This window comes from Dermacentor silvarum, chromosome 4 (assembly GCF_013339745.2).
Source record: "Dermacentor silvarum isolate Dsil-2018 chromosome 4, BIME_Dsil_1.4, whole genome shotgun sequence".
Taxonomy (NCBI): Eukaryota; Metazoa; Arthropoda; class Arachnida; order Ixodida; family Ixodidae; genus Dermacentor; species Dermacentor silvarum.
In genome coordinates, this window is record NC_051157.2 from 18,318,808 (window position 1) to 18,390,896 (window position 72,089).

At 44.0% G+C, this 72,089-nt stretch overlaps 3 protein-coding genes across 4 annotated transcripts in view; all 3 read right to left on the reverse strand.

Moving 5' to 3' along the window:
* Nucleotides 1-30,017: 30,017 nt before the first annotated feature.
* Nucleotides 30,018-50,964, reverse strand: LOC119449559 (N-acetylglucosamine-6-phosphate deacetylase-like). The gene is made up of 10 exons (XM_037712750.2): nt 50,680-50,964; nt 50,072-50,322; nt 47,711-47,850; nt 46,579-46,633; nt 44,878-45,087; nt 44,251-44,339; nt 41,758-41,902; nt 39,815-39,944; nt 35,429-35,475; nt 30,018-30,320 (listed from the first exon to the last, which is right to left on the reverse strand). The coding sequence occupies exons 2-10, from the start codon at nt 50,298-50,300 to the stop codon at nt 30,091-30,093; spliced, it is 1,275 nt and encodes a 424-aa protein (XP_037568678.1). The 5' UTR covers nt 50,301-50,322; nt 50,680-50,964; the 3' UTR covers nt 30,018-30,090.
* A 2,606-nt stretch (nt 50,965-53,570) lies between these two features.
* LOC119449560 (COMM domain-containing protein 5-like) lies at nt 53,571-59,119 on the reverse strand. The gene is made up of 7 exons (XM_037712752.2): nt 58,960-59,119; nt 58,528-58,688; nt 58,433-58,461; nt 57,735-57,785; nt 57,543-57,638; nt 57,383-57,458; nt 53,571-53,741 (listed from the first exon to the last, which is right to left on the reverse strand). The coding sequence occupies exons 1-7, from the start codon at nt 59,087-59,089 to the stop codon at nt 53,631-53,633; spliced, it is 654 nt and encodes a 217-aa protein (XP_037568680.1). The 5' UTR covers nt 59,090-59,119; the 3' UTR covers nt 53,571-53,630.
* Nucleotides 59,120-67,924: 8,805 nt separating this feature from the next.
* Nucleotides 67,925-72,089, reverse strand: part of LOC119449561 (E3 ubiquitin-protein ligase MYCBP2-like) — a 208,031-nt gene continuing 203,866 nt past the window's right edge. For both annotated transcript variants that reach the window (XM_049665301.1, XM_037712753.2), the window contains exon 78: nt 67,925-68,141. In XM_049665301.1, coding sequence (XP_049521258.1) covers nt 68,026-68,141 — 116 coding nt within the window. In that variant the 3' untranslated portion in view covers nt 67,925-68,025. The remainder of the gene's footprint in view (nt 68,142-72,089) is intronic.

Sequence of the window (72,089 nt, forward strand, 5' to 3'; positions counted from 1 at the left end):
CATCGCCGCTGCCACGTGTTCCCGTGTTCACGCTTTCTTTCTAAAGAATGAGCGACGCAACCGGTGTAAATGCTTCATCTGCCGCTGCTGCTAAACGAGCTGCCCGAGCAGAGGCTCAGCGCCGCCACCGAGAGGACCCTGCCGTTCAGAAGCAAATTCTTTGCCACAATATATGGCGAATTCAAAACACCTAAACAGCTGCGCTTAAAATTCACATTAGGTAGTATCGCAATCGTCGGTGAATTTTTATAATTAGTCTATAAGGGCACAATGCCACCGTTGATGTGCCTATGCAGGATAGTGCGTTTGACATTCGGGCACAGATAGTGTGAGACATTATTTGCAACATTATGCGGGTATACAGAGATCCAACAGATAATAGTAAAAATTATAAACTATATAGGTACGACCCCGCATTTTCGTTACTGATATTGCCCCGTTCAACCCGCCGTGGTAGTTAAGTAGATTTGGCGTGGCGCTACTTAGGTCGAGATCGCGGGATCGAATATCGGCCGCGGCGGCCTCATTCTGACGTGGGGTGAAATGCAAAAAACTCTGGCGTACTTAGATTTATGCGCACGTTAAAGAACTCCAGGTGGTCAATATTACTCCGAAGTGCCCACTATATAGGGCGTGCCTCATAATCAGATCGTGGTTTTGGCAAGTAAAACCTTTAGAATTATTTTTTTTTCTTTTTTGCCTAGTTCATCAACCGCGGTAGCCTCAGCGCGAATACTGCCAGTGCTCTGACCAGGGCCCCCGACACCTCTGATCACTCCCCTCCCTGCTTGTTTTCGTTACAACGACAGGCAAAACGTAAGCAAATAATAATTTAAAAAGAGGAAGGGGTGGAGTAAGGGATTCCTTGGGCAGAAGGGCTAAAGCGCAACCTTGACCTCACCGGGTTTCTTGGATGGGAGCGCATGTCTCTAAACTGCACGCTGATCGCTGTCTCAGCTCTCTGGTAAATGTGCTTTCACTTACTTTCTTTTGCGGTTGAAATCGAATTCATGAAAAAAAAAGAAGAAGAAATGTTCTACCTTTGCCGTGTTTTATCATCTTTTTTTTTCTTTTTTTTTTTACCGAGCGCACTGAGCCCTATTTCTAAAACATTTTGATTCGTAAGTGTGTGTGTGTGTGTGTGTGTGTGTGGGGGGGGGGGGGGGGGGATATCTTATGTCAGCCGTTATGACGAGCAGAAAGCTTTACATATTTTACAGAAATGGCAGAGCAAATTAAGTGCATTTGGTTTGCGAAATCAAATCAGAGAGGGCCTTATTAAATTTGTTAGCGTGAGGAGGTTCCCTATTCTATCGTAGCCATTAGAAAAAGAAAACAAAAAAAGAGAAGGCAAGAACAAGAATGTATCGAATGACGAAGGCTATAGCGCGCGGATGAACAATGTGTTTTTGTCGCGGGCCATAAGACATTACACTTCAATTATTTTAGAGAAAAAAATCGGAATCTTGGGAGTATTGAGACGCTACAAGATTGGTCGCATGCCTAAAGAGCTTAAGTTCGTCTTCGAAAACATAATTACTCGTCACAAATCAAATGCTTGGTCTATGTTCACGGGAACACGTTCAGGTCATTCTCTTCTTTTGTTTATGTTTCCCTCTCTTTCATGAGGTTTTGCCGATAGAATCAGCAGTAAGGAAATCAATAAAAAGAAAGGAAGCTTAGATTTTTGGACGAAAGGTGAGAACGAAGAGATGACATAATTTAGGACGTAAGGAAAGCACGATCCTGTGGCAGAGAATGTACTTGAAATATATTGTTTATTCAGATATGGAGTATTTTAACGCACACGCACGAACGCACGCAGCCTGATGCAGGCACACACGTAAACACACACGCACACACACACACACACGCACACACACACGCACACCACACACGCACGCACACACGCACACACACACACGCACACACGCACACACACACACACATGGGCGTGAACATGGCATTTACGACCGCTCAACATCCTTAATCAAGCACAATTTGCTTGTCGTGTTTTCTGAACCTCGTAAACTTGTCCAACTCGGCGCACTCATTCCAAAAAAGAATCGAAGGCAAGGCTGCGGGAAAAAAGCTCGTAAAGCTGTTTGTCGAGTCCGTGGTGGGTTTGGTTTACCAATTACCCCTGCATTGTGGGAGGTGTTACGCGGGGCAGACCGGTCAGTGCGTGAACAGCTAGGTCCGAGAACACGCCGCGTCATTAAAAAACAAGGAACATGTGTATGTGCACGCGCACTATAGCTGCAGAAGCTATAGTATCAATCATATTAAACAGTATACGGGTTGTTCGAAAGGTGTAGTATACAAGATACCCCTGCAATGCAGTCTGTCTTATGCAGGACAGACAGGTAGATGTCTAAATGTTAGACTGCAAGACCATAGCAATAAAGTGCGAAAAGGGCGAGGAGGGTTTCTTGGAGTACACTGCGCACAATGCGGCTGTATTCCTCTCTTAGCTAGGCATCCTAATGAAAGCACTAGACTTATCATTGAAGCAGCAGCGATCGCTGAGGGTTACTCGGTCAGTAAGCCGTCGATTGCATTAACGAGATAAGGAACTTGCTTTCTTGGGATCGCACATGCGCTCTCATTCTTCTTAAGAGGGCGGTTGAGGTTAGATTGAATTTTGAGTGCTTGCTCATGTTGACTTCGTGTTTTGTAGGGGGCGCTTTTGTCGAGATGTCTTGGCTATATATGCATGTTATTCGAAATAAAATTTCAGTTGGAAGTCAGCGCTTGTCTTTCGTCATTCTTGCTGTCTATGTATGCGCTGCAAGTCAAGTTTGCAATGGAATCCCAACTAGCCCGTACCCAAGCCCTGCTCGAATGACAAACGTACTGCCGAGCTCTGAACGCGAGGCTAAATTGACCTCCAATTGCTTTATGTACGGCGCGACAACGGCGCCATCTATGCACAGCGAACAATGCATCATCGAGTAATGGCTTCTTTCCTATACACAACGATGCCAAAGTAAGGCGCGTAGTGAAGTACGGTTGCAAATATATAAGCGATAATAGTATAACTTGTTTTCGGAACATTCGATTTTAGCGAGTGACCCCCTCTGACCGATTTTAAAGACGTTTCAGGTCAAAAATATATTAGGTATAGAAGCGGGGACACTGAGAAACGTGACCTTTTGGAAACTTTCTTCATGAAGCAGACGGGCGGACATTGCGTTAGTGACACATGTGGTTGACAATTTGGGGAAGAGTGAAAATATATTGCGTGGAAAGGCCAAGTTGACAAGGACTTGAGTTCTGATAAATAATCGGCTGAGTTCTTTTATCCTTGACATGCCAAGCATTCTTCTCCGAATCAAGCAACTTTCTGGCGGGCGAGCCTAACTCGCCGTTTTCGTGGGTCGATCCCGGTAATAGTGCAGTCTAAAGTTATGCGTCACAGCGGCCACTGGGTATGTTCAGCTGTGTTTTAGTTTACTTTCAATCTTGTATATTGGCATTACAAACATTCTGCCTTACTTATTATAAGCACAAACACTCTACAGCCTATAATAATGTCTGCATAACCATTCGCTACCACAACAGTTACAATAATCATACAACAATTTTCTACAAATCATGAATGCTTCGCACTACGTAGACGTCAACTACAGTTGAGTGCTATTTGATTTGTTTTTCAGCACCTCTGGTGGTGTTTGGTTTCACGCATTTGCCGACCATGAACTCTCATTTCACCTTTTCTGAAATACATCAGTTTTTCTTTTTTATTAAATGTGTGGGTAGAGGAGGTTTGCATAATGGGTAATGCCCACTACTCCTTAATACATCAGCTATCAGCGAGCGCTTGTGCTAATCTCTGTCTTGTATGTGCTCTTTTCTTACGCTTTTTTAACGCGACAGCGTTAAGGGCCCCGCGTCGCAGCAAATCCGGCGTCGGCGTCAGCGTCGACGGCGTTGTCCGGCCAAGAAAATCATCCCGAACCACACCGACCACGCAGGCCCTCCGCGTGGCGCAGAGGCGCTGGTGAATTAACTGAATTTCTCAAAGTAAAATGCGTCAGAAAAATCGTAAAGTACGACTTAACCGCAACCTACAGGCATGATAGCGTCGGATTGTGATTTGAACATACGAGAAAACATAATTCTGTTAGGCGGAAACTCAAAAAAAAAAAAAAAACCCTTTTCCAGCATTTCTACCATTCATACAGCGGCGCGCCCCAGTCGGAGGTCCTTGCAAAAACGCCATCCAGATGGCGTTCGCCTCCTCGGCAGCGGCGCGATGAGGCGAAGTTGCAGAAAAAAGAAAGCTGCAGTTGCCGGGAAGCCTGACAAACAGTCAGGAATATTTGAATGATATCGCGTTCCACACTTAAAGGCGAACCTCCACATTTAAACAAAATAAATTTCGTATTTTGAACCTACTCACCCAGCAAGACTCGTCTTGGGGACGTATTCTCGGACGATCACCTTCGGCGATACTATCGCATTCGCGTGACGTGTACATATAGTGCTCAACCAGCCAGTCAGCTCATCCGGTTTTGCTCAACCAGCTAATCAGAGCGTACCTGATGGTCATGGCGATAGTATCGCTGAAAGCGATCGTCCAAGAATACGTCCCTTGGTATGCTCTCTTCTCCACAAATATCGCTTCCTTTTCGGCCTATCAAGTCAATAATTCGCTTCAACGCTTCGAGCGAAGCATGACGAAGCACAGAAGTACGAATTTGCTGGAACTCGCTGCTTTCAATCCGACGACCACCGGCGGCGTCCCCGTCACTTGCGCTCTCGTGGCGGAATTTTCTTTGTTAACGCGCACAATTTCAGCAATAAAAAAAATAAGACGGGATTACCGTCACCTGCACGTGACATCCGCCTGCATCGCCACTTCGCGGCTCAGGTTTGTCACTAGCTATGTGGATGTTTTATTGATTTCTATTTTTTACCTAATGTCGCTGCCTATGCAAGAACGCAAGCCATTCGTCACCCTGCAGTAGTCTTCCTATACTTAATGTTACTTTCACTCTTTTACTGGATATGTGTCAGCGATTGAATCGATTCGCATCTGCGACGAGCTCGGGCTATCGTAAAACCGCCTTGAACTGTGAAAACTTGCTGCTTTGCCTAAATTAAAAGCAGTGACCGCGATACCCAATATATGCACTTTTCCGAATTGCTAAAGCCGGCTTTGCTGCACTGAAGTTTTTTGCCAAGCTAATAACCACTTTGTCAAAATTTAGATCAGTGATTATGGGTTCAGATTTGTTTATGAGCTACAAGATGTCACTGTGGCCACAAAATCTCATGCAACAGCGAAACACTGGCGCAAATGGTTCGCACTATATGTGTTCGTTTGAACGAACACCATTGTCGCCGGTTAAATGTGTTTTCCGAGGAGGCGCAATTGCGAATTAGAAAGAAATAAAAGAGTCTGTCACTCATACTGGAGCAATGACACGTTAACAAACAATGCATGCGAGAGCGCGAAACGAACGTCTGCTACTCACTATAAGAGGGCAATGTTTCCCAGTTGACCCCGAGTATTCAGCCATCCTGAACTACCACAGAGGAAGTCGCTTGCGATATCCTGCGGCACCGACGAAACTATCGACCACCTGCTGTGCCACTGTCCATGATGTGCCCCAGAAAGACAAGAACTTGCTAACGCGCAAAAAAAAAAAAAAAAAAAAGCTGGACAACCGGGCGCTTTCCGTGCAGGTGCTGCTGGAACACCGCCCCCCCATCGCTCGTCGGCCCATAAAGCGGTGAAGGCACTTTTGTGCTTCTTGAGGACGACGGGCTTGTGTCAACGTCTGTGACTATTAGTGCAATAACACACGCGTCAGTGAACTCAACGCTAATTTCCCTTCTTTCCTTCCCTCCTCTCTCTCCCTGTCATCTTTGTGTTTCCCATTCCCCCAGTGTAGGGTAGCCAACCGGACGTTGGCTACCCTATACACGGAAGGGAAGGGAGGCGACGTTTAGCTGCAGCAGGCTCCGGCAGTCACCAACGCCGCACGCATTTTGTGCGAACGCGGGCAAAACGCCGACGGCGTCGACAACAGTTCTGCGTGTTGCCGGTGCTGCTGCATGTCCAAGTTTATACAGCTGATAAAGCTACTATCATTACTCCGTATAGCTCTCTACAAATTTGCTATCGCAATTGATGCTTCGCCTTTCAGGTGAAACTGCGACAACATTTTTATTCCGGCATAAAGCAGCTTACTGCCATATGAAAGTGCGGAAACAAAGGGCCCCTCACCAGGTTTGGTCATGTTGAGCTGACAAGCGCAGCGCATACAATGCATGCGCGTTAACGATCGTGTCTGCTAAGTGTTACATCGCTACGCGCCACGGAAAAAAGCTGAAATTTCAAGCCAAACGCCGTTTGCCCTTCTCCTCGCGGGCACCGCACTCCCAGCCGAAGAGTGACGTCTATATCGCAAGCGCGCAACGTACATCGCCGTGCTGTGACGTCGCTCTCAGTGACACGTGACTTGACAATCATTTAAGGCAACATCAGTTATTTGTTTAATCAGTTTTTTCTTTTCAATAGACGAATTAAAGTTTAGATAAATAATAAAACATACAAACCGAATGTCTGCGTGCTTTTGTTTCACTTCGTACCGTAGCAAGAGAGATGTACTCCTATTTCGTCTGCTCAGTCGCACGTCGTTCAGTCGCGCGCGCTGACAACGACACTACGTCATTTTCTACCGTGTGCCAGCTAGCGATCATGCTATGTGATCCGCTTGTGTTTGCGCTTGTGATCGCTTGTGTCTTGCGCGCACAGCGCGCAAAATCGTGCTTTGCGTGGAACGAGACTAACGCGACAGCTCGCGCGCGAGACCGTCAGCGGGAGTGCACCGCGCAAAAAAAAAGAAAAAAAAACGTGAGAAAAAAAGAAAGAAAGAAGGCGGGGCCCATGACGTATTCGTCACGCGATCCTCCAGCTCGGGCACAGTGCACTAGATACTTCTAGTTCACTGTCACTCGGGTGTGGGAGAACGCCGGGCAGGAATTTCGCTTGCGGAGCTTAGACGGGGATAGTGGAGAGAGTGTCTATGCTGGCGGCATGGTCTAAGAATTCTTACACAGTGGTTGGCGGTGACGCTCGCCTCCTGCAACCATTGGTTCACGGTACTGAAATATTTTTATCTCGACTATTAATGAACCAATTTGAAAAATTCTTGTGGTAGAACGCTCCCTAGAGGGCACGCAACAACTTCCAGCATATAACCAAAATTTGCTATGTGGTCTGGCGAGGCGCCCTTAAAGGGACACTAAAGAGAAACAGGAAGTTCAGCCGGAATAAAAGAGGGACCTTCAGGAATGCATGCAGTTTTTGTTGGGTGCAAAAATATGAGTTAGTGGAGAACAAAGACCAAATATCTCTTCCTCAATTTCTCTCACCCCATATTCGGCGCTGAAGCAGTGTCGTCACGGATTTCATTGCTATCAGCGAATCAGAGGGCGCCATGATACGTCACCGCTTGCGTAAACGACCGAGGCGCTGGCTGCATCATAGGCTGCATGGCCGCTGCGTTTGCGTTCGCTGCGACTTTTGCTTATGCGTTCTGTGGCCGCGATGGATACCGTTGCTGACGCTTAATCTTGCAACGAAGAGCTCGCCTGGGAAGCAGGACTGCATGCATTTCAGCGACTTCAGCGAAACGCAGCGCGAAATGATCCTCCGTGCTCGCGCGACAGGTGTTTCCGCGTACGATTGCGGTGAGCCGCCGGCCGCGCCGACGGAAAGTGAACCTCGTTTTCGTCGACGGAAGGCGAGGCGTCCGGTCCGCCAGGCGACGATGTTCCTGACAGAACAGGCGTAGAAAGTTGCGCGCGTACTCGCTATAGTTTTTTCGTGGCTTTTTTTAATGACATTAAGCACTCACCGAGCCGCCAGTTTGCTGCTGCAGGGGCACCAGTGGGCGATTTGATGAAGACGACATTGAGGGCTCGAGAACATTGAGCTGCTCGAGAAAGGACTGGCCTCTGGGGCACGCCAACAGACTGGGGCACGCCAACAGAAGGGCAGGATTATATACATATTCCGAGGGCGAGAAATGCAGAGAGCACACCATCGGTTTCTCTGGCTCTCTTGCCGTTTTATCATCGGCCATTGCGAACATCGGGTCTCATCGCGCGGCACCACATGGAAGGACACAGTCGGGTCAACACTGCCGCTGCCACTGAGCAAGCGCCTTCGGCCGTTTATACAGCCCTCAACACTACACACACGAGGCGTTTACTGGCTGTTTCCTGCGAAGTCAACGTTTTTCGAGCCATGCAACACGCAATCAAGCACTGCAAGACTGTAGAGCGGAACAGGCGCGCGCGACGATGCATGGAGCAAAAACAAACTATCACGACCACATGTAGCGCCATGCCATTTTTTTTTCTTTTTCTTTATTTAATTTTGTGTTAAAGTTATACTTCATCACTTGAAACGGTTTAAAATTTGGCAAATGCTGTTTATGTAGGTTTAGGGCCCATTCACACTTGCGACTAGGCGAGGTCGTGCGACCAAGTTAGTCGCAAAGCAACCAGTCGCAAGTAGTCGCAAATGGTCGCTTTTCTCGAAAGGCGACCGTTTCGTTCCAGTCGCTCACTGGTAGATTTTTCAGTCGCGCGACCGCAGTCGCAGAACACCTGAACCAATCAGATGTGAAGGAACAGGACGTCCGCATACGCTGACGCTTATTTTACGCGGCGACGACATTGCAAGCAGACGTGAACGGCATATCGCGAGACATTTCGGTTTAGCGACTCGTCGGTCGCATTTGTCAGTGTGAACATCGTTCGTCTTGAGTAGCTTTCTGGTCGCCAGTCGCAATCGGTCGCGGGGCGCCATCTAGTTGCAAGTGTGAATGCGCCCTTAAGGTGTATTTCATTTTGCGTTTTATTAACAGCGATAAATCGCTCTCGACCAATCGCGACTGGGCTGCGTTTGTGATCTCCGACGTCACGAAAGTGTAGTGAGGGAAATACAAAGGGGCATCAGCAAATATCCTTCAGTTTTTCGCTATATTGTCGCTTATTAAACATATGTTCGCAGTAAGAATGGTATGACTGTGATCGTGAAAGGATAATCTACCATTAAGGGCGCGATCTTGTACGCGTTCCAAAATGGAACGGAGGCGTTCCGTTCCATCGAGCCGCACACGATTGGCCAATTTCAACCGCGACGTTCAAATTGACCAATCGTGTGCGGCTCGATGGAACGGAACGCCTCCGTTCCATTTTGGAACGCGTACAAGATCGCGCCCTAAAGCTCAACTTCCGGTTTCTCCTTAGTGTCCCTTTAAAAGATGTGCCCTCTTCGTCTAAATACATGTACAAGCAGAATCGCGGTGTTCCCCAAGGAGCAGTCTTATCTCCAGCCATATACTGGGTGTTCAAAAATTAAGCTTTACGGAATTTTTAAAAATCGCCTGTAGCAGGTAGCATAATTGTTATCGTTGAGCTGGGTTATTCGATGAGGTGGACATTAGCATCACGAGAAATCGAAACACATATTCAACTAATTAACAAGAATTGACTAATGAACTTCTTAGTTAATTGCTTACGACACATGTTGCAATTTACGAATTGTAGCCGGTGAGTTTGCAAGACGCATCCACTTGAAATTAATTTCCAGGATGACACCAGTTTCGAGATATTATTTTCCAAAGTGTGGGACGAAATACATGGCCATTCCAGTTACTTTTGCGCTTCAATGTATAAAACAGCATTTTGGTAAAAAGTAATGGAACAGTGCATTTTTACGGCGAGTTTGATGGCGCTTATCTCCAAACTGGTGTCATTCTGGAAATTAATTCCAAGTGGATACGCCTGACAAGCTGACCGGCTACAATTCGTAAATTACCATATGTGTCGTAAAGTAATTACTAAGGTAAAGCATAACTGCGAGTCGGCCTAGTTGGAACAGATTCATTTTCTTAAATTTTTGTGCGCAAACAAACAGGGACGAAGAAAAGGAGACACAAGGACGAGCGCTTAAGGTAATTACTTAAGGTAATTACTAAGGTAATTACTTAAGGTAATTACTTAAGGTAATTAGTGATTTTGTTAATTAGTTTAATATGTGTTTCGATTTATTGTGCTACTAATGTCCGCCTCATCCAATAACCCAGCTCAATAAGAATTATGCTACCTGCGATTTATAAAAATTCCGTAAAACTTAAAAATCAACACCCTGTATAACATATAGTGAGTTCGATTCCAATTTATCAGTACGTACAAGTTTATGCATATGGAGATGATATTGCATTTCTTGCGTCTTCCAGAGACATAAACACACTCTACCAGGCTCTGCAGAGATGCATTTGTATAACTGAATTATATCTTCGGATATTTGCATGACAGTAAATGTCAGTACAGTCCAATTTTTGTATTTCCACCAACAGATCCGGTGTTTATTTCCCTATCCCACAATCAATTATCCATTCCCCAAGTTAAATCCCTTAAATATATGGGTGTTACATATGATGGTAAGTTTAACTGAAGTCCTCACATTGAGCTTATCGCGTCTAAGGTTATGCGTGTCTTAGGATAGCTTCGCAGACTTAGCAACCGGCGCTATGGGTTACGCAGGGACACTCTTATGATATATGAAATGTATATGCGCCCTGTGTTAGAATTTGGGTGTGTTGTATTTTGTGTAAGCCCTGCCTATAAAATTAAGCCTTTGACGCTGTTAGAACTTATGTCCCTAGATTTTCTGCTCTTTTTAAGAAAGCAAGAAAATATCTAGGAACTTTAGTTAGAACGTGAAGCCCTGCGTCTGTGACTGGGACTCCCAAGGTTTGTAGTGATCAATGTTCTGTATCAGGAAGCGCGCCTACCAATATTACCTTGTAGATTCCACATCCTAAGAGTCCAAACAACAGGATGATCGAAATACTAAGTGCTTCTTTTTATCTGCACCAAATTAAAAAAAAAAAACAATTCCTATGGCAGATAGCACAATTTTCATCATTGAGCTAAATTACTCGAGAAGCAGCCATTACTTCTACGAGAAATCAAAATGCTTATTTTGATAATTAGAATAATTACGCTAATTACATTTTGAATTAATTACTTCAGGGCACATACTTAAATGTACGAGTTGTAGCCCGTTAGTTCGCAATGCGTCTCCACTCGGAACGAATTCTCATAACTATACAAATTCTCAAACGGACATCACCAGCTTCAAGATAATTTTCAAAGGGTCCGACGAAATGCATTGGCGTTCCAGTTACTTCTGTGCTTCAATGCATAAAACAGCGTTTTCTTTAAAAAGTAAGTGGAACAACATTGCATTTTTACCGCAAATTTGACAGCGCATATATCGAAACCGGTGCCCTCTTCTGAATTCGTTCCAAATCGATATACCTTGCAAAATCACTACCTGCAATTCGTAGATTGAAATATGTGCCTTAAAGTAATTTATGAAACGGTTATTCGTGTAATTATGTTAATTATTCAATTAGGCATTTTGATTTCTCGTAGTATAGTGTCCGCCTCATCGAGTAATTTAGCTCTTAGAATTGTGTAATCTGCAACAGGCAAGCGTTAAAAATTTGGTGGAGCTAAAAAACCACCCTATATACCTTTATTGCGGATCCAAATTCCTTTTTTTTTTTTTTCATTTCTACGCTTACCCAACGAGAAAACTGCCCATCCGTCCGTCCGTCCGTCCCATAAGACGACCGCTTTCAATAAGCTGGAGCCCGCTGCGGCGAGCGACTTTGCCTTCGTGCTGCTTCAACTCGAACGAAGCAGCGAGAACACAGCGCTCCACGAAGGTCTCAGCACACGCCACACCCAGCCCCTTTCGCCGATCGTTTTCAAGATATGGTGCCAGCACCCAGTGGCGCACCGACGGTGGGGAAGGGGGGGGGGGGGGTTCGGGGGTTGTAACCCCCCCCCCCTGAAGCCGACTTAACCCCCCTCTTTTGTTTAACACCTTTTTTTTTTCCTTGCGCATTTGAATACTGCAACTAAGATGTAAGACGCGCAATCGTCTGCACACTAACAAAAAGCGCATTTTTTGACAATTGCCCGTGAAGAAATTGAAATTAATGCTATATAGATGGTATTGGCAAACTGTCAACCCCCCCCCCCCCCCCCCCCGGCAGAGATCCTGGGTACGCTACTGCCAGCACCTCTCTCTTCAACGCGAAGCGGCGATAACACACCTCGCGGAGCTATCAGCAGTCGCACACTCTGTCCGCTTCGCAGATCGCTTTCAAGATACGGTCCGCGCGGCCGTTCCAGAGAACGTTTGATTGTTCCGTGCCGTCGCCGGAGTCCTTTGATCACGGTTCATAATGGTTCGACACGGATGCACAAGGCGCTAAAGAGCGATAACGGCTTGTGATAATAGGAACGGTCATCAAGGTATACCTGGCGCCGCCACCTGCGCTACTTTATATATGTATACTTGCGTTGCGCGGCACGTGTGTTATTTTGTAAATAAAGATTCGTAAATGTACACTATTTAACTCTTCTTTTTTTTTACTAGAACATTTGTTGATTTCAATCCATTAGGCACTTAGTTCAGCTCCTCTCGTTAACCGCTTAGCTGCTTTCATGGAGTATGCTGTATTCTTCGTGCTTGGTCGATCCACTTGAAGCGCCATTGTAAGGAGAAAAGTTTGCCCATTAAATGCACACTATACCTGCTCATAGTGTCAGAGCAAATGTATTAAGCGTGTTGGCTGCAGTATGCGTATTGACAAAAAAAGTGGCTTCACGTGTGCGCCCAGCAAAGCTCTGTGAAGGATGGCCTGCACGATGTGGTTGTTGGATTTTATAGACCTCACAAGTGAACGCTACGTCATTTTTTTTTCTTTTTTGCATGAAATCGGGCTGCACACGTTCCATACGTTCCATTTGAGTTATTTTTTACAATATTTTCGTCATTAGCATCAAGTTTGCATAACACATCGAAGAAAGCTCCTCTTAACACCGAATCTCATGTAAGCGTTGGATACGCCAAATGTTTTACCTCTCTGCCGTATTTGTTCTCGACCTTTAAGATCAATGTAGATAGCAGCGCAGCTCCTGGACTTGCTGCGTGCCCTCTACTGTTCTCGTTACTTCCACGCACTCGGGTGAAGGCGTGTTTCTCACGTAACTTCTTCTTGTGGGATTCAACAATGAGCGTTATTGAAGCCCGGCGTCTTCTTCAGCTGGGGGCCGGCGCTGTGCTCCACTCGGCGAAGTTGAGAAAGAACCACGAGTTCAGGCCCGTACAGAATCACGCAAAGCTTGCTTGCGTTGGTAAGTTATACATTTAACGTTTGCACTGGTTTGTCTCGACTTGTGTGCCATATTTGTAATCACGCAAAAAGAAACAAGAGTAAGAAAGAGAGCAGACTTCAGCTTTTCCTTTGGCTCTGAACCCATTTATTAATAATAATAATAATAATAATAATAATAATAATAATAATAATAATAATAATAATAATAATAATAATAATAATAATAATAATAATAATAATAATAGTGATCACCACCATCACCATTCACACACAAAACGAATATACCGGAGGCAACACCCGTCGTTCGCCGAATGCATGTCCGATGGTCCCGCAGCGGACACAAAAGCTAGACCAACGATCGTGGTGTATGTGCTTGCTATATAGCGCAAGTTCGTCAAGGTGCACAGGAAACGATGAGCAAGAGCACCCACAGTCAACCGCAAATATTTACGCGACGGGGGATCCGACCAAGTGCTGAACATCTCCGCAGCCCCGGAACACAGCCTGGTTTCGGATTTTCTGCGTGTTCTAGAGCCTATATAATTATGGAAACAGCGTGTATTGCTGTACAATTTTAATGGCTACAAACTGCTCAAAAATTCAACGTTTTTTTTCTCTTTTTTTTTCACAGACAGCAGCTCCTAAAAAAAAATTATGGGGTTTTACGTGCCAAAACCAGTTCTGATTATGAGGCACGCCGTAGTGGGGGACTCCGGAAATTTGGACCACCTGGGGTTCATTAACGTGCACCTAAATCTAAGTACACGGGTGTTTTCGCATTTCGCCCCCATCGAAATGAGGCCGCCGTGGCCGGGATTCGATCCCGCGACCTCGTGCTCAGCAGCCCAACACCATAGCCACTGAGCAACCACGGCGGGTAGACAACAGCTCCTAAAACATCTGAGGTTGACTACACGTCAGCGGCACTGTTGGTGAAAGAGATTTAAACTCACCATCGCAAGTGCTTTTAGTCGCAGTTGTATGCGGAGGGCTTTGATTTTCGTTTGTTTTTAGCACTTCTACGCAGGCATATAACAAACAATGCATTGCAGCCGAGTGTGTCGCTGCAGTCAATCCGACAGTGAACAGGATGATGATGCTGATAATTTTTACAACCAATTTAATCGGCAGCGCCCATACTGCCAAATAGTCCCGCACAGATGGTGCTTGCGTTAAGGTTATATCTTACGTGCTAATTTCTAATTTCTTAAATAAACTTGAACGTCTTCCACACCTGTCTTGTGGGACATGGAAGTGGTCTGTCGTTTAGTGAGGGCAGATTGCAGGAAAAATTGGTCAATAATACAGAATTGACCATGCACCTGCGTCCTCGGACGGCCTGGTGGCCATCGCACTATACGGGCGTAGACCCTAGAAATGTTACCTTAAAGATGAAGCGAGAAATTAGGGAGAAGGAAATGCGACATACGCAGCGGAAAAATAAAGAAAACGCAACACTGCCAAAGCGGCCAGTCGTCAAGACGGCTTTAGAAAAGAAGCGTGCCGTTAAAGGAAAGGCCAGACGCATGCAGAACAGATAGCAAGCAATAAAGTGCGACCTGTGCTTGCGGTCTGCCAGACCGCATGACACCTGTCTTTCTGAAAGGAACGCTGAACGATGCATTAACCCTCCGGCCGTCAGGCGCAAACGCACCTATCCTGCCCTGCGCTGCAACGAACCAACCATTTTCGACAGCAATGTAACCGGCTGCGTACAAGATTACAGCTGCGGTTCATATCGGAACTATAGCGCATCGCTGACGATTAACAGTCGTGGCGCGAAACAGCGTTGTATATTGTAATGATGCTAACTCGCCAAACAACACCTCTCTTCCCAGAACGACGTCACAGCGAGCACTTAATTAGCTTATGTGTTTGCACGTGGCGCCACCAATCAAATCTCAATTCCGGAGGACCACTTAGTTCTGATTCATGCACATGAGTTTTTCTTGGCGTGCACTTCACTATATATCAACACAGGCGGGCGTCATTTATGTTCCTTGACCATACACAACCTATATGCAACAACCTAACCACTCAGTCGTTAAAAACATGAAGCAAACAACAAACTTTATCTTTACCATCAGTGTACAGGAGAAACTTGAAGGTTCGAGAGCGTTGCGGTGGTATAGGGAAAAAAATCGAGAATGGCGTGAAGGCTAGACCAGTTATACATCCTAAAAACTCGCTCTGCCGACGCTCGTTCCTCTGTGGCCGCGCTGTCGTGCGGTCGCCGTCGCGCCGCACGGACAGAACGGCTCCATCGATCGCGGCGCAGCCGTGACGGCGACGGTCCAAATCGTCGCTGGTTAAGGCGCGACCGCATATCCACAAAGGAGGCGGCACGACAGGTCCTGCGCCCGTAGCCACGTCAGAAAGTCATTACCACTCACAGAAATACCCGACCGCGTTTCGGAGCGCTGGAATCGCGCAGACGTTGCACTGCCACATCTCAACGATCCGGCGTATAATGATGCGTAATGACGACCACGCGACGACTGCTATACAGGCCGCAGGAACCGGATTATCAGTATAGCGAGCGAACGCGACCCGCCTTAGCGGTAAAGTCGATGTCACGCTCGTTGGTGGCGAGGACGCCACACGAAGCGTTCACCTCGCTCGGCTCGCTGGCTTCGTATATATATATATATATATATATATATATATATATATATATATATATATATATGCAGACTTTCGTTCGGAAGAAGCACGCAGGCGGCTGGCATCTGTGCACGGCAGCGGTGACGACACTAATGTTCACAATGTCAGGTGTCAAGGTCGCAACACGCAAAGTCACTGTCGAGTGAGTGCTATGTTGTCCAGAAATTTTTGACTAGAAATTGGCCTTCAGTATACCGCGGCCACGTGTTGTTCAGATCGTTCTTATCTGTTGCGTAAGCAGGGTACGTGTCGCTCTTATGGTCGTTAAGCCTACGTTTCTGTCGTCCTCTTGGGAGATAAACTGCTTGTCCTCGTGGGGAGTGCTTTTGGAGGTAAAGGTGCCCCCTTCAGGGAGGATAGATAGATAAAATTTATTAGAATAAAAATGATACTTTTATGTTGCCCACGAAGGGGCATCGCTAATGGTGGGGGCCCCTCGTCCAGGGCTCCGCTGGCTCTTGCCATCTCCGTTCGCTGGATCAGCTGGTCGTCGAGGGCCGAGCTGGACAGCAGTGCCTCCCATTGCTCCCTCGTGATGTTCTTAGAGAGCCTACATGCAACGCTGTTTTAAAAACAGCGTTGCATGTAGGCTCCCTGGGTGTTCTATGTTGTGTAGCGTGCACTTCCACGTAATGTGGCATCGTGAACTACGACAGAGGGAGTCGCTTGCGATATCCCCATCGAAAACTAAAGATGGAGGATGCCACTGCCTGGCGTAGGCTCGAGACAGGCACTTACACGAACCTACACATATTGCATCGCATACACCCACAGCCTACAGGGACGAATGCCCGTGGTGCGGGGCCACACCAACCCTTCAGGGAGGTGAGGGGCAGGGGGGAGGGCTAAGAGTTACGGGCGTAAGTCTTAATCTGTCCATGTATTTAGGTTATATGCCCTTTTGAGAGGGGTAAGAATAACCGTGTCGCGCGTATTTTTACACCTAGGAATGTATTTGTTCAGTCTGCGAGGGGTTAACTAAATGCTTTGGTTCGGGGCGGCTTTACTTATGCCAAGTACCGAGGCATTGGTATTCTCATTGGGCTTAACTCCGTATTCTAAAACGATCCTCGACTTGAAACTTTTCCTTCGCTCCAGGATGCCTCGATGCCAGCGCGCCAGAGGCGGTCATCGAGACACAATATCACCGAGTAAAGGTGCCAGTGATTTTACCACCGAGTTGAGCGCAGCGCCGCCCTTCGACTAAATAAGACGCTACGCTTCTAAAGAATTGCCGTGGAAAGTCAATGAAGTGCAGTGAACACTTTTGTCGAATGGTCGGGCCGCCATCCATTTTCCCGGTCGAGGGGAATGTTGAGGAAACTTCTAGAATGAGAAGTTTAGAGTTATATGCTGCAGAGACGGACTAACGTTACCATCACCCGGGCAAAACCTTGCTCTTCCTCTAAATGTGCAACTTTGTGCTTGTAAAGTATCTGGTAATGCTAGGAGGCACACACAAAACGGCAGTACCGAGCACGACTCGAAAATGATTTTGCGTGCTACGACCTCGAGGCCTGACATCGCAGAGAGCGCTGCTAGTGTCATTAGCGGCCGTGCACCGCTTTTTAACAGCGAAGATGTTTAAGCCAGCCGTAATTTGTGGTGTGTATCAAGAAACTACCAAGAAAAAAAATAAACTTTCTTGCGCGGAGATGGACAGTCAACTCACCACGCATGGCACGTGGCAGATGCTGCGGTACCTGATAGATCCTGCCACCACCAAGACCACACACATGCAAGGCATATACAAAATCATACACGCTTACGGGGGAACGGAACAACAATTCTTACGGGATGCGGAACTCCTTTACATATCTCAAACGCCACCGCTAATACATCCGGACTACACGGGAGAAAGCAACGCCACCCTGGACGCGGAATTCTCCGTTGCCGAAATCCAGGCGGCCCTCGTCAAACTCAACACCAACCACCTCACCAAGATTGCACTACGCAATCTCGATTACGCATCAATTTAGAAACTCACAAAATACATTAACGAGTGTTGGGCGCACGGCAAGCTACCCTAGCAATGGAAAGAAGCAAAGATCATACTGATACCTAAACCCGGCAAGAAATTACAGCTGGAGAACCTGCGCCCCATCTCCCTCACGTCCTGCGCGGGCAAGTTGATGGAGCACGCGTTTCTCAATAGACTCACGGATTACCTCGAGAACAACGAATTATTTCCACACACCATGATTGGGTTCAGAAGACATCTCTCCACGCAAGACGCCCTTCTGCAACTAAAACACCAACTCATATACAATCCGGGGCGCTCGACGAGAGCCATCCTCGGGCTGGACCTGAAGAAGGCCTTCGATAGCGTTCGCCATGATGCTATATTACGACAAATAGACAAGCTAAATCTCGGACTGCGAACGTACAACTACGTCCGAGACTTCCTCACGGGAAGAACAGCTCGCATGCGAGTGGGACAACTAGACTCAGATCAAATCAACATCGGGAGCTCGGTCATCTCGCCGATGCTCTTCAACCTCGTCCTGCTGGGGTTACCCGACCGATTGCTGCAAATAGAAGGACTGCACCACACGCTATACGCGGATGATATTACGATCTGGACGACAACGGGCAGCGACGGAGCGATCGAGCAACGTTTACAGCAGGCCATCCAGTGCGTGGGAAACTACCTGGTGGACACGGGACTCACCTGCTCAGCCAAAAAATCCGAACTGCTGCTATATAGACCGGTCAGAAAGGGGCGCCCACCTAAAGGCTACACCCCCCGGAAAAGGAAGAGATCCAATTAACGGCATCAAACGGCCTACCCATCCCGATGGTAGACAAGATCCGGGTACTAGGAATGATAATTTAACACAAGGGCGGCAATGGCGAAGCACTTCGCAAGATAACGGCAAAGGCCACCAGCACGATGCAGCTCATCCGATGCATCACCAACAAACACGCGGGCATGCGCGAAGGCAACGTCATACGACTTATACAAGCCTTCGTTATTTCTCAAATAACGTACACGGCAGCGTTTCACAACTGGGCGGTTGCGGAAAGAAACAAGCTCAACGCCCTCATACGCAAGGCGTACAAATGTGCGTTGGGACATGCGCCCGGAGTGTGCACCACCAAGCTCCTAGAACTAGGCTGGCACAACACGCTCGAGGAACTCGTGGAGGCGCAACAAGTGTCCCAACTCGAGCGCCTATCCAAGACCCGCCCGGGCAGGCACGTGCTCGAAAAGCTCGGCATCACATACCACATGCAACACGGCATCAAAGTGGAAATTCCAAGAACCATGCGCGAACCCCCATTGCCTCGCAACATGCACCCCCAACAACACACGGGGAGACGTAAAGCCAAGGCACAACACATGAACCAAAGTTACTCCTAACGACAAGGAGGCAGTCTTAACCGACGCAGCCCGTTATCGAGACAGGAAGAGTTTCGTGGCGACAGTTACTAGCCACCGAGGTAACCACCTCACGAGCGTCACCGCGAACACGGCATATGCCGAAGCGGCAGAGGAAGAGGCCCTCACACAAACCAAGGCTACATACGTGATCTGCGATTGCGAATCGCAAACGGCAATTCGCAATTTTGCAAATGGGCGCATATCACAAGAGGCGTATCACATACTCAAGCGACATCCCATACACCATGCAGGGAGAGGCCGACGTCGATAACCGAAGGCACTTGCTATGGATCCCGGCACACACTGGACTGAGCACCCCCAACGAAGCGGCTCACCGCGTCGCTCGAGGCCTCACTCACCGAGCATCATCGGAGGAAGAGCCCCCGCGGGGTACTGCAAACGTCTGGGCGTGGGAGGATCGTTTGACCAGGTTCCACGACATCACGACACACTACCAGTTACAGAGACGCGTATACCCATTCCCTCACGCTAGGTTAGACAGGGCGCAAGCAGTACACTACAGGCAATTACAAACTGATTCTTACATAAACCCCAGACTCATGCACGCCATTCCAGACATGTACACTACAAACAAATGTACATCCTATGGCGAGGTTGCCACACTTAATCACATGTTATGGGAATGTCAGGACATAACAAACAATTCGGGCAGTGCCGATACCTGCGTCTCTTCCACCGCCAGCCTCCGCTCGCGTTGGAAGACCGCACTGCTCAGCTCGAAGCTGACAGTACAACTCTGGGCCGTCCAGCGAGCCGAGGAAGCCGCTTTGAGACAATGTCTCGGAACCACGTCCGCGGCGGGTGCCCAGACCCACTAAATGTACGCCGGACTCAAGTCTGGTTGATTTTATTAAAAAATGTCACAGTTTCGCCCTAAGGGCGAAGCAATGAATGCGATAGCAACACAGCAATGTCATACGATGTAAGGTGAGCGGCTTTGGTAGCAATATAAATTGTAGTAAACATAAGCTGATTAAGTAAGCAGGTGTGCTGCGGCGTAAGTAGACCGACATGAAGAGAGACTCGATCACCACGAGAAGGCGCGTGTGAAACGGTGGTGTTGATGAGAAGCGCTTCCCGTGGGCAGCGCGTGCGAAGGGACACACCTGTAGCGCTGCATTGCCGATCCGGGCAGCATTACATGTGTAGCGTGCGTTGGAAAATGTGGCCCGACTATTACTAACTGAATGAACAAGCGTGGTGTGAGCGCGCACAAACAAACATGAATAGATCACTGAATGACTGCAGACACGACTGTCAAAACGCTGGCAGCAAGCCCATACGCTGCAGCGGGCGAAGGTACGTGCGGTCTATCGCTTCAACAGAAACTGAGCGGCGAATGCACAGTGCATAAAGGTCAGAGCCGTGTGGAGATAAGAGACGGTGCGGTCGAGCGACGAGCGCGGTTGTTGGCAGAGTAGAAGTTGTTGGCAGAGCAGAGCCGTGGCCGGGATTCAACACGCTCCCGCGTGCTTAGCAGCCCTTGCACAATAGCCACTAAGCAACCACGGCGGGTAGCTGGCATTCGATCTTGACTAACTATAGTGCTCAGCAAAGGCTGTCATCAGAAGTGGAGAGCTTGTTGGGCGGTCGAGCTGCGCGCACGTCACATCGGTAGTTTCTGTTCTCACATGAAAGGTCATGCATGCCACATAGAAACACCGTTACCTATTTATAACATGTTTGTGTGCACCTCCAGACAGTGGAAATGTTTTTTCCGAGAGTCTCGAAAAGTTCACCACAAGCTACCCTGCATATCGAGGGGGAAGGGGATAAATTATTCCTCAAAAACTATTTATCCGTTCCCATGCATGCGCAGTTTGAATGGAGCTTCGTAAAACTAGCTGCAAAATATATGTTGGCAATATCTCACCAGCTCTATCTATGTCGTAGCGCTTCCTCGATAGTCTTACGCTATCACAACACGGTTGGACCGCTACCATCTATGAGTTCACGCTAGCTGGTTTAGACCATTTTGTTTGGACTTGTATCGCAATCTTTCTCAGAAACTACTGAGTCACGCCTGGCTATATGTGAAAGTCATCCCTCACATCGTGATTATTTGCGGATACACCAGCATAAAGGCAGGCTAAGGTATTCCGTCACTCACAGAAAACACGTAACCACGGAGTGAGACAGGAACGCCGACTTGCCCACCTTGCAATGCATTTGCTGCGAGCAGCTAGTGTCCAAGAGATAAAACGCGGCCAACTGTCTGCTTTCGCTTGCCTCCTCTTTTTTAAGGCGAAAGACTTTAATGGCTCGCGGCGTCCGACCGTCCGTCCGTCCGCGCCCTAGAACGGTGCCAGCTGTGGCCTCTCCCCCTTACACTTTCTGAGCAATCACGTGATGGCACAGCGGCGCGCGCGGCAACGCTCCTCCTCCGTCAGACGTGTCGTTGCAGCATAGTCGGATGGTTCCCAAGCGGCCCGGTGATGATTCCACGGCAAGCGGTTCAGAGAAGCGCCCCAAGAATGTGGATTCTCCCGATACCAAACGCCTGAAGAAGAATGAGCGAATGCGCATGCGGTGGTAGTCAGTCGAATGGGCACAGGCTTTCGCCGAACACACTTTGGAATTTACAAAGTGTCCTTCAATTTTCCGTCGCTTTCCGAGGCACTCTCTTCCTTTTCGCTCTTCCCTGGGTGCGGGTAATAAATTTCACGCCGCCTTGCGGTCAAGTCACAAATTGACCACGTCGAAAACATTGCAAACAGCAAGAAATGAGTCGGCCACATCGAGCTTTTTTGACCGTGTCACCCGGTGAAACGCGATGTTATCGTGGTGCGCTGTTCGCTAGCAAATGCGACTGGAAAAGACGCGACCACGGATACTGTCGGCAAACAGGCGACATGCGAACAATAAAAACAAAATTATAGCAGGAGGGCGTGAAGGGGAGTGAAGGAAAAAAGCCTGGAGATAAGTGGCATTGGCCGTAAAAGGTACTGGACAGTACCGGACGACGGCAAGACGATGCATTAAATAAAGTGCTTTAAAGAGTTTGCATGCTCCTTTGTAGGTGAACTGATGTTGCTGTCACCTAGAAAACAGTCGTACACGATGTGTTGTTATAGCGACTCATGGCACCAAATGTGCAATCAAACTTATATTACTGCATTTTAGGCGAGTATATAATTCCGTGCGCAGAGTAAGATAGATGCATGGTGGCAGAGTAACATGTCGGTATCCTCCTTTGTGACGCCTTTGTGAAAGAACAGCCTCCATGTTTTTCAATATCTAGGGCTCATTTCAAGCGCAAAGTATGAACAAGCTACCAGGAACCTTATCATTATTATTTATTTATTAGTTACCTGCATCACAGGTAACTAATAACAGGGCATTACAGCAGGGAGGTTACAAACTTAACTAAGTACGTGAACAAATTATTTCAATGCGTGGAAAAAAGCATCATTTTATGTGATGTATACAATGCTCGACGACAAACTGTTCCAATCTCGAACAGTTCTAACAAAAAAGGAATAACGGAAGACGTCACCCTTACAAGAAAATTCCTTGACCTTCAAACAGTGGTCCAGTCGCTTAGATATGTAATGTGGTGTCTGGATATATTGTTCGCGGTTTATACCTGTTTTAGAATAATAAATATCCTGAAAAAATTTAATCTGATATGCCTTCTACGATCCTTCAGCTCTTGCCATTTAAGTTTATGTTTGCTTTCTGTCATGTAAGCTGCCGGCTATAGTTACCAAGAACAAATCTAACTGCCCTATTCTGGATTTTTTCTAATTTATTTATAAGCTCAGATGTGTGTGGGTCCCAACAAACACATCCATATTCAAGTATTGAACGTACACGACTGAAATACAGCTGCATTTTTAAGTTACTCGGTAAATGACTAAAATTGTGCCGCAAGAATCCCAATACTGACGCTGCCTTATTTCCAATATAGTTAACATGTTTGTTCCATCGTAAATCAGAAGTAAAAAAGACACCCAGATATTTAAATTCCTGGCTTATGTTTAGAGTAAAATCATTAATTCTATACCTATATGGATGATTAGCTCGTTTTCTTGTGAAGGTGACGTGAACAGTCTTATTTATATTTAATGACATATCCTAACGCACACACCAGTCTGCTATAGTACTTAACCATTCACTAGTCAAATTCTAGTGCGTAATCTTAGCTCCTTACTTTCTTTCGTTCATGAAGGAGCTGAGCTTCTTTTCTTTTCAGTGTAATCACACACTGAGGATTCATTTTCAGCATTTTCGTAAAGTTTTCGGATTTTGTGTCCGTATCCCTTTAACGTGTGGATTACCACCTGGCGACGAACAGTTAAACAAATGATAATATTATATTGCCTAATGTACAATAAAGGAATATGTCAACACGTGACGACACTTGAAAACTTTCAGGCAATATTTAAATAACAGTTTATATTTATTGAGCAAGAAGAAACATTCCGCAATTCCTCGATTAACTCATCATATGATGACGTACACTTCAAGGCGGCACCCTCTCCTTTATTGGTCGCGTCCTCCCAGTCTTCCACCTCGGGCTTGGGGGTGGCCTATTTAGTGACGTAATCGGCGAAACGAACCGGTTCGCATTCGGAACCGTTATAAGATTCCGCCCCTGGACACCAGTTCGCACTCCTGGGTTGTGCGAGAAGTTTCAGTTTATTGGCCCCTACACGGTCCTGGAAATGACTTCTCCCGTTAATTATCGTGTGACCCCCGTTGTTTCCTCAACTGACCGCCGTTGCCACTCTACCGAAGTGGTCCACGTTTCTCGTATGAAGCCCTTCGCGCGGCGTTCCCCGTACCTTTAGGCAGCGGCCAGGATGGCCGCTCTCGCGCGAGGAAAATTAGTGTGGGCATTTATTGTGCACTTCTTCATCATCTGTATATTATCATCATGCGTGTGCACTTCATCTTTATCGCGCGTACGGGCGCATCATCAGCATGGACTGTGCCGAAGGCTGTTGATGCCGCCCTCCTTCGCCGTGTCTCTCGGTCTCAATAAAGGTCCGCCCTTACTGTGACGTCACTATATAGATATATAATGTAGATAGAGAGGTGGAGGAGTGATAATTGTTGGCGAAGAACCCCCCCCCCCCCCCCGAAATAAATTTCTGGCTACACCACTGCCTCACGCAACACATGGCAGCAAGTGTACCGTTTCGCCCGCGCTGCTCCGTCAAGGCGCGTTCGTGACGTGGCGTCGCAGCCAATTTAGGTGCCGTTTCGCTGCTACAGACGCCGGCTTTTTTGCTCAATGGGCCATTTGACGCTTTCGCATAAATAACTCGACCGGAACGACCGTTAACTAATTGGAGCACTCGATAAAACGACCTGGTGACAGTGGCCGTGAATATGACGCGATCAACCAGACGCACGCTACGACTATGGCGCTCTTAGGTATCGAGCGGTACCTATGCAAGGGCACCTCGCCGACTCGAGAGAGCTTAAAAACGAACTACTCTCTGCAGCAGCAACTTTATTTTCTGAACTAAGACAGCGCGCAGCGGCGGCCAGACAGCTTGCCGACGAGATTCGAAAGCACAGGAGAGCCCATGTGAACTAGGGGCGGCCGGCACATGGCAGGCGTGGCTTTGGTTACAGAACGAAAAAGAGCACACCTTAATTTTCTTCGTCAGCACGTACTTTTTTTTTATGCGTCCGTGGTCAACTTCCACCAGAACGTTGGCTGCCAAGCATTGATAATCTTAGAACACATTTAAACAGAATAGCTTTCATGAGCGTGCACGAAGTAGTAGTTGACTTCGTCTACTGGCACTATAGTTCAGACTCAAATACATACCTTTCGTTCATATCCCAGCTTGATCATGGGAGCCGAGTTCATCGCCGTGCGTTCACTGGAAACAAAATCTTCTCAACAAACACGCGATGAAGCTCACGGCGTACAGTGCTTTCTGTTCATGCTTGCAATCCAAAATCGACGCCTGTCTGAAACCGCAACGGCGAAGTCCACGAAGTCGCCGCGGCTGAAGATGCACTTCACTATATTCGCTTCCGAAAGTTAAGAGAGCAACTTTTAGGCGCCCAGTCTTGCGGCGAGCATCGGCGTCCTACCTCGTAACCAAGCGAACGCACACGGCGAAAAATCAGAGCGAACGCGGGATGAAAACAGCGAAGAGGCGCGAGGAGGAAAGCGGAGAGCAGGGTGCAGCGGAAGCATGAGGCGGAAAGCGGAGGAGGGTACAGCGAAAGCGTGAGAAGCGTAGTGCGGCGACGATGGCTACGAGCCGGCGTCAGAGTAGCGCGCGTCACCTGGGAGGTCTGTCGGCGGCGACTGCTGCGAATCACGCCCACGCGTCACCCACGCGCTGGCTCTCGCCATCTCCCGATTAGCGAGGCAGTCGGTCGCGCCACACTTCGCTCCGTCGCACGAGACAGATTGTCCGCACCAGCCAATATATCGCGAAATGAAAACACGTATACAGCTGCGCTCAAATTTCGCATTGGCAAGTATCGTAATCGTCGGTGAACTTTTTTTGCGGCCGAATACAGCACAAATTACAGGATAAAGGGGCCGCGGTACGCAATGCACCCATCAGTATATACAGGATGATCATTCTTAAGTCTTACAGAATTTTAAAAAAAATTCACTTGCGGCAGATAGCATAATTCCATTCCTTGAGCTACAATAGTCATAGAGGCAGACATTATTTGCATGAGAAATCGAAACACATATTCAACTAAAGTAGAAATGCACTAATTAACTTCCTCATTACTTACTTTAAGGCACATATTGCAATTTACGCATTGTAGCCGGTGAGTTTTCAAGGCCTATTCACTTCAAGATATTCATTGCCAAAGTGTGCAACAAAATACATGGGCGTTCCAGTTATTTTTGTGCTTCAATGCACAAAACAGCGTTTTGTTAAAAAAATAAGTGGAACGTTTTTTACTTTATGGAACATATTTCAATCTACTTAGCAAACGATTAGCATTCTTTACCTACTTTGGGCGACCGACCGACTTGGGCCACTAGGTATGTGTTCGTAAAATGATGACGTCGCCCTGGGTCGTAAAATGATGACGTTGCCCTGGGTCGTAAAATGATGACGTTGCCCTGGGTCGTCCAGGGCGACAGCATCGTCCAAAGGTATCTGTCAGAGACGCTGGATATGTTTCAACTGTTTTCTTTGCTACCTTTGTCAGTAAATGTTGTAAGCATTTCAGAGGATAGCCCAATTTGTAGCAGTGTTACAAGGAAGTACGGGTGAATTATTTCCGCATCAGTGAGTAGTCCTAAAAGGGCGCTCCGCATTGAATATGACTTATGGGTTACGAAATGGTGCCAATAAGAGAAATATGCGCGCCTTCCATCGAAAGCCCTCGAGGCCTTTGCAGCTTGCGTCAAGGACTTGTTCCTACAATCCACTTTCTGCTACAATTGTTTGCGACTCTGCTGATTAGCGTTGCGACAGCAGAGAGCAGCTTTTCTACTCTTCGCCTGCTGAAAACTTGAGATTCGTCGGCGATGGGAGAAGAGCAATTGCTAGGCCTCACTTTGCTTTCCAATGACCGGGACATCGCTATTGATGTGAATCAAGTGGTTGAGCATTTGCCCATTCTGGCAACCGCAGGTTGCTACTGTCTGTATAATCAAATTACTTATAAACAAGCAACAAGGGCTTTCAATTTGCTTGTATAATTGTGCTTTACCTTATGAACTCTTTATTTGTTTTACATCAGTCATTGCTAAGTATATACCTGCTAAAGAATTCCTGAAATACAGCATAGGTCAGAACATGACTTCATTATTTCTTGTTGTGTACTTTCATTTAAAACTTGCGACATTACTTCGTTTTCATAATAAGGCTTGACGGCCAAATTCTCTATCCTTATTTTAAGAAGCATGTAGAATATGTACCTGAATGCTACTTTTCTACCAGTGAAGTTCTTTAGCAGGTGCTCCTTTTGTTCTCAATAAAGTATAGCGCAGAATGTACAGACTGTTTTTCTTCCGATACAATGTATTCATAGGAGAGAGTGCGTTCGAGTACAATTTTCCGACTACGTATCAGAAGACAGTGCTTTCAGTTATAATGTTGGTCATGAAATCACAGTGGGTGTGCTCACTTAAATGGTGTCTGGCATACCTCTGCTCTTATTTTGTTTAGGACAGACATTGTGGGGATGCGCGACTCTCATGCGTCCCCTGATGTTGTTTTCGCCGCATGGCTCTCGCGTCTCCTGTAATTCAGCTTCCCCACATAGATAAGCGCCGAGGGCAGTCGGCGTAGATGTTACAAGAGATGGCGCGAGTGTTGCGCTGCGAACGCTACCTAACGGCGGGGTTACTCAGGCACATGAGGGAGCAGGGTCTTGCTCTTTGGTGTGGGGTCTGCGGGCAGCGCGGTCGGTTCGGTCGTGCGCCGACCCGCTTCGCGGGACCGTCCGGAGAAGGCTTAGGAGCACGACACCATTCACGTGACCGTACACGTGAACAGCTAGGCGTTGGTGTCTAGCATGCGGGCGAACATACCCGGTCGCCGTGAGTCGGACCTCCTCGATTTGTTGCGCGCCCATCGGCGTAGTACAGTTAAACCTGGATATAACGAAATTGACAAATTGCCGAAAAACTTTGTTATAAAGAGGATTTCGTTATATGTAGGTTCACCACGAAAATTTGAAAAAGAAACTTTTAACGTATTTACTTGATTCTAACGCGCCCTCGATTGTAACGCGCACCCGTTTTCCGTTTCCGTCGAAAGCACTCATCCCTGGAATGTCACACCAGGTACTAGATACGTGGACGCGTGTCGTTTCGCACAAGCGCGAGGCGTCGGAAACGCAGAGCGAGCAACACGATGGCGCCGTAGCATCGAATAGTGTCACCTAGTGTCAGATTAGTGAAGTGAAGCGCAGAGACTTGCACAGTAACCAAAAAGTGGCGCTGCCAGCGCGTTGAAAAAAAAGTTTTTTTTTTTCCTTCGGCAACATCAACTGAAAAAGGAGAGGCCAGCTGCAGCAAGCGGCAGGATCAGGTTTGAATGAAGGGAGGGGGAAAGGTCACGCCCGCGGCGGCAAGATCGCCGGGACGAGGGATGCAGGCCCGCCTCCCGCACGCTCGCACGCACGCACGCATGTGCTCGCTCTCGCCTCGCAGTCGCTGTGAATTCGAGTGCGCCAAGCGCGACGCCGCCGCTTCGCATTCCGTCACAGCGGAGAAGGTGCTTCCGGTTACTGCTCGCGCAAAAATGACAAAATTTGGGGCAAAATCTCTAAATTGTCGGCGGGGAAAATTCGTTATTTCAAGGTCTCAAATACATGTGCTTCTAAGGAGTAATGGCGGGGAATAGAAAAACTTCGTTATATCCAGGAATTCGTTAGTTATAAGCAGGTTGAACTGTAATTCGGCTAGCAGGCATTAGTGTATGAAAGGTGCAATAAATGCCCTTTTGATTGTTTTCACTATTGTTCTGTCGTTCCTTTGTCCCAAGAGCACATGTGAGAGCCACAACATTTCTCGGCAATTTTTACTTCACGTAAGAGCAGCCATTGAAAACCGTTATATACAACAAACTGGAGTTTTAGTGCAAAGTATATCAGGACTTGACAGGCGAACACAGCAAAAGCACTGGTGTTGCGAGTGTCTTTGTCTTATATATATATATATATTGTGCTAAAACACCAGTCCGAAATATTGAACCAACAGAACCCCAACTCAACCCTTACAAGGTTATGCATCATTACAAGGTTTTCGCAATTCCTTCCGTACTTGGCCGCGTCGCACTGAAGACTTAAGTTTACAATGCTGGCAATATTTCTGTTTCTCACACATAACTTCAACCTGGTATTACTAATGCACGCACATGAAAAACTCCGGTATTCTAGGATTCTGGGAGCAGAACATTGAATTTGCAGTAAGAAAATTTTGAGGAGTCTCCGGTCGTTTCCCGAGACCACAACTCCGGACCATCACTGAAACTCATCGTTCATCGGACAATGCTACGTGCTGTGCCACGTGTTCGTTGGATACTTTTACTAGGCACACTTGCTGCACTTTGTGTGTTCATCGAACTGTTCTTTCACAGATTCTTTTGTCCGAGTGTGCCACATGGCAGAATGCCATGATTACTATGTGCCATATGATTTCATACTATGTCCCATCTGATGTTAAAATAAAGCTAGATGGCTATTATACTGGGCCTTAGTCAGGTAGAAGATATTTCATGTTTTAAGTTGACATTTTAGTGTTAATGCAATGCCCCTTTCTTTCTCTGGCTCAATTATTAAACTTTTCCATATATATATATATATGACAGTGCCACTGACTGACAGTTCTGGTCTCGTTTCTGTTTTTACAACTTTCACTAGATAAAAAAAAAGAAAAGACCTTTCGAAGTGTTGAAGCTTGAGCTAGATTATTTTCTCTTTATATTTGCATTATTGTTTTCTGTGCAATTTTCAGTTGCAGTTTTATCACTGCGTGACACCTCAATTTCATCTGGTGCTGCTCTGTTGCACTAATGTTAATTTACTGCTGCACAAAATGAAGTACAGATGTGACATCTTCGACTTGTCATGAGTGTGTGCATCTGTGTGGCTTCACACACAAATTTTCTGGACGACATACTTTGACTTGAAACAGCTTGTTGTCATATCTTTGGCTCATTCAAGGCATATGGTGCTCAAGTTCCAGGAAAGCTTATTTTTCTGACAGCAAGAGAAACGCGAAAAATATGTTAAAGGAACTGTGGATATCCCAAGGCACGCACACATCAGGTTGCTCATTATAAAATTTATAAAAGATATATTTACACGCTTATCTTAGATATGTTCAGGTGCAAGCCTCTAACTCCTTGATATCACATTAGGCCTTGCATTTAAAACAATGAGTTCGGTCCCAGGTTTCATCCAGACACATTCTCCAGCAATCCAAGTGGACAACACATGAAGGTTATTGTCCAGCATTACAAAGTCTGCATCTGCACCAAAATCAAGGGTCCCTTTGTGCTTCTGGATGCCGAGCACCTCAGCAGCATGCAATGATGCTGATTCGAGGGCCTCAACTGTAGTGCAACCTGCATACACATAAGGTCATGGACAACCAGCAGTTACTCAAAACTACAGTAGCAAACAAAACAAGTCGATTAACCACAAGGGCGAAAATTGGGTATTTCACCACAAACTAGTACTAGTTGTGACGAGGTACATTTTAACGGGTTAAAATCAAACTCAATCTTGTAGAAGTAACATGTACCAAGCATTTGTTACGTGATGGATGCACCACAGCAAATATTTCTCTGGTCTTTTAATCAGATATTCTATCTTATTTTTCCTGTTTATGCTTTCATTATCCACCTGGACTGCCACTTCAGGAATTAGATCCGCGCATGAAAAGTTTTCAACGCGCTGGATTGACCTCTGTACATTTTGCACATGAAAACAGCCGAAAAGGTTATTTGAAAAGAGTGTCAGCAATGTACTAGCATAGAGAACTAGAGTGAACAAATGGTAACCCTGCGAGATGCACGCGTACACCGCCTGGACTCTAGCATACGACAGGCACCAGTACTGAGTACTGGCCCTGACGTCGCGCAAGTGGCGCTCGCAGTGCCCCTGGTAGGCCAGGCTCGGGGCTCATAGCAATATTGCCATACATATGGTGAAATTCATGCCTCCGCCTGTCTCTGATAATTTCCTACAGTTAAAACTGAGAAACATTATTGCACACAAGGCCCACAAAGCATAGTATTTTTATTCAGTGATGGAGCCATGGAGAATGTGCACATGCCCCTTGCAATGGCCCAAGTGTGCAGTAATGACGTGCAAACAACATTGCAAAGTGTGTCAAAAGTGGTGTGGAGTGTGGCACACCACTGCATAGTTACTGAGTACAAGAAGACTGCATTTGAAGGACTGTTTCCTGCGCAGGAAGAACTGCGCACACCAATATGCAGTATGGTAATGCATAAACTCCCACCACAGTAACCGTTATGCAGGTAGTCGTTTTCACGCTTAAAGGTAAGAGTCGTACTGCTATGTTAGCAGCACTGCTGGTTTTATTATTTGGTTATTTTTTGTCAAATATAACGCCAAAATTAGTTAAAGCAGGCTCTACAGGAGCAACTTATAGCAGTGCCAAGCGTCGTATTATGCATGAAACCTAATAGTACTGACCACTGAGTTCTATGAGATAAAGAGAGGAACAATAATTAAAAAAAGGCTGTAATTAAGCCCCCACAATTTATAAAAGTACACTTTGAGACCTCATCCAAGAAGATTTGTAACTGCAATGCTATTGCTAACTGCATTGTTATGAATCAAGACATTAGCAACATAACAATGCTAACTGCATTGTTATGAATCAAGACATTAGCAACAAACTGGTGCACATGGATTAACAAGCAGAACTCCTTACACCATGAATTATCCCATGACTCTTTAGTGCTCATTCAATAGTACTGCTGGGATAGGTAATAATAGTGCCACCTTGTACAGAAACCAGACTATACTTGAGCAAATGCCTTCTATGAATATGGTGCTGATTTCATTAAGTAAGAACACATTACTCATCAATGCACAACATGTTAATGCAAATGCTTTAGACATAGTGCACTGAACAATGCTTCTTCCTGAAGTTTTAAATTACCTACCTACCTAATACATGGCATGCACAGAAGCAAATTTGAAGTTAATTCACAGCCGTATATCGCTACAATGACTAATTGAAGCCCTTGACTTACCGAGATTATGTCTAGCATGTTTTGTTCCTACATGTCACGAGTACATGAAGTACAGCCTGCACTTCAGACAGCTATCTACCAGAGAAGTTGGAGAATTTTGTGTCCCGCTTTTCTTGCTTTAAGTAGGTGTGGACTCTATAATTATGGTACAAAATCTTCTTTTATCAAGAAGCCACAAATAAGCGCAGCAATTTTTAAGCAACACATATAATGCTTGCCAAGTGCAGCACGGCTTGGGACGTGAAAAAGGGGTCACATGCTATCTAAAGAAAATCGAGAGCATGCCAGTCAGTCTGGTGCGGTGGCTGATCGCTATACAATGACCGCGTCGCCAAAAAGTTGCCAAAATGGTCCTTCAAATTGTGCACTTCTCTTGGAAATGTGGGGAACCTGCTCTCCCTTTTTGTCCCATCGAGTACTGAATAGACTCAGCTTTCGATGACGTAGTCACAGTGTGTGTTTATGCGTCAGTGGTGTCTGGTACCACAAGAGCCCCGCATCAGGTTTCGGTGATGTGGATATACTCCACATCATCATAGCAAGCAACACAACAAAGACTTCTCTCACTGCTTGCATTTGTGACGAAAAAATACTCCGTCATATATGAAAGAAAGATATACGCATGCAACATGTAATTTGATGCCACATTAAGCCTGATACTTCTATGACGCAAAAGATGGCGTAATGATTATACAGAAGGCATCAAAGATCTGACCATATTTACTACAGAACGAGTGGAGTGACATGTTTTTGCAATCAGCGGCCGCAGCACACTACTTGCGACCGTGACCAAATGTAGCATATTGAAAGCACAAATATCTACAAATATGAACACGTAATTTGTTGTAACCTTACGTCCACATGCAAGCTGTTGTTGTAAATACAGTCGAACCCACTTATTAACAATATATCAGATATAACAATGAGCAGCCGTCAACTTTTGTATGTGTTCTATAGTAAAATAAACCGCTTATTACAATGCTCCCATGCCGCATTATTGATTATAACAATTAACCCTTTATTTATGAGTGTTGCCTACAGGCAAAACCCCAGAAAAAATAAATTTCTTGCAGAGCTTCAGTATTGAGTACAAAGTTTCTCGCTAAATGTCTTTGGCCAACACAATGACAGGCAGCAAGCATCATGTGTCGGTTTAAAGCAGGGACATAGCACGATGAAGTATGGCGCATGACTGGCTTTCTTCAGAAACCATGGTCAGAGAGACAGACCGATGCAAGATTTCCGGCTGCAGTGGTGTCACACACGTGATGTAAGGCAAATGCAATGTACACCTATGATTCACATATGATGAGAACTGTCTGTATAAATTCTAAATGAAGCCATAGGAGGCTTGGGGTGAAGCCCACTTCTAGTTTCCTGCCTGGCGTTTCCTCCTTATAGCTGAAAAAGTTTCAGGAAATTTGTTTTTTTTTTGTTTTTTGTTGATTATGCTTATTCTAGATGTTTTGCACGTTTAGACAGATAATGAACATTATTTTTTGTATTTATATGTGCCATCATTAAAAGGTTAAAGCTGGCTACTGGGTGTGTTTGCTGAATGGAAAAGGAAACGCACAATCCTTGGATGAAAAAAAAAAAAGAAACTCAAGTTGCTTCAGCACGCATGCTTTTGTGCCATGCACCCTTCACGGCACATCTTCGTCTCATTGCCTAAAGAACAAATTATTACTGCCTAAAAAAAAATTTTTTTTAATAGAAAAAGCTACGAGCCGCTTTGCCACACCTCCTTTGCGCCACGCACCCTGCATGGCACGCCCTCGTCATGCCCCTCTCCCTTCCACCCCTCCGACGTGAGCGAAGAGGGTGGAAGGGAGACGGGTGACGAAGGCGTGTGCACGGCACAAAGGCGAGTGTGGCAAAGTGACTTGCGTTTTTTCCTCGATTTAGCATTTCTTTTTTTTTTTTTTACAGCGCAGACACCGACTAGCCAGATTGAACTGTTATAGCCAATAATGCCGCGTGATAACATTGTAGGGAAGCAGTTTATTTTACCACAGAACAGACACGAAAGTTCACAGAATACATCTGAATATTGTTAAAACCAGTAAGGCCATAGGTGGGTTCGGTTCTATATTTCTTTCCGTCTTATCAAAATGTTTGAATGTTTGTCCCCTCTGCTTTTTTCATGCAACCCGATAAAAATTAATAGTTATAACAACAGGATTTTCTCGCAAATTGAATACTGTTATGAGCGGGTTCAACTGTAAGCAATTATTCTGTAGAAAATGTGGCAGATAAAAAAAAAACTGAAATATAAAACTCACCGAGTGAGACCTCTATGACCACACTACTTGCATAGCTTCCACATGTTGCCCGCTATGTGTGAAACAAAGTACAGTCTTCTTTTTCATGTCTGAAGCCGTGTTGTGCTTGAAGTATGTTTTGAGCTGTTCGCATTAGAAGGTAGCTTAATTAATGGGTCAATAGCTATTCAATAAGTAAATTTTCTGCCAGTACTCCTTTAACATGATAGTTTGCATGTGGAGCTAGAAATCGCAGTTTTCGTCACAAATGCACTTTTTCTAATTTTATGTTTTGGATTTCTAAGCATATAAGCCACTCACCAAGTTTGGTTATTATCCGCGTGATAGAAGAGAAAAAAACAAGCTTTTTTTACCTGGCAGTTGCATGTGTTTTGGCATGCTTTGAGATGTTCAAACCAATTTTTCTCAGTTTGCACTTTTTGCCAATTCACACTTTTAGGAAAACTATCGTTCCGAAACTTAAAAGGCGGAAACTTTCTGTAAAATTGTTTCTAGGCTGAAAATTTGTGAGGAACAAGACTATTCAATTTCTAAATTGCCTCTATAAAAAAAAAGTATAGATTTCTAGATCACTGTAAAATTAAATTATGGGGTTTTACTTGGCAAAACCACGATCTGATTATGAGGCACACTGTAGTGGGGGACTCCGAAAATTTCCACCACCTAGGGTTTTTTAACGTGCACATAAATCTAAGTACACGGGTGTTTTCGCATTTCGCCCCCATCGAAATGCGGCCGCCGTGGCCTAGATCACTGTAAGAACAAAAAAATAAACTTGGTTTTGAAGTGATGCAATTTCTACAGAAGACGGCATAAAATTGAAAGCAACTGCTTCTATCTTATAATATAGGGCGTCCAGAAATATTTATTAAAAATGTTACCTAACTTTATTTTTAAAGTGAGTTTTCCTAAGGTGACACACTCATTAGCTTAATGGGACATGCGTAACTTTTTTGTATTTCTGCTAGGGTAATTAAATTTACATGTTTTAACGACAAGAAGACAAAGCCTCGTGCCTAATTTCATTAAAATTGGCATCTCAGTTCAAAAGTAGGCCTTTCAGCCCTGCATACCCACTTAACATGGTAGTTTACCATAACTTATCAACTTGCTAGCTCTTAAAGCAATGAGCCCACAAATCAACCTGTCGGGGCTTACCTGTTGATTTCTGCAAATACCGGACACAGAAATCCATCGTTGCAATGCTGACAAAAAGAAAAAAGAGGGGGGGGGGGGGGGATATTTAGCACACAACAAGCTATATACATATATTGAGCATAATGTATCAACATAATGCAAGGAAAACTTTTGACAGCTCAGAAAATACAAATATTAAAATCACAAAGTTAACAACGCACAACGGAACCATATTGGCTGGCTTACAACAAGGTTGTTTTTGTTTTAGCATAGCACAACAGGCAAATCCATTGTCACAATGCTCGCCTGCATGACACCATTAGCGCATTCTCTGGGGCCCGCACAGACACAAATCGCCTACCAGTGCTATGCGCTATTTCGAGGAACCAAATGTGCAAGCAGCAGGAAAACAATGTTGCATTTTCCGCAAAGCTTAGGAGTCCGGTGGCTGAGCTCGTTGCAGGTTGACACGTGAAAAACAAAACAAAATCGCGCTTTATAAGTGAAGCAAGGCTCCAAATTTATGTGAAGTGCTTTTTCAGAATGGTGACATTGAAAAAGAATAAATAAGTATGACTAGCATCATATTTCTCCGTAAATGGTACATGAGATAAAATTCTACATACAACACTTTTTTTTCTAGGTTCTTAGATTGTGCATCTCTTAATATATAATTCACAAAATATTTCAGGATTTTAATTGTTTTCTTCTGTGTTATATGGGCAAAAACCACGTGTGTATAGTCATATTACATTGCAACTGCCCTCCTCCCATCTCTTTTTTTTTTTTCTTTACTTTGTGGCCACAAAATTGCCCTTGTGTTATCATTTCGGTTTATACAGTAGAACCCCGCTGTTAAGTTTTTCACGGGACCGTAAAAAAAGAACGTAAGAGCCGGGAAACGCAAGCGCCGGGAAACAGGAAAAATTGAGAAATGGGAGTAGTGTTGAACTGCACACAATATTATTTTAATTCTTTTGTGTGACAAAAAGTAGTTTCGCCCGACAGCCGAAGTATCTATCAATTGCTATGAGCTATACAAAGTAAGAATAGTAGTTTTATCGTCCGTATAAACTTGTAAACATTCGCTTATTAACTAATTAACAAACATGGTGTCAGCGCCCACAGGCAAACATGAACACATCTCACTCGATGAGCGCTGTCAAACGCTGGGGTGAGGAATTTAAGCGCCGCTGCAGAAGCGAGCGAAGTGACCTTCGTGCTGTTGTCTATCACTTCAACGCAAAGAAAATACACAGCACGCACAATGCTACGAGTCGCCGACGCACCTACACTGCGTAGACTTTGCCCCCAACGCAGATCGCTTTCAAGATACGGCACGCGCGCCGCCGCGTAGTACGCAGTTGAAGCCAGAGCACAACGCTGCCAGGTATCACTCCCCCCTCGCTCCCTCGCCGGTGCCTTGAGCGCAACGGAAGAAGGCGCGCCGCAATCGTCGGCTCACCTCGCACGCTTTCACTCCTACAGCATGCGGCGCGCGGCGACGGCGTTATCGCCCTTGGACTTCATGCGGAACATCTATGAGCCAAAACCAATTTTAGGGCCGCAGCGCGTCATAGACACCATCTTTAGATAGCAAACACGGATCTCAAGGGCCATACTTTTGCTGACGGAAACCGAAAATACGTTTTAAGTGTCGCCCCCGGCACTTTGGGCGGCTAATGCCATCGTCAAGCAACCAAGCCAAGCAACATGAAAAGTCAAAATGGCCGCTCGGGCCGGCGCGGTGTGGCAGTTCGCAACGTATGATGCGGGAACGGTCCCACAGTTGCGACGTAACAGCGGGGTTACCAATGCATTGGGTTCTATGGGAGCTGTGCCGGGATCAGCCGAAAACGACGTAACAGCCTGGAAAACGCAGCACCCGGGAACGTAACAGCGGGGTTCTACTGTATTCTAAACGAAATCTTGCTGCAGATGTAATCCAGCTATGTTGTGGTTGCGGTTAGTGCCACTCACAATTGTGGTTGCAATTAGTGTCAATCAAATCAAATCCCACTTATTTTTCACCATTGCATGAAAAGAGCAACCCAGAAACATTTACTATGTGAAATGCAAAGGACAGCATATACGTACAACATATAAATGCACCGTTCTGTTAAGAAAGCAAGACCGGCATGTGAACAGCGCTAACTACATGAGAACCTTGTGGATCAACTCTTTGTTATTACAGAGTATAACATGTAACACTAGTGCTTGCAATGTCCAAAACTAACATCATATAATCAAAAAACACAGACATTAATTGGATCATGAAATACAGTTGATTTAAGACACACAATAATACTAATGGATCTGTGTTTCTGATTGATCTTTCTGACCAATATTTTCACATCACAGCAAGTATATGACATCAAGGGCAATGAACAGTGGGCAAACAAGGACCTGCAGATCAATTTCAATTCCCCATTTTCCTGCGACTTCTTTATCCTTCCATACCATTTTCAGTTTAGATATCCCTGCCAACAGCATCACTGTGGCTGAAAAGCAAAGTTTTCAGCAAGAGCTTGCATAATAGTTTGGCTGAGTTTTTCACATCGAAATACATTTAATAGAATATACGACAAGGTTATTGCTGTTTTGATCTTGCTTGTCTTCAGTAACAAAACTTACAGATTTGAATGTGCCATTTTTTTTTTTTTTGTAATGCTTCCATGGCAGTGAGTCCAATTAGTCCAATTAGGCTTAAGGGCACTGAAAATCACTATGCATTTAGTTTGTGGTGAAGGCTGTATAGAAGAGAGAGGAGGCCAGTGGAGCCATTCATTTGTTCCAAGTGTAATGCAGAACCAAACAACAACATCAAAATTAGAGTTAGGCGTAAGGGATGGATGCCGCCATACTCAATGAGACATACAGTTTTGAATGCGCTCCTTTTAGCGTTTTGGGATTTCGGCGAAAGACCAATGCAAACACTAGCATACAATTCTGTAAATTATTAAAGCAATTAGAGTAAATTAGATTGTGCATTTATTATATGAAAAGCTGTATCCAGCAGTGGTGTCACGCCTGGGTTTCGGTTCTGTAGCTTTGCCTGCACAGCTGCAAAATGTTGTCTGCAAGTATACACTAACCACTTCGCTTCATCCAGCGATGCATGCACTTCTTGGGAACACCAACAACACCTGACCTGACTTTGTTGCTGCTAACTTAGCTGTAAAATACCCGATTTTTAACAGCGGAGCTGTTCAAGCCGGCCGCTATTCTGTTAGTCATCCACAAAAAATGTGGGCTGATCCTGGCGGTAGTGCAGAAAGGGCCCAAGCGCAATGGCACATACCCCTGTGAACTAGCGAACCTGAGCCTGCCTAAGTCTAGCTAAGCATGGTTGGGACAACTTAAGCTTAGTCAGTCATCGATAGCCAATAGATAGCCAATCAATAGCTAATCAATAATCGATCAGCAATCAATAAATTCCGGAAAATGCTGGGGATGAGTTGGTAGTGCTTAGCCTAGCCCAAATACGTAGCCAATACCTTGCGACAGCCAATCGATAGCCAATAAACAGCTAATCGATAATCGATCAACAATCAATAAATTCCGGAAAATGCTGGGGATGACTTGGTAGTGATTAGCCTAGCCCCAAAGTCAGGACTAGCTCGGTGCCCATCAGCTCCGCTGTCTCTTTAGCATTGCGCCTCCAGTGCAAGCTAAGCTAGATATTTTTACTGGGCTTTTGTAATCAAAGCCTGAAAGTGGCACCTCGTCGACTTCATCCTATATATCAATCAATCAAATCAGGTTTATTTCCACCAGTGACAATACATGATGAAAAATTCGCCAGAACCCATCTCACAATTACTGTCTACGGTAATGCCTTTAGCATTGAATCATTATAGCAACACAACATATTGCCACCATCGAATTGAGTTATGAGGCGTGCACTGCAGCAGGACTCCTCTTTTGCTCTTTGCTGAGAACACTTGGTATTCTATCAGTATTTTATCACATTGCACTGTGCACACAACTTCTGGACCAAATTCTAGGGGAAAAAAATACACATTACAAACTATAAATACGGCAATCTTTCATTGTGGGCTACTGTTATTGCTTTAAAGTCTTCCTAGGGCAGGCTGAAGGTAGGTGTTTTCAGTCGGAGATAAGGCATCTTCGATGCATTTTCTGCCCCTAGCACAGCTAAGAAAGACACTGCACCCATTAGGGTCATTATTTGTGTCAGGTGTATTTGTGCCAACCAGTCAAATTCAAATTATCCAGTGAGGGCTAATCTCAGGATCGAAATAACGAAAGATTTGGCCAACAGAAATGTAAGGGCGCTGTCTAAAACCTTTGGTCAAAATCAAATTAACGAAAAATCTAATAAACCTGAGTTCAATTAACAAAAGTCTACTGTTTTAAACATATTCTTGAGATTGTGATAGCTACCTTCCGCAAAGTGTAGTTGTTCCTGCAATCACAGCACGCTTGCCCAGGATTTCAACTTTATTTTCCCCTATGAAGTGGACTCCTGCTTCCAGACCCATGGCTGACATTGCATCGGTGACCAGCGTTAAGCCTGTGAATGAAGGGACGATAGTTGTCAATATACATATACAGAATGGAGGCAAGCTCCAACGAACCACACTCCAGTGTTAGTTGAAGCATTAAGTTTTATTAACATACCCTGCTCTGCAAGTTGATCGAGATTGAAACAGTCACATTAATTCAACTTACAGCATCAATTAGCTGCATGTTAACTCTTTCCTTACCACTAGAAATATGGTCATTTTCAGTGGTTTTATGCTTTAACGTATTATTTTAATACGTAATAGTCGCAATGTATACAGTGATAAAAAGAATTACTGCCTTATCACTGGTGTTTTGAATGGATGAATAACAGTAATAATTGCTCATACAGTTTTTTGAGAATTCTGGGCCGGTATTTTGTGGCAATGCCTTTCCAATGCTAATGCCTTTTCGCGCTTTTCGCGCTTGGTCAGTGGTCAGATCGACCGTCCGCTCACGTACGTTATCAACGGGATCAGACGGCCATGAGCGGTGGATGATAAGACTAGTATAGAATAAGGCATAAGGCATCGCTACAAAATACTCCTGTCGCATCCCTTTACCCCTCCCTCGGTACAGGGTAGCCAATCTGAGATAATTTCTGGTTAACCTCCCTGTCTTTCCTTTACCTTTTTTCTCTCTCTCTCTCTTTGATTATTGCATTCGATCAGCTTTTCTGTGCAAGCAAGCTTATCTAGTGCACGTTCAACTGGTGCTGGAGCATCCACGTGCTTTGTTCAGTTCCTGTACAGTACTGTACAGCAATGTTTTACAGTATTTACAACATTTTACAATATTTTAGAGTAATGAGTAAGGGCACTTGTCCATGCGGTGTTCAATATGTAAGAGAGACTGCTAGTCAAGCTTCGGTCGAAGATCGGTCTGAAATTGACGGCCTGCTCTTGTGTGAGTGAAAACCCAACACAACGGGAAGGATTGCTGGTAATAGTTTGTTTATGTGCCGTCGAAACGCTGATGAATAAAAGCAACCAACGGTGAGAAAAATAAAGTTGCACTTGATATAAGTCAAACACAATTAACAAGTCGAATCGGAAAATTAGACAACCCGACAGAAGCTTCTGTGTCTTCACTGCTGCTGTCGATTAAAAATTATATTGCCGAGTTGACCAAAGCACAAATTTTGCGTCGTTTGATTGTGGAAGGGCTAGGAGCACTGGAGGCTAGTTTCGACAATACCTCCAGTTGAAGCTTTATTTTTCCAGACTCCCCAACCTGCCAAAAATTGTCAAATCTGATCAATAGTTAAAGTTCAGTCGTCATTTTAGACGGTGCTAGTAGAAGAATTGCAACGAAAATGTTTAACAACATGTAGAAAAACTATTGATCAAACTGATCGATATTAATAGGCCTGGTATAGAAAGAGTGAAACCTTATGTTAAAACTGAATTACAATCCTGCATTAGCTGCGCATCAAAAATATTTTTTATCATGTGTAATTCAATTTCAGCCTACTGAATATCGTTTCAAGTGCATTTCTTTTTTTCATATATATATATATATATATATATATATATATATATATATATATATATTGCATTCTACACAACACTGAGCACTTTCTGCAATATGCTATGCACTTATAATATTGCAAAGATATATAGTTATGTTCTCACAGCTGTCTCCTGACCAGAACAAAAACTAGGTGTGCTTACGAAATTTGGTCAAACCCAGCATACAGAACAAAATGTATGAATTCGGAACATTACCTTATTTAAATCAAGCCTAATTCAGCGCATTTCAATGTTGCTACAGTACATTACACACTTTTCTTAACTATGGATGCAAGCATTTACACTCCTTGCCTCTGGAGTTGGCCTTGTAAGCAATGCGCAGTGCAGCGGGGTGTGTGTGGATACCATCAGCTATGATTCCATAGAATACATTCTTTTCCTCTGGAAGCTTCTTGGAGGTCAGCAGCCCAACCAGTCCAGGGTCCCTGTGGTGAAACTGGAGGAGGGGATTTTGCACCTTTTATACACACGAAATGCAATGGCCTGGAATAGTAATGAGACACTACAGGGACTGACAACAGGGCAACAACAATGCGAGTTGGGTGCAAAAGAAGTGATGCCTAACTCCTCCCCCACCCCCTTAACACACACACATGCACACACAAAGAAAATAATAATGAAGAAAGAAGGTGGCAAACATTATTGAAAACAACTCAACACCAATAAGTTAGGAAGTACTAGCTAAATTAATTCAGCAAATTTATCAAGGCTCATCGAGAGGAGCAGCTCTATAAAAATTTTATATAAAGTAAAGCATAGATGATAAAAGACAGCAATGTCCGTGAAATAGGCATTTATTTCAATGCAAGCCCGTACTCAGGATTGAAATATAGTAGCTAAGCACTAATGCTAGCAATTCTTTGTTAGACCAAATCACCTTCAACAAAGTCCCATTGGAAAACAGCAGTGATTTGATTCTTTGATTTTTGTCTTATCATCAAAGTGAGTTTTCTCAGAGGCTGAATTGTCGCATTCACGTCAATATTCCAGTGCACTTCCCATCAATAAGTCATTAAGTAAAACATTACCAAAGCTACAATAACCTGCACATTGGCTGCATTAAGCACTAGAGAAAATCAGTATAAATCAGCAATAAGAGTATGAGTGCAAATGACTTAGCAAAGAGCAATTCTGTTAGCTTTGTCGCTGATCAAGGAAGTGCTTTTGCACGTTCTATGGATCAGGTTTATGTCTGCAATAGCACCTTCATTAAATAGTGGCATCATTACACTGCACTATGCTACTTTAAGGGGATCATGGAAGTAGAAAAATCACATTTGCTTTTTTAAAAATACTTTTTTAGATTTTGGGTGCAACATTATGCCTCCACATTCTATCTTCATGTGTAAAATGTCAAGGAATTTCTCTAACCACAAGACTGCGAAAAATGATTCTAATCAAGGCATGGCAGCTCTATGGGCTTCATTTTTCCATTCAAGCTCGACTGAGGAGGCTCACAACCACAAGTATTGCCCAGATGGTGAACTTTACTGGTGTAAGCACAAGCCAGCAGTAGCCCTGGCTGAACTGGCACCAGCTCGTTCTCTAATTTTCACCAGTGCTCAGGCAAAGGCGACGCTTCCCACATACGAGTGGCTTGCAGATGAAAAGCTGTTGTTTCACTGCGATAATGGTGAAACCCAAAACACAGTTGAGTCTCTCAACCGCAAGATTTTATTGTGCTGCCCCAAAACAATATTTCTTTCATGCACTGTTATGGCAGTGGCCATTCCTATAGCCCTACTTTTACCACTTCGAGGAACACAGAAATATAACCAGATAAGGTAGTGTGACACAAAAAGCATATTCGAAAATGGGAGATTAAATTCTAAATTCTGCACAAATTTTATCTTGTTAGCTTTGATATTAAAAAAAGTGGACCTCTGAGGAGCATCTCCCTCTGCGAAATGCTATTTGTTCAGAAAAGAAAGGTTTGTTTTTTTTCCTTTATCACTTGTGATTTTTCCCACCTGTTACATTAGCAATTCTATGCTAGGGTTCAGATGCTTCAAACAATAGTATTCACATTGTTGTTCTCGTGTTCCATTCACAGGAACATAATTAAAAGTAACATTAAAAAAAAAAAAAAAACGTCCAGCCTTAACAAATGTTTGGCGATTTCTAGTGAATTGGCTTCTCTGGGGTTTAAAAGAACCAAAAGATATCTTTTAAATCATGAACAACCCAACAAAGATTTTAAACATGGTTTCTTTTCCAGTAACAAGGCTAGGCTGACACATTAAGATGTAGATGCCTTCCTCCACTGTGTATGCTTGGATGTGATTGCCAGTAAAAGTTACAAGGCAAATCTAGGAAGCAAGATGTTCTACAGCAATGCAAGAATAGGAAAGAAGAGCCAGCTAGGTGAGGGGCTCTAAATGCCAAGGCATTCATGGGCACCTATGCCATTATACTTGGCTCACTTTGCAGGCTTTATAAAACGATGCAGGATGTTTTCATTATATATAGCTGCATATAATATTTCTTCCAGGCCCTATTTCTTTGGTCACTCTAGGTTAATTTAAACCCACATGTTATGCTGCCATTTACTGCTTGTTCGAATTCTCTGGGCTATTCCTTTGAACAAAGCTGTTATCAAGATTGCGTGGTGTAGACTGATGGTGCTTTATGTATCATTCTGAACAGTAGCATTTTGCTGTGTTGTGGTCAATGCAAGGTCACTGAGCTCTAAAAGCATGCCTGTATGAACACCCTACATAATTTCGCAAAAATGCACACAGTATAATCTAACCATCAAAACTAAGAATGTAGCAACAAACTTACAGGTAACATAGCATTGAAGAGGTGGGTGATGAATGATGCTCCATCCTGCATTGCCTTCTCACCTTGGACAAGATTGGCCTCAGAGTGTCCTAAGAATGAAATAAGATGCAGTTTAATCACTTCTGAAATGTTATGGTTCAGCAGAACCACAGTTGCTTATGCTCTGTCTCATCAACATCATGAAGTGCATCAGGAGCTTTGGCTTACTTCAGTGAATTGGGATTCGGAACAAGAACACGGGGCCACCTACTGTCCACCACTAATGCTCCCATATAATGATAATGCAAGGATCACAAAAAAACTTAGCTGTACACAATGGCCCAATCCTGTGCCTTCCAAAAAACATGCAGCTGGTTCTCTCCCCCCCCAGTTGACATCTACCATAGTTTTCAGGGTACTTCACAGAATTAGTGAGCCAGAGTATAGGTATCACATGTTTGGTAAAACAGTCCAGTAGCTTTTAATTGGGCCCTGTGCACATAGTGCATATAGACATGGCAGTGTAAATAAAGCATTCTGAACCTAAATGCAGAAAGCATGTAAAAAAGAAAAAAAAAAGAGGAGGACAGAGGGAGGGAGGGAGAAGGGGGGGGGGGGGTAGAAGACAGGAAACAGTAAACATCGCACCTATAGAGACTGTAACGCCTTTGTCAACGATTGCCTGGATCACTTTGCCATCAGGATCCAGTTCGGGTGCCATCGTGATAATGGCAGCGCTGTCCAAGGTCCCATACACATTCATAAGACTTTCAAAGCCACCTTCCAAGTCCTGGATAAGCTGGGATTTGTGGGCACCTTTCTTGTGCTTGCTGATGAATGGACCTTCCAGATGAATCCCTGAAGAGACAGCCAGAACAAATATATTTATATATAGAAGTGAATGCTATATCTTCTACAAGAAGCATGATCATTACTGTAGAGGTCAGCACAGTAGAAAAAGTGTTTATTAGGTTGGTGCATTAAGAAAACTTGTGAAGAACAGTGTAGATACTGGGACAAACAAAAGGAAGAGAGACCTCAACACACGACATGAACAAAAGCTATAATGTTTATGTTCATTATTCAGTGGTATAGTCAAGTATGACCCAACATTAAAGAAAAGCAAAAGCATTAACAAGATGTGTTGTTGGGGAAGTTAGCTCATGATAGGGAAGTCGTTAGAGAGCACTTGCACTATTCCCTGTCTTGTCCATGTTTCTTTTTGCACACTTATTTATTCCAAAGTAACAGCACTCCTGTAACCCATGGCTGTAACAATTGCATGCAGAAAAGAAAGCCTTAAGGCATTAAAAATGTGTTGCAATTTTATCAGGTTAGTGTAACAAGCTCACAAGCTGAAACAGGCACTAAATAGTCATGTCGCAAGCCAAGCCCACAAGTGCAGAAATATTTCCTACCGTTAAACAACATGCTGTCCTGAAGAGATACTGTCCATCAGTGGGCATGAAAAATGCTACAGTATATAAAATTAGTGATTCTGTGCTGGCGAACCATTTTCCCTTGTCACAGTGTAAAGTCAGGATATCAAAAAAATCTGTGGTTGCTTTGTCTTTCCTTTTTGTTGGTGTGCGCACACATCAGGATATACAAACTTTGAAGTCATGCTTAACAAACATCACATTTGCTAGTCTAAGTGCATGCTTGTCGATATTAATTAGTAAATTGTGTGATCGTTAGCAACTTTATGTACATTTTATATAATGAAAAGCTGTTGCACTGCATTAAAGGGCCTTCAGGCACACTCAAGCTGTTTTGTACGTATAGCTTTTTTTCCTGGAGGACCCCCAACTGTTGTTGGAAAATAACGATATTCTATTCTATTCTATCTCTTAATTTGTGTGCACAAAAACTTTTATGCAAAAGCATGACGACCTGAAGTGTAAAGTGTCCACAGAGTGTGTAGTAGTTGTAATGCTGGATAACTTTGTGTCATTCGCCCATTCTATCAAAATGTGCACAAATTAAAAATTTTACTTTGCAGCTATGTTTCCGTGTATCCTTGTGCACACTGTGCACAAACAGCAACACTGACTGATTAACTGATGAGGCTTCAACTTTCCCAAGCATCAGCTAAGCTATGAGGCAGGCTGTAGTGAAGAGAACTGGATTAATTTTGACCACCTGAGGTTTCTCCATGTACTCCTAAATATAAGCACACAAGTGTTCTTGCCTTTTGCACTCATTGGACTGCAGCCACTTCAATCAGGGAATCAAACCTGCACATTCCTTTGCAGAAGCACAACACTACAGTCACTGAGCCAACATAGCAGGAAGAATAGCAAGACTATAGGACAGGCTGTCAAACTATGGAGTGAAATTGAGGCTTACCAAGAACTCCGGCACCTTGAGCACTGCCATTACGCTTCTTCACAACTGTAAGAGCCTGGAAGTTTTTTTGGTTTGTTTAGTTTAAAACTGTCACAGTCACAAAGGTTGAGCAAAGATTTGTACAATGCTACTTAATGAAATTCAATTCTGTAAATTTAGAGACTGTTAGCTTGAGTTGCTTGGCTTTTGCACCATGTCCATGTAAAAAGATACCTATCTGGCCCAATATACTGACAAGATATTGTTAATAAAAACAATGTTTTTACCCTTACAAATACAAACACCAGGCATGAGCTAAATTACACTAATTAAAAACAGTGGGCTTGTCTTTTTGCATCAGTGATGGACACACTGCCATTAGGATTTCCTGGAGTATGCCATATGTACCTAAATTTATATGATTTACAGGGCACTTTGCTCAAGAAAGTGAAGTGTTAAAGATATGCAACATTTTAATTCTAGAGTAAACTTGTTTTTATCATTTTGATTCTCGTTGAATTAGTTTATTTATTGCGTAAAACAACTGTGAAATCGTCAAGGCATATAACCATATACAATTAAAGTATATTAATAACAAGTTACATGACATTCTTGTGAGAAACACTTGTTCATAAAATAGTAAGGTTGGTATATCTGCAACATTAGATGTGGCTGTGAGAGCCTCCAACTTACAATTAGGTCTTGTTAAATGAGTACTGACACATCATTCTGAAGTGTTAAAAACTCTACCACACCCATTTCGCATGTAAAAGGATGACACTTAGCAAGTATGCAGTGCGGGAAACACTTATAAGGTGGTCTTGGCGTCAACAGTAACGTCACATCATGACGCAGAGTGAAATTCACCGATGACATGTAGTTGTAAGGCTAGGTATGACGATGCTGTTCACAAAAAAATAAGCAAGAGTGCTGTGCACGTTTATTCTGGCTGTCTTCATGTGTGGCAGCGATCACAGGAAGGGAGCGAGCGAATGTATCACAACTTTATGATGCATAAACTTCCTGGGTAAATAACCAAAACTCTTTCTAAAGAAACAAGTATTATGGTAAATTATTCAAGGCACTCTGATGCATACCAGTACTTCTAACATTCAAATCTTTTCTTCAAACAGTGACATTCCACATACTGCACCTTGCGGTAAACTTCCGGTGCAGAAGTCACAATGGTTGGACACATAGATGTCACTCCATATGGTAGAATGCCTTTAGCAACCTTGTCAACAGCATCTCCAATTGTGTCGACACTGTGAGAGAAATCTACTCCCATGCCTCCTGTAACCACAAAAGAGAACCTGGTCGTGACAACTGTTCTTAAAATGAAGATTTCTTTGCCTACTCCCCCCCCCCCCTCCACTTCTCCCAAGATTTGGTGCAAGTATGTAACATAAGCAACATAAGTTCCTCACCAAACAGACGACTTAATAGCCCTGAATGTTGACTAACAAAATAGTGAGCGCACCTCTCTTCTGCATAATCAAACAATAGCCTGCAACATAAAACCTGCACGTATATTGTTGGCTCATAGGTATCTCTGAAGCACACAGACCTCTTAATAAAAAGTGCATGATATTTAACGACTTCATTTATTTCTTATATTTGGGCTATCAATTTCTTACCTGCCGTGGTGCCATAGTGGTATTGGTGTTGCGCTGCTAAGCCCACAGACACGGGATGAAATCCCAGCCGTGGCAGCCGCATTTTAATTGGGACAAAATGCAAAAATGCCCCTGTACCATGCATTGGGTGCATGTTAAAGAAACCCAGTCGGTCAAAATGAATCTGGAGTCCCCCAGTACAATGTGCCTCATAATCATATTGTTGTTTTGACATTTAATACCCAAGAATTTATTGTAATATATCACCAATTTATCGAACAACTTGGCATGCGTGAACGAATGCTCCACCTAATATAGCGTGAAATTTTGACCAACAACGTAGTGTCAATGAGTGCACCTTTGTTCTGCATAATAAAACAACACATCGTGGCACCAAATAATTTGTGCCTGTGCATATAATGTTGACTCATAGATATCTCTAAAGTATACAAACGTCTTAAAGGGACGCTGAAGAGGTTTTAGAATTGGAAGACTTACGGGGGTTTGGAAGGCTGACACAGTATAATTCAACTCCTGCAGTTATTTTCTCGATAATGCGCATAGCAGCGTCGCAATAGCGGTTTAAGTTTTCATTGAAGCTCCGCCCCCTTTTGCGCGCCGAGCGTAGCGGCGAAAGACCAAGAGCGAGGATGACGTCAATACAGGGTTTACGTGAGCGCTCTAGTCAAATCACGCTCCTCGCCGATACCTGAGATGACGTCACGATCGTCTTTGCCATCAGAGCCCGTTAAACGACTTGCAGCGTCTTCCGCAGACGCTGCGGCTTGTTTTTGCTAAATTAAAGCAACTAGCGGTGACTTCTGGCCTGGTAAACTATGATTTTCCTATTCAGGGGGTGAAAAATTATAATAATTTGTTGAAAGCTCAGTTTTTGTGAAGAGTGCTTCAGCTGTCCTTTAAGGAACTAGTGCATGTTATTCAATGGCTCCCTTGATTTTTTTTTATATGTATTATATTTGAGATACCCCCTTCTTAGGCCTATGGCTATATGCCACGGATTTGGGCCCATTCTTGGCCAATCCTCAACAATGGGTGTGTGTCACTGTTACACAAGGGGCATAGAAGACTTAAATGTATTTAGATATGTGTCGTAATTCTCTCTGCCATGCACCTCTCATACCCATTTTTCTTTCAACAGACATCACACATACATTGCCTTCATCCTTGCGACACAAAGAACTAAGAGCAACGAGACCATGCGTATAGCCTCTGCTACAGCTGTTACCTCACCAAAATCAAAGAAGCTTCGTGTCATTTATATTCCAACATTAAATTGAACCTATGTGGGCTTCACTCTCTTTTTTTTTTTTTCCTTTTTTTTCATTGTGTTTCACTTGAAATCTTGCTGTGAATGGTGAATTAAGTTACACTTCGTCACAAAAATTACTGCTCAAGATTTATGTTTGCCAAAGCTGCTCCTTTCTTATGAAATGAGAGGTTCGGGCAAACAGGCTTGAGGCTTCCACATATTAAATTAAAATTAAATTAATATCAAACACTGAACACAATGTAAACAATGTGAACAAGAAAGTATGTGCTGATACAAGTGCAAATATTGCTCCTTAAAGTTTATGTTGCTAAATTACTTTTGACAGCAGCTGCGAACAAAACACAAACCTTTTTATTAAGCTTCGTTGGTCTAGTCTGCAGTCACCAATAAATACACAGCACATTCTACAATGCAGTGCACCATAAGCAATGTTTGACTGTAGCTCTTTGTATCTACAGCTGCTGTCTTTAAAAGTTTGCTTCGTAGTGTATATATGTATGCTCATACTTCTGCTCCCATCTCCTTACAATGAAAGCTCGTTATTTACAAATAGATGTCTTTTTTTTTTTTTTTTTCAGCTAAGCCCGAGGCAACCGAGAACACTTACCATTAATTTGCAGATCAATGTAGCCTGGTGCAATGATAGCTCCTTTGCAGTCTAGTTGGATGTCGGCAGTGATCCGCTCTTCGAAAAATATGGGCTCAGGGTCCACAAACACATTGTTTCTAACCCAGAGGTCCTCCAGAACTAACTCATGATTACGTAATATTGTGCAGTTTTTAAACTGAACCAAGCAAGAGCTTGGCCATTTGTGCTGCCCAGAAAAGGTATTCATGGCTTATTTACTCACACTTACTCTGAAAGAACGAAAGCAGAAATAAAAAGAACAAAAGCAGCAGGGTTACTACACAAGTTTCGTTGCACAAGAAATATAACGGTAGATAGTGGTCCAGACTATGTAATAGTTACTTTCAGAATGGCAGTTGAACATCATTCGACGACACAACATGCACAATCACCTAGATCAAATAACCGTACGAATGAAACATTCCCCGACATAACGTACAGTTCAGTGACAAAGTTATTTACATAACTCATTAACGAAAACCGAAGCGTGCAGGACTTTTTTGACGAAAACATGAAGACATAAACGACTTATGCATTAAGTTTGAGTTGCAGCAGAAATAAAGAAGAAGGGCAAAAGAAAATGTTACCAATCAGAGAATGGTCATTCATTCAATGGTGTCGCTGAACCACAATCAAAGATATCATATCGACTGACTGTCCGCGCACTGATAACTTCTCGAGTGGCCGGCTTCACGGTGATGATGCGCCGAGGAAACCTACAGCTGGGGAGTCAATCGAGGACGAACGGCACAGGTGGATTTTGAAAGGCGCAAAAGAAAAAAAAAAGAACAAGATAAAAGAAAAAGAAAATTAGCACGCCAGGTCCGCGCGCGCCGAGAAGCGCGATATGAAATATGTTTACACGCCACAAACGAAAGCTCCCGAAAAAGGCACGTGCGGTCTGTGATTGCCACTATTTTGACGGTCGTAAAATACGTCTGAATAGCACTAGCGGTCGCTGGCGGGAAAAACAAAAGTGCTCTAGTAGTGAAAGTACAGTGGCTAGTGAAAGATTGCGTGCGACATTGCCGCGATTTTGTAGCGATGCCTTGTGACTTATTCTATACTAGTCTTATCATCCACCGCTCAGGGCCGGCTGATCACGCGTTGATAATTCGAGCGGACCGTCGCTCTGACCACTGACAATGTGCGATAAGCGTGAAAAGGCATTATTACCGACCGGGAAGGCAGCGCTACAAAATACCGGCCCTGGTGTAGTACGAACATGTCCGTACTCCATTCATACATTCAGCGCCTCACGCTGTGGCTAGAGTGACCTAGAAATGTTCTAGTACACTCTACTGTGGCTCAGTGCAAGTTCGCAACCGCCCAGCTTCTTGCTTGGAAACTTCAGGGTTTTATGCCACCGACAGTCAGTCAGTCTGGTGAATGACTCACACGTACCCGGCCATGATGATCAAACGTATCGTTGTACATCGCATCGATAAGTTCAATCAATCAATCCATCAATTATCAATCAATTTTTATTGTTGCTGATGTTATGTTCAGGACCCAAGAACCCTTTCAATAGTTGTGGCAGGGGTCCGTTTTTTTTTTTAACATAAGTGATTACAAGTGAATTACAAGGCAAAAAACAAAAACAAATATTAGAATAGCTTTGTTACAAACACATTCAAAACTTCTTTTTTGTTAATTTAGTTAATATTTTAAGTTAAGTAGGAGATCGCGAACAAGCTAATTGCTTATATAAATAAAATGATGTGATGCTATACGGTAAATTGTTCAGCAGTTTTGCGGCAATATAAGAAAATGAATATAATCCATAGTCCTTGTGTAGGGTATGCATAACGGCACAGTTGAGGTAGAACGTGGTGAATACGTGGGTTTCTGATATGTTAACGTTGATGGGCACAGAACAGCATTATGTAAAATTTTGTAAGCAAGTAGTAAAACACAATAATTGATACAAACTGCTATGGGTTGTATGTTTAGTAATCCATAAACATATGAAACTGAGTCTGTTCTTTGTATAAAAAGCAGAGCATGCAGTGCTGCGTTCTGCGTTATTTTAAGGGGTTTTAGCGTTGTCTGGTAGGTTAATCCGTAAATCGCTATAGCATATGTAATGTGTGATGTATGAAAGAATAATATCATGTGAACAGTATATTCAATGGGAAAATGTAACGCAACCTGTAAAGTATAGGTATTTTACTGTAAATCTTAAGCGTTGTTTCGTGAACTGTGTGTGTGCCATGACAGCTGTGCGTCCAAGTGGACACCGAGAAATTTTGTACTACTCTTTCTAATGGTGAGTCATTCATTAAAAGCAAGTTATTAGACGTAAATGAGTGTGTTGGGGGGCAAAGATAACATAGTTACTTTTAGCGGTGTTAGAAGTTATTTGCATGAAGCCAGAATGATAACTTTTATAGGGCTGTTGTAGCTTTGTCATATATAGTTCATTTTCGTTTCTCGCTGTTATATGTTAGTATCGTCTGTGTAAAGGATACATTCTTCAGATAGAACGGATGGTAGACCATTAAGTTAAGAACAAAAGTAGTCCTAGAATGAATCCTTGCGGAACACCACTATTCATTGTACATTGTGATGATGACACACCGTTTACATGTACGTATTGCTCTCTGTTTATATAGTTAGACAAGAGCGTTAGCAGCCTCTTGCGTATATCGTAGTGTTCTAATTTGGTTAGCATTATGTCATGGTAAAGCATATCGAACGCTTTCGTGAGGTCAACGAAAATACCTATTGTAATTTATTTTCCATATTTAATATTGTTTTTTTGACAACATTAAGTGGGGCATGTTCTGTTGGTTTTCCAGTCCTATAGTCGCATTTCTCAGGTGTGTATAAACTATGTTTCTTGAAAAACTTGAGCCTACAATACAGTGCCCTTTCGACAACTTTGGCGAATGCCGACAGAATGGCGATTGGTCGATAATTCGAGTTTCATCTTGCTACCTTTTTTAAAGACTGGAATTATTTTAGCGACCTTTAATTTCGAAGGAAACCAACCACTTTCAAGGATATCATTGATAACATGTGTTAAGGGTTGAGCTAAAAGTGTGAACAACGGCAAACATTACCTTGGTTCTACCCAGCTACATGGCATTTGCATATTTTTAACATTTGGCTCAAGTTATGTGGGCACTCTGTATACCGAACTCCAATCATGTGCCTCACCAGTGCCCACAGGCAAACACCACAGCCAACTAAGCAGATCTTGAAGGTGTGAGTGGTAACAGTGTGAAATAAAGTAAATATTAGAGGAGGACACACCTTTCCCAACTTATACATGTGTGCTTGCCTCCAACAGTGCTTAGTAGATTGTACACATTCTGTCATCAGCCACTCATTCAACTGTTCAATTTTCATTAATCTTCAAAAGTACCATATAGATTTATGGCCATTACAGGCTTCTACAGCTGCTGAAAGTTGTCTTGCTGCTTTTATTGCTGCACATATACAATGAAAGCATTAGTGATTGTAAAAGAAACAGTGGTCTCCAAAAGACCTTTTAATGTAAAAGTATGTTGAATTCTAGTGCACAAGGTAGTTATTACTGTTGTGAATGCAGTGGCATTTTTTCAATCTTCTTTTCAAGTTCTTCCATCTCTTTCAATGCTGTGGCAACAGCATGACGTAGCTTGTGGAATTCTGCTCTCTGAACCTGCAAAAATTTGAGAGAAAAGTGTGCCAGTGCAGCTTTCTTTCACAGATAGTCAAAAAGCTGCACAAAACATACTACAGAGTAAGCGCACCAACCATCCTGGACATTCTTGGATAAAGCAGGTGAACTGCATGTGATATGATTATACTCTGGTTATTGGCTGCAAACTTCTGGTTTCTACAAGCTAGTATGACAAAAATATGGGGTGTTTTCTTTTTAACAGCACCAAATTTTTCAAAATTGTGTGTGGCAGATAGCACAATTCTAACCCCTGATCTAAATTACTCGATGAGGCAGCCATTACTTCTACGAAAAATCAAAATGCTTAATTGAACAATTAACATGCACTATTTACCTTTTTAATTACTTTATGGCACATATTTCAATCTACAAATTTTAGCTCGTGAGTATGCAAGGAACACATCGACTTAGAACGAATTCTGAGCATGGCACCGGTTTCGAGATATGCGGCGTCACACTTGCAGTAAATATGCACTGTTGTTCCACTTACGGTTTTTAAGAAAATGTTGTTTTATGCACTGAAGCATAAAAGTAACTCGAAAGCCAATGCATTTTGTTGGAAACTATTGAAAAAAAATGTATATATATATAACTCGAAACTGGTGTAGTCCTGAGAATTCGTTCCAAATGGATATGCCTTGCATACTCACTAGCTACAATTCGTAGATTGAAATATGTGCTGTAAAGTAATTATTAAGAAGTTAACATAATTATGTTAATTATTCAATTAGGCATTTTCATTTCTCACAGACGTAACGGCTGCCTCATCGAGTAATTTAGATCAAGGGTTGGAATTCCGATATCTGCCACTATATATGCGATAACAAAACAACAATAATCACATAGTGCAGCTGTTGCTGCGTATTGACCCTTTTCGCGTGGTGACTCGTCCATTGCTTGCCTCAACTGCCTTTGCATTTACAATGGATGTGTATGATGCCGGTGCAGCTTAGCAAACCTCTGTTTCGGGAGATATCGTAGACGGTGACTGGGTGGACGACACGAAGCTTTGCCCATACCTTCAAGAACATGCAAAAGCACTTTTGGAGCTGATTAAGCTACGTCCAAACGGTGCAAGTAGCGTATACGGTGCTTGCTCTAAAAGCAGGGCTAAATATGAATGTCAAACTTTCTGCTCATGAAATGGATCAGGATTAGTGTGTTTTGCTCTTCGTTCTTTATTTGGCAAATATTTTGAAGCAGCGCCTTGTCATGTTTTTGACTGTCAGTAAAGTTCCTCGGTGCGGTCACTATCTGATTTTCTGCCTAATCGCTCGCGGTTGTACTAAGTTTCATTAGATTTGTTCTTGCTGCGCATAAGGCTTGAAATGTAGCTGTTCTGTACACTGTAATACCTTGTAGCGATGATGTATTATCACTAGCAACTCGCTTACTCTCGTGGACCGTCACAAAACATTCAGCTTCGACCATTCGTGCACTATTGGTGTAGTCCGTCATTTATTGTGCGTGTAAAGTGCACATATATTCAAGTGTGCGCCCATTCACTTATTCTTGACACATTGACGAAAGAGTGGGTGTAAGTTTTCGTGCCGGTTGGGGTAGATGGATGTAGATACTGTGCGCAAAACCTACTATGGCAGGAAGTGGTGCTACTACCTTTATCATTGTTTAACGAGCAGTACTCACTCTTGCCGATGTACCGGGGCTGAAGCCCTTTCTTTGAAGGTTAGCGATACAACGCTGGCGGATGATGTGTATCCTCGAGGAAAGCCGTACATCTCGAAGTGCCGGAAACACGTACGGACAGTTGCAGCAGCGGTCCGCGAACTTGGCCCCACATATTCATTACATTCCTTAATATGCCAGTCACTATTTTTGCAGCCAACTACTGCACGCGTCTTCAATCCACATGATTCAAGCAAGCATGAATGGAGCACAGTGCATTAGCGAAAACTCAATTGCATTTCCGACAGCTGATCACACAGAAGCAAGGTAGAAGCGGTGATGGTTTCGTATTCGTGTGCCGTCGCTGAGACAACGTATGGCGCGCCGCTGTAAGCGCCATCTCGTTTCTGTAGAACAATCTGTTCCGCAAAAAGGGTCAATACACATATATAACAACACAAAGCACAGTAATGGAGTGTCCCGAGGCTACTAGCACAAATTTTTGCCATTTATGAGCTGCTCTGTGACTCGCAATATTATGGTACAAGGTAACATATTTCAAAAGGCTCAATAGGCACCGATAAGGTTGCCACCTTTGCCAAGAAAAAAAAAAAAAGAACGACACGGGGGAGCAGTGGGCAAAGGGGAGAAGGAAGCGAGTATTTTACAATAAGTGGTGCATGCAAAAATACAAACAAAATGAAAACAATATAAACTGGCGATATGTCGAGTACAAAGTTAACATGATAGGAATTTATTAAGGCATTATAAAATTTTGCACATATTTAAAATTTTCAAGAAGAGCAGCAGGTAAAGCCAATAGCCCACCGAGCATCATTTTCATAAGAAAACAGACAATGTGCGTCCATTTGGCTCGTGGCCCAAACTGGTTGTGCCAGTTGATGTGAAACGCGCCGTCAGTAGGTGGCCACAGAGAACATGTAGCGAAGCGAAACGGAAGTTGCAGTTCGGTTCATAGGAGAACAGTAAGAAAAGTGATAGGATAGACTGCTCAGTCTCGCAACTTTGGATAACACAACAGTTTCACGACAATAAAAAGTTAACGGAGTTAGGAATGAACCCATTTTTGACAATTAATACCTCTGTCACACGAGCACGCAAAAACTCTTTTATGCAAGCAGTCTTTTACCAAGTTGAAAGACTTTTTAATGAAGAGGCGTTGCGCAGCAGACACATGGCACCGACGATCTCATTTTAGTTTTTCCTTCAGGACACACTATCGAAAGCGTGGCGCTAGCGTTCGAAACAAAATTGTCCAAATACACCGATGTATCTGGAAATATAAAGTGAAAACTTATTGCATTACACGTTTTTAGAATAAATTTAACAACGCCAGATTAAGAAACATTAATGTAAAGATATACTGTAGTAGTTTAAACGCATTTTAGTAGTTTAAAGAGCATTTGTAGAACTAGCGAAGTGCACATGCTTGTCTGGCAACATTTGGCTTCTTTTTCTGGCGTTACTGGGTTTACTACACCTTCTGCGAGCCATAAAATTATTTTTTGTGATGAGCCAAGGCGACAGAAAAATACGCATTCGCTTATTTTCTTTAATACATAATAATTGCTAGCGCCCACTGGTTTCGAGGCTACTCCGTTTAGTTGTAAAGGAGATCGACGAACTCCGCTTCCAGAAAAGACCGCTTCTGAAAAAGAGATCGCTCCCTGTCGTGTGTCTACGGGCCAAACTCTTTTTCGGGAGAAGTCTTTTTGCTGAAAAGACTTTTGAGTGCCCGTGTGACAGGGGTATTAACTGACTGTTATGTATAAATGCTTGACAGAGGGCTTGTGATACATGTGCCTATTTAGGGAGAATCAGAAAAGTGCCTAATGGCGTGGCGCGCTGGTGTGGGGGTCGAACCAGCTGCCAGCACCATGAGGCATAACCAGCCAGGTGGCAACCCTAAGCACTGAATGGCATAAGGTAGTACAATAAATTTTTGTTTTCGCAACCTTAATTGCAAGACTCACTTCAAATGTGTGGACTTCGCCGTCAGATGTCTCCATCTCCATCTGTATGGCTGGTTCAAGAACCCTACTCAAGGCACTGAAAGAAGCGCAGCAGTTCAATTAGCATACAGTCTATCAGACTAATCTAGCACACAGCAGCGCTCTTTGCTTGTGGCCTCACTTTGTAGATATGGTAACGTCGACTCTCCACTTCAGGCTCGCTAGCGTTGGGTATTTAGGGCCTTGTTCAAGGCTGTGCTGGTCAATATTGTTCCTTCTAGGGGAAAAATAAAGCAATGGGAATAATCACAAATGTGGCTTTTTTGAATAACGAACGCTAGCCTTGGTAAATTGACTTCGAAATATGCTGCACCTGGCACCAAAGACGACACTGACCAAGTCGCCTGCAAATTCTGGTGGTATGCTGAAAATAAGGAAAGAAGAAAAAGAGTAACATTGGCGACAAGTACATCCCGAGTGAAACAACAGAGCTTGAACAATGATGAGAGGACAACAACAATTTTAATGTTATTAGCATTTTTTAGGAATTTCACCCAATTTTCAGTATGTTTGCTTGTCCATATCTAACCTCTTTCATGGCAACTTGGGTCACATGGGTCACTTGTCCAGGGTTTAATGAATAGATCAACGGGCTGCTGTGATGAGAGAACTGGGTTCGAAACCAACCGTCAGACCCACTTGGATCACTCGGTATGTGATATTGGGTTATGTGCTGCTCTTCAATGAACCTCTTTAACGAAAACTTGGGTAATCAGGCATGTCTTCAATGGCAATAATAATAATAATAATAATAATAATAATAATAAGTACTTCATAATTTATCCGGTGCTGGGCGGAATCAAACCCGCATCATATAGATTTGGTCAATCTTCTCCAATAACTATATTCACACACACACCGACTTCGCGGCGGCGGCGCTAGATGACGCAGCCTATCGAGAGAGAAGCCCGGTTGCCATAGACGCCTCATACAATGCTAATCGCATTAACGCCGATATTCATCGTGAGACGGGTTGTGCCAAAGTTCTTTTAATTTGTAGAATTGACTTACCGCAGTGCATCAAGGTCTTCTCGAAAAACCTGCGGTAAACATGGGGGGAAAAAATGTATAGAAATGGTAGCTGATAACTTGGTATGGCATGTTACCTCTTGCTTCAATACTGAAAGTGGCAACTTCAAAGCCGCCCGAAGCAATGTGTGCAGTGCACTGTAGACCTCATCCAACGTGTCTGGATCAGCCGAACGGGATCGCAATTCATCATAAACACTAGGGCTTACTTCTCTTCCTTCGAAGTCTGCGACAGCGACTGAAATAAGAGAGAATTAGTTTTAATGCAAGTCGGAGAAACAGCTTGCACTTTGCATAAAGCACTACGTATTGAAGCTTTTTATTACACTTTTTATTTAATACAAACTACTGTAAACTCAGCAGACGCAGCTTTTACTTAGATTGCGTTGCTCTCGCTTGAACGCCTTACAAACGTCTAGTTTCAGATATTAGGACCACAGCTGACACGCCTCCCAGGGAGCTTGTGATGTTCCTATGGTAGCATTTAATAGTTAAACGTAGCCACTTACCTTTCAGAAGGCCCCGGAAAAGTTGTTTCTCCATACTTGGCAGCAATTTTTTCAGACATTTTACTTCTTTCGGAATTGTAGGCCCCAGGAACAGCACTCTCTCGGTGGCAATGCCAGCTCCCGCCGCCATTTTTAAACACCTTCACGCAGTGTGGCCGTGTGGCTGCTATTGGATATTTAGCGTCTTCAGCTTGGATTGTATGAAGTTTTCGTATGGTTTTGTTTTCAGCGTTCTCAGTTGTGTGGCGCATAGTGGTGCTTACTGCGTTGAATTTTATTCATTTTATTTCGTTTGTGAGACCAAGGTGAGACACTCTATGGTTCTTGCCACAGAGCAGTGCTTCATGCACGGAGTAAGTTCTTTCCTTCTTCCAGGCATGACTCCAAAACGTTTAGAAACATACTTTTCAACGTGAGCTGTTGCCGGTTAGAGCTACGTCCGCGTAGCAGGTCGAAGAAGTCGTTTGCACCTGTAGATCTGTTTGTCAACGCAGTTTCTTTATTTTTTTTAAGTAGTGCAGTGTTGCTGCTATGTCATTTCGAGTTTTTTTTCAGTTACATTTTTACAATAATCGGTTCACAGCCCGCTTGGAACCATGTGCTGAAGTGGCAAATTAAGGTAGGTTTCATTTGAGTGTTGAGCCGTCGAAAGACCTACAGAACGCTGATTTACGAGGTTGAAAAAAGAAAAAAAAAACTACGCCGGTATAATGGCTAGTCCACGCAGAAACAAATCTAGGCGCCGCCACGCCGTTCAAAAATCGCGCGAAAATGACATGTTAACATGTGTAAGAACGATCGAAAGCGCGTGTCACTGCCCGATCGCTTGGCCATCGCCTAGCTTCACCTCCCCGCCATAACACGTGCAACTTACTCATAATAAATGCCATGAATAAGCTGCAATGTTTAAATCTGTTCGCGTGATTCACTACACCCGCCTCGCATTCACAGAGCAACATGCTGGTGGGGATTTAGTCGCTCCCGTGCTTACTGCGTTGATATGTTTGTGAGACGGTGAAGTTGGTTCTTTAATGGTGATCAGGTTCTTGCCACAGAGCAGTGCCTCATGCACGGAGTAAGTTCTTTCCTTCTTCCAGGCTGACATCGATGTAGCGATTTCGACTCATTTCGAGGACTACGCATACTAGTGCAGATCCAACGCACATGTTAACATGTGTGCTCCTGTGCAAGGGAAGCCATGCCAATATGCAATGCACATGTGGGACATCGATGCGATGTCATGATGATTTATGGTGCTTGTCAAGGGAAGAATGGCAATAATAGGCACATATGACACCTCTTATTGGATATGACTGCAGACCTATCTCTGTTTTACCTGCCCTCTCGAAGGGCCTAGAAAAAAATTATCTTTTGCAGGATTTCTCGTTTCCTTGAAAAACATAATCTAATAACCGAACACCAGTATGCATTCGAAAAGAACATGCCCACTCAGCTTGCTCTTCTCAAACAAAAAATTCTAAATTATTTTTAATACTGCTGACTAATTTCGGTATTTTAGTCTAAGGCGTTTGACTCCATCAAGCATGAACTAGTTGATGACTTATTATGACATTCATGGCATCATGCTTGACCTTATCAGATCGTATTTGGAAAATAGAAAGCAGTTTATGCAGCTAAACGAAATTTCCTATGAAATTGTTCCTGTGAATTTATGCATTCCTCAAGGAAGCGTCTTAGGTACCCTTTTATTTAAAAATTTCGTCAATGATCTTGTAAACATCGAGCGGAATACTACGTACATAGTGTACGCTGATGACACCAAGTTACTAGGTTAATCCACATGTGTATAGAAGCTGTAGTCTAAACTGCGAATTCTCTGCTGGCAAAGTTACATAGGTGGTGTGCTGATAATGGGCTAATTATTTACTAAAAAGGAAAAAACTAAAGCCATTTTATTTCGGCCCCAAAACATGAATGTTCATTTTCAACAGGATATTTCATTGAATCCTACAAAAATTGAAGTAGTCCAATCAACCAAATGCTTAGGCAGCACTCCAATTACATATGATTTGGAATAGCCAAGTTGATTTTCTGGGCAGAAAATTTTCAAAGCTGGCAGGTTTAGTGTTTCTCTTAAATACCTGCCTCGTTCTGTGAAGCTTTTAATATATAATTCTCTCTTTCTTAGCAGTATAAATTACTGCGGCCTTGTTTGCGCTACGACTTGCACAACTAACATTAAGGGATCCTGAAACACTTTTTGAACACAGCAAGAAAACATTGCCACGTTGTAGAAGAGGCTCCTGCGAAAATGTGAGCCAAATACTACTGCACTGCATGCAGCAGGGAATTTACAATCTCGTGTCAAAAACAGTGAAAAATCACTTGCTGTCACCTTCACAATGTCGTCATTGCAAGCAGCAAAGCCCACCAACAGTTATTGGCCGATTTCGTGATCGTGAGAACATTCTCTAGTAATACTATTATTACTAATTTTGAGGGAAATAAATGAAAAATATATGTCTGCGAAGACAGAAAATGCATTTCATCTGCACACGACAGCTGCGTGTAGCTGCATGGCCTGTGAGATAGCAGCAGCATTCTGTGTAGAGTAGATACCACAGCTGCCACAGGGTCCTGCAACAAGCCCTCTGTGAGACCTGTGAGAACTTTTGGGCAGAGCCATGCCCCCTTGCCAACCCCCCTGGGTAGTGGAGACGAAAGGAGAGAGAAAGCTGTTCATCGGCGCAATAACTATGTCTAACTCTGCTTAGACTTGAAGGATTTGAAACAGTCTTGCGGCAGGAGATTTGTGAGGTGATGGGGTTTTACGTGCCAAAACCAGTTCCGATTATGAGGCACGCCGTAGTGGAGGGCTCCGGATTAATTTTGACCACCTGGGGTTCTTTAACATGCACTGCAACGCAGTCCCTTACTAGTGAAGCCATTCTATTTTTCTAACTGATCATAGAATGGCGTCCTTTAAAAATGAGGCCATGATGCGATTAGTTAGAAAAGTGTTTCAGGGCCCCTTAAACAAAGTGCTTCTCCTGCAGAAAAAAAATATTCGTGCCATATGTAACAAACCTCCCAATTTTCATTCAGATCCTCTGTTCCATGAGTTCAGAACCCTCGACATAAAAGCCTTGCTTCACCCTTTAATCCCCAAATTATTTTCAGTAAAAGGTACCAATTTTCCACGTTTCTTATCATAATGTCATATTCAAAAAAATTTTTGATATTCTGATTCTGAAAATATATTACTTGATTGATTTCTGGTTATATATATATATAAAGAAAGAAAAGTTGCTCTTGAAATACCATCAATGCCAACCGTAACTCATCTTTCGTGGTAGGAAAAGCACATCAGGCTGAACGAGTGCGACTCGTCATTGGCGATATTGGTACAACCTCCCATCATGAGTACAATTCGGGGATGAGGGGTTAAAGGTTTAATTATTAATCAGGGCTTACTTACAAAAAAATAAGTTAAAAGTCACCAACCACATCTTACCTCGATCTATTGCCAATCTAAGAAAACATGTTGCCACATATGATACTCGGAATCCAGAGTTCTGGTATATACTACCAAATTATGCCCAGACTATGGTATGTAGATGATGTGCCACAGACTGTCGAGCCTGCTTAAGGATCTTGCATTAACCAAACTTATGCAGTTCCACGTCCAATTTGTATAATGTCTTCTCTCGGTAGTGACAGTTTTCACTGATCTAAATTTGCTCATTTTCTTTGGTTTCTTGTTTTATTCCATGGCACTGTGTGTACTTTCTATTGCATCCTTACAAGTGTTGTATACAGTTTATATATGAGTGTATGTGCTCAGTTCTTGGTTTCTTCTTTTTTTAATATTGCATACAGCACTTACTATTTCTTTGTTAGTGGTGTAAAGAGTTTTTACAAATATTCTGGTAATATAGTTTTTCACCCTGCTGCAGTCAGTGCCTGGAAATTTGGGGCTAGTCAAGTTGCCTTGGAGCAACTTTTTCCTTTTTTTTTTACCCCTACAATCTTGTTGTTGTTTGTGGAAATAAACCATTATCATTATTATTACCATGATATAAGAAAGTTATAAAATTCAATAAAGCCATTGGATATCATGCACTAATTCCATCAAGAGGTCTGTGTGGGCTGACATTACATGTGCCAAAAAAGCTTTAAGTCATGATGTATTCACGGCCGCTGGATTAAAAAAAAAAAAAAAAAAAAGCGGCCTGCCGCGTCGGGCGCGTTGCAATAGGAGCGAATGTGACAGCCGTAGTTGCATTGTCGGCCGCTTGGCTGGGCCGAATGGCGCTAGCCATCGGCGATGGAATGCGTCGGCTCGCACGCGCGACGGCGTTCCAAGCGCATTCCTGACGCATTTGCTATGCCGATGCCAGACAACAACCCCCAGACATGTGGCGCCGCTGGGGATCACACTGTTTTCGATGCACGCGGCAGGCCGCACCTTTTTTTTTTTTTATCCAGCGGCCGTGATGTATTTCAGTATGCAAAACAGAGGTGCACTCGCTGGCACTACTTGTCAGACAATACTCTGTGTCGAGACTACAGCTTTCGGTATTTACCAACAAATGAGGAAAAGGACCTGCCGATTCCAAGATTAGGAATTGTATTTACAGTTAAACCTGCTTATAACGAACCTCCACATAACGAATTCCTGGATATAACGAAGTTTTTCGATTCCCCAGCGATACTCCATAGAAGCACATGTATTTGAGACCTCTACGTAACGAAATGGCAGCGGGAGACCCCCTCGATATAACGAATTTTCCCCTCCGACCACCTAGAGATTTCGCCCCAAATTTTGTCATTTTTGCGCGAGCAGCAACCGGAAGCACCTTCTCCGCCGCGATGGAATGCGAAGCGAGCGCAAGTGTGCGTGCGTGCGTGTGCGAGGCGGCCCTGCATCCCTCGACCCGGCGATCTTGCCGCCGCGGGCGTGACCATTCCCCCTCCCTTCATTCAGATCTGATCTTGCCGCTTGCTGCAGCTGGCCTAGCCCGCCAAACCGGCACTCTCTCATTTTCCAGCTGATGTTGCCGACGCGCTGGTACACGCTGTGGCACATCAGACTCGATGAGCGCGGACACGCGCTGTCAAACGCTGGCGGCGTGTGGAAGCGCCGCTGGAGAAGCAGGCGAAGTGACCTTCGTGCTGGTCTATCGCTTCAACACAAACTGAGCGCCGAGAGCACACAACACGCAGAAAGCTACGAGCCGCCGACGCACCTACACTGCTAGACTCTGCCCCCACGCAGATCGCTTTCAAGATACGGCCTACGCGACCGCGCGCCGCCCCGCTATCCCTCCCCCCTCGCTCCCTCGCCGGTGCCTCGAGTGCAACGGAAGAAGGCGCGCTTCCTCCCTGCTTTTCTTGCGCGCGCGAGATTTAGACGCGGTCGTCGCCTCCCCTCGCACGTTTTCACTTGCACATACAGCATACTGCGCGCGGCGACTGCGTTATGCCACGTACACACTAGCGGCAAAACGCGCGCGGCGCGCCGCCGGCGGCAAAACGCAGCAGCGGCAGGGCGGCCACACCAACCGGCGGCGCGCCGCTGCGGCAATCACGTGACAGACTAGACTCTCTCCCCCCTTCTCGAACTATCCGTTTGCTCGGTCCGGGAGCTGACGCGTGCAGTCACGAGTTTCGGCTAACAGCGGAAAACAAGCGGTCGGGCGAGTTCGCATGTCACCAGTTTCCCGCGCGCACGTCAAGGAAGCGGGCCGCTCTCATTGGTCTCCTTCATCCGCGGCACGCGGCAAGCCGCAAAAAATCGGTCCAGGAGCGATCCCTGCCGCGGCAAGAAAAACCTGTTTCGCGGCTGCTTTCGCGGCGCGCGTCTTGCCGCCGGCGGCGCGCCGCGCGCGTTTTGCCGCTAGTGTGTACGTGCCATTATCGTTATCGCCCTTAGTACGGCCACGCTAGCGGCAAAATCACGCAGCAAAAACGCGCGGCAACGCGTCATGCCGCGCGCGGCAATAGCGGCAGGAATCGGGGGTCTTGCGTCGTGCCGCGCGAAATGGGTTCGAGACCCATTTCTGCGGCAAATGCCGCGTGCCGCGAGATGAAGAACCAATCAAGAGCGACGAGGGTGACGTCACGGAGCCATCACAACCGGAACGCCGCCGATCCGCGCCGGGTTTTCAATCTACGATCGTGACCGTCGTCTCTCGCATGCATGCTCGCATGAAACAACGAGCGCTCGCGGTGTTGCACGCCCGTTCAGAGAGCGCGGGAGATCTTATCGCGCTGCCGCGCGGCGAGACGCGCGTGCCACGGTGGCCTAGGGGCAAGGCGCTGACGCGCGGTAACTTGCGGCTCGCTGCATGACGCGTGCGTTTTTTGCCGCTAGCGTGGCCGTACCCTAATATACGGAATATCTACAATGCATCATGGACACCATCTTTATATAGGAAATACGGATCTCAAGGGCCATACTTTTGCTGGCGGAAACCGAAAATACGTCATAATTGTCGCCCACGGCACTTTGGGCGGCCAATGCCATCGTCAAGCCACCAAGCCAAGCGACACGAAAAGTCAAAATGGCCGCTCGGGCCGGCGCGGCGTGGCAGTTCGCAACGTATGATGCGGGAACGGTCCCACAGTTGCGACGCAACAGCGGGGTTACCAATGCATTGACTTCTATGGGAGCTGTGCCGGGACCGGTCGAAAACGACGTAACAGCCGGGAAAACGCAGCCCCCGGGAACGTAACAGCGAGGTTCTACTGTAACACTATACGACGCTACGACGCCATCGTGACGCTCGCTCTTCGTTTCCGATGCCTCGCGCTTGTGCGAAACGACACGCGTCCACGCATCCGGTACATGGTGTGACATTCCGAGGATGAGTGCTTCGACGAAAACGGAAAACGAGCGCACGTTACAATTGAGGGCGCGTTAGAATCGAGTAAATACGGTAAACGTTTATTTTTCGAATTTTCGTGCCGAACCTGCATATAACGAAATCCTCTTTATAACGAAGTTTTTCGGGAATTTGTCAATTTAGTTATATCCAGGTTTAACTGTACACCAAAAAGTGCCAAATCTAGGAATCTGCCATGGCTGGTCAAACTGGATCTGCATGACATGACTGGACCTTCCCCCAAGCGGGTTGGGTGCTCATGCACGGCTGGTACAAAAGCTCCCCTGTGTTTAAGGGTTGGAGTGGGGTCTCTGCCCGAGTGGGAGTGGGGTCTCTGCCCGAGTTGGAGTGGGGTCTCTGCCCGAGTAGGTTTTCTTTTTCCAGCTCTGCCAGCGTTAGAGTGAATCTAGTTCTCTGCACCAGTGTTGCAGTGAAGCTCTCATACCTCGTTTCTCTCTCACCAACAGCGCCAACACTACATTGTTGGTCCCGGAGTATGTCTCATGTGCTTATCAATCGAGAAACTAAAAGCACAAGGCCTATGGCAAACTCCAGGGAGGTTAGCAAGAAAAGCTTTGCTTTAATAATCTAAATAGTATATTTATGGCTCTAATCAAGCTTGATTACATATGAAAGGGGACAGGCTGCTTTTCTGGTTGTACTCTTTCACAGACAGTGTCGGATCCTTCAGCCCATCACCCATGGAGGAAAGAAAGCTGTCACTGCTAACTTCACCATTATACTAGTTCACCGTCTTGTGAAATTCACAGCCTTCTCCATAACATATGAAGGCCCTAGAGTACGAGTGCCATTTAGTCCCAGATGTGCCATGTACGAGGTCTGTTAGAAAAGTGTCCGACCTTTTTTTATATCCATTAGAACACCTAATGGATATGAAACAAGCGCGCTTGCATCAGCCGACCTTAAACCTTCATGCGCATGCGCAAATTTTTTCCCGCCTGCCAATAGCGTCAGTTGCTGGGACACAGCGTTTGAGTGAGGTAGTGCGCAGTGCTCTCGTCAGTTTTTTTTATTGCAAGGAAAATGACGGAGTGACTGGAGCAGCGCTACTGCATCAAATTTTGCCAGAAACTGGGCGACAGCCCAAGTGAAAACTATTGGGAAGATTCAGACGACTTACAAAGGTCGGATACTTTTCTAACAGACCTCGTATAGCCCATGGCACTCCTGACCCTACAACGCCCTGAAGAGAGAAGATGAAAGTTGCCTCCATGACCATAGCTTTCGTGTGGTGTGGATGAAACAGGCTAGATACTAGATACTATACATAGCCAGAGTCTAATTAGGGTTCTAAATCTTGGTTTTAGCCGCTCTCTAACTTTATTAAAGCTTATGCACCATTGAAAACATGGTCCTGTTAGTGTTTAAGCACTGCTTTTCAGTGAATGAAACAGAACAGACACTTCTGGTCCATTTAGGTTCCATATAAAAGATTTCACAGTGTTTCAGTGGAAATTCTCCATATCATGGTAAACACTGACAAGAATAATTCCCTTTATTGTTTAAGAAAGCCTAATTTGTTTCCAACTGCAAACAGATGTCCTGTTAACTGATGATGGTGCAATGGCAATATCAGATGCAATGACAAAAGGGAGGGACCTGTGATGGTACTCACAAAAATGGAAGTGTTTCCTGTTATTCATACTCGTACTGTAATGCTGTAATTCATTATTCATACTTTCATCACTATCACTGCTAGCACATAAAAGAAAAGCTGCATATTTTTTGCATGTGTGTTCACATTAGTGTCATCCATACCATAACAGCTCGAGCTACATTCTCAAGCAATGACTTATGTCAATACTTCTGTTTCTGCATTACATACAGCATAAAGCCTCACTGTTGCTAAGTGCATTTGCCAACATCAGAACATATATTCTTTTCATCTTTTAAATGCACTTGACAATGGCACAACTAAAAAAAAAAGGAAAGTAAAGAACTAACCGAAAACATGGTCCAGGCACAACCTTCTTTCATAACATCAATTTCTCCTGGTCTAGCCAGTAAATGCACACAAGAAGCAATGTATTTTAAAAAGTGATCAGCTGAGAACTTGGCCCCCCGAGTGTGCTCAGTCAAGAAGCAATGCACAAGGAGGCAATGCATAACCTTGCATATTATTTTCATATATAATACATGACCAGAAAAAAAGGAACAAAGCCTGAGTGAGGCAAGTGTTCCATAGATCACATGTTTTCTAGAAAGTGTGTGTGTTCCGACACACTCCACATCCCAGGGCAAATTCTTCACCCGTAGGCGGGTGCTTGATGTGAAGAGGGCACTCTTCTCCTTCTAGTTGCTTGGCCTTGGGTCCTGCACAGAGCCCATCAAATTTCTCATAAGTGCCAGCTCGTGCAAAAATAAAAAAACTTTTCAGAACTCTCAATAAGGTATGGCAAACATGCAGCCTGCAGAGCATTTAGCAGAATAGGTTCCAAAGATTTTATGCTATGTCTATGTGTGCAGTACCACTACCTGCACTTCATTAATCATAATTAGGAAGGTTATGAAACAAAGATAGACCTGTACGTAAGAATACACAAAGCGATAATTCATGTAACAGACTACTGTAGCATACAGACCAAAACTATGGACACTACAGAAGGACGCATGGCTACACATGGCTGCCATTTCTTGTCTTACCTTTTTTCTTCTGCCCTGTCTGTAATTGGAAGTTGGATGTTACAAGAATAATTTATTTATTTACATTACCCCTAAGGGCCCTCATGCAAGGGTATTACATAGAGGGGAGGACACAAACTCGTGCATGCAAGATACAGCACTAGCGCTCAAAATACAACTAGTGGAAACATGAAGTATAACTCAAACATGAAATATACATAAGAAATAAAACTACATGAAATAAACATACACAAGGAACATAAAATAAATAGATATGAACAGGGGGGTATATGCACTAATTCATGAAATCGCAAGAAACTTTATACACAATATGTTAATATGTACACCCGTGAGCAAAAGTATACGGACCACAGGGTCGCCGAAAAAAGTGAATTTCTTTGTAATTAGCAAGCATAAACTGGACTTGATGAGTACACTAAAAAGTTCGCAATGCCAAGTTTGGACTGCAGTCCTCAATTTCAAATTGCGTTCATAGGCAGAGGAAAAAATCGGCTTTTTCGTGCAACCTCTGGTCCGTATACTTTTGCTCATGGGTGCACATATAACAATAAGTAATAACTAATCTGCTACCACTAACCGTTTTCATGCAACAAGGTTTGGAAAGATGGTAAGTTAACTTCAGTAGCTACGTCTGATGGTAGGTTATTCCAATCTATTATTGTGCGAGGAATTAATGATCTTGCGTAGAGCGATGAGCGGCATGTTATGCGTTTTACTTTGTTAGCGTGGTCACGGCGCGGGAAGACTGCAGGGGGTGGCGAAAAGAAGTGTGGCATGGTGATACAGTTTATGAAATAAGGTTAGGCGATTTTATATACCAGTTAGCTCAGATGAAACCATTTTTTGGAGTAATAGGTAGTTTTGCATTTTAAGGGATGGGACTAGAGAAAAGTCAATGTGCAAGGCCCAACTACAATTTCCTGAACCCAATAATACTGTATTTACTCAGTTATAAGGCAGCCAGAATTATAACATGTGGGTGCAGTTGGAGGACCCGAGAAAAAGAACTTATGTATGCACACTATTGCAAGACAATATAGAGTAGCCGACAGATTATTCAGACTCGGCAGGGATTACCCAAAATACGGAATAATCGTAAGCCCCTGGAATAATGAGAATAATAAGTGCTGGTTATGTGCAAATTTTGCCCTGAAACCACACATCTAAGCGAAATTTGCATATAACCCGCACCTTGCCTTCATTGTTAAATTTTTTCGAATTCTTGGTCGGGTTACATGCGAGGCAAGGGAGGGGAGTGACCTTGTGGCTAAGGATTCTGGTAAAAAAGCCTTACCTTATATTAGAATAAATACGATATTAGAATAAATACGATACCTTTATTTGTTAGACTTATGGTACATGGCACACTTTATCAGGTATACCAGGTGTCTCACATAGCTCGAACCAAGTTTAAAAAAAAGTAGTACATATTGGGCAATCGAGACACATGGCATGTTGTCCATAGCTGTCGTTAGTTACCCAGAGTATTTTTTGGAGTTCAGTTAGTTAGGCTAAGTTCAATTAGGCCAATTTTTGAATAGAAATTTCATGGCATAAGTTTGATAGAAAAGTTGTAAAGCATGATGCTATCCTTTCCATGATTCTTATTTCTGGGTTCTGAATAAAGCCCACGAAATAAGGAACAAATGACATCCCTGCGTGCCTGGTTTGCAGCATTCTCAGTCATGTTTCCAAATGTCCAATTGAAAAAAAAAAAAGCGATTGGCACTGACAATCAGGCAGTCACGCCAGTACCACTGTTGCAAAGATGAAAATCTGCCATGGTCCAAAATAGCCGGCGCTGAAAGTGGATCAAAACACACTTGTTGGCTTCTGTTATGGCGGGCATGTGGGCTTCTTTCTTTGAAAATATAGTTCAGAGAACTGCAAACGAAATGCACAAGTGTGAAGTGACGTCTTTGTTTTTCTTTTCTCTCCATATTTTGTGGGCCGTCTTCACAGCCCAGAACAAACCACCACGTAAAATATAATGTCATCAACACTTCACTGCGTGTTTCTGAGCCCACTCAACAACTTTCTTGACCAAACATATTCCCTAAATGACAATTTAAAAATTTGCACGAGTGAATTTAGCTAATTAGCTAACTAATAAAACTCCAAAAAATACTCTGAATAACTAAGGATGGCTACGAACAATGTCGTTGGTCTCAATCACCTATAATGACTCACTTTTTTTTTCTTTATAAAGCTTGGTTCAATTTACATAAATCACCCGTTTTTGAGGCTCCAGTCAGTTCAACTTTGTGTGATTGTGCTATTTAATAACACGAACTTCATCCACCTGAAGTGATAGGCAATCATTTTGAGAAATTTGTGCTATGCAAGAAGATTCAAACAACATTAGTGAGTACGAGATAATTTGAATCAAGAGTGTGTGCTTCAGTGAAGTAAGGAAACAATAAGTCACTCTTGGGGTACAAAATCATACAAGGAGTGTTGCAGGCACGACATGAGGCTCACCAAAATGAGATCTGGTCAGAAGTTTGAACTCTTGATGCACAGTTAAAACACACATCCTTGCTGCATTAACACTAGAATACAAATGACAACAAGCTTTTCTGCCAGTACATTACAATAATAGGAGTGAGCTGTGGCAGCCATAGAACGAAGGCCTTGCTCAATTCTCTTCCGGCAAAAGAATTATTGTTATCAGTATCTGTGCAACAATTGAGCGTAGCCTTGTAGCAGCAGCATATCTTGTAGCTTGTAGGATAGGACCTTCAGCTATCAAGTCAATTCAACTTACTACCATCCCCTTGTCTCTTCCACAGCACTGTTTCAATGAATCTGACAAGGTCCTTTTTACTTTTTCCACTACCATATTATCTCCACTGTTCACAGCTAAGTTACTACTAAAAATGAAACACAAAAATGCATGAGATGAGGCACAATGTGTGCATTTTTCAGAATACTACATTCATACTGTTGCTACAAAACACTAAGCAGAGCCTCTTTCCATGCCATTTCCTCCCCAGTGCAAGGTAGCAAACAGGACATGTCCGAATGAATGAATGAATGAATGAATGAATGAATGAATGAATGAATGAATGAATGAATGAATTCTGGGGTTTCATGTGCCAAAACCATGATTTGATTATGAGGCACAGTGGGTGACTCCGGGTTAATTTTGACCACCTGGGGTTCCTTAACGTGCACCTAATGCACGGTACATGGGCGTTTCTGCATTTCACCCCCATCGAAATGCGGCCGCTGTGGCTGAGATTTGATCCCATGCCCTCGGGCTTAGTAGCGCAACGCCATAGCCACTGCGCCACCATGGCGGGTCACATGTCCCGTTGACCACCTTGCCTTTTCTTCTCAGTCTCTCTCTATGGTAATCTAAACAATTTCATGTTAAGAAATTAGAAGCACTCCTTCACAATGCCATTTACCCACCTGTCCAAAAGATACATCTTTGAGAACTAGTATGACATTGAGTAGGGTGGCTTTCTGGGTCAGTTAGTGCATGATGACAGTATGACGGTTCCAGCAGGTAGAGATGCGAGCACTTGGAAAAAGCAAAAGCACAGGAAAACACTGGATTTACAACTGAAGTTTATTGTGAACAAATTTTGTAGATCGCCACCACGCATGTGT

What these genes read in the sequence shown, in the direction of transcription:
- LOC119449559 (XM_037712750.2), bottom strand. Translation starts at nt 50,300, where the DNA reads ATGAATACCTTTTCTGGGCAGCACAAATGGCCAAGCTCTTGCTTGGTT. An exon ending in TCAAGGTGCCGGAGTTCTTG is followed by an intron (nt 45,088 to 46,578) that starts GTAAGCCTCAAT and finishes CTGTCTCTTCAG; the next exon opens with GGATTCATCTGGAAGGTCCA. An exon ending in TCTTCAATGCTATGTTACCT is followed by an intron (nt 41,903 to 44,250) that starts GTAAGTTTGTTG and finishes CCCCTCCTCCAG; the next exon opens with TTTCACCACAGGGACCCTGG.
- LOC119449560 (XM_037712752.2), bottom strand. Translation starts at nt 59,089, where the DNA reads ATGGCGGCGGGAGCTGGCATTGCCACCGAGAGAGTGCTGTTCCTGGGG. An exon ending in TTTCAGTATTGAAGCAAGAG is followed by an intron (nt 58,462 to 58,527) that starts GTAACATGCCAT and finishes TGTTTACCGCAG; the next exon opens with GTTTTTCGAGAAGACCTTGA. An exon ending in GAAGACCTTGATGCACTGCG is followed by an intron (nt 57,786 to 58,432) that starts GTAAGTCAATTC and finishes CCTTATTTTCAG; the next exon opens with CATACCACCAGAATTTGCAG.